Source organism: Somniosus microcephalus, chromosome 4 (genome assembly GCF_052327205.1).
Source record: "Somniosus microcephalus isolate GS21.2 chromosome 4, FLI_Smic_1.0, whole genome shotgun sequence".
In the NCBI taxonomy this organism is placed as follows: Eukaryota; Metazoa; Chordata; class Chondrichthyes; order Squaliformes; family Somniosidae; genus Somniosus; species Somniosus microcephalus.
This window is the reverse complement of record NC_140990.1, coordinates 267366896-267436442: the sequence shown is the minus strand read 5'-3', so window position 1 is coordinate 267436442 and position 69547 is coordinate 267366896. Positions and strand designations below refer to the sequence as shown.

Below are 69547 nucleotides of genomic sequence, written 5' to 3'. Positions count from 1 at the left end.
CGTGGGATCCTGGCACTCCTTCTCACTCCTGCCCCCACAGGTGGAATGACTGGTCCCTCTGTAGGCTCCTCACAGCCCAAGATTATGGGCTGGAGACCCACACCTGTAGCCCAGCTCACCACTCCCTGCTGTTTCCTCCTCTTATCAGCTCTTTCCCCAGAGTTGAAAAGCTTGCACTGATTGATATGGAACCACTTAGTGCTTTGGGGCATTTTGACTACATGTACCATTGGACTCGCCCTATCCACGATACTGTACGGTCCCATGTATAGCGGTTCAAAAGTCCCTACCGTGGCGAAGTTTCTAACCATTACTTGATCTCCGACCTTCCACTCGTGGTGCCTCTGAGGCTCAAGCAATAAACGATTTCTACGATGTTGCTTCCCCATGTTACTGGCAGCCTGCCAATGGATCTGTTTGAGATGCTCAAGCAAATTCTTAACAAACCTGTCCCAGTTCACCTCTCTCAACTGACCTTCTGTGAGAACTGGGGCCAGTACATGGCTAGGCGTTCTCATGACCCTGCCAGTCACGAGCTCATGCGGGGAATACCCTGTGCTTCTAGACGGGCTGGCTCGGACCCCCATCAGAACTAACGGCAAGACCTCCACCCATTTTCTAGGTGAGTCTCCCGTCTCCTTCCGTAACCTTTCCTTGATGGTCCTATTCATCCGCTCCACAATCCCCGATGACTGCGGGTTGTGTGCGACGTGCCATTTACCCTCTACACCTAGCATCTTCAGAGTTGCCTGCATGACTGCCCCTGTGAAGTGACTCCCCTGATCGGACTCCACATACTGTGGTAGCCCCCACCTAGAGAACACTTCTCTTACTAGAATCCTTGCGGTCCCCAAAGCTGTGGCTGTTCGGCATGGGAAAGCTTCTTCCTTTACCGTAATACCTGCCACTCCGTATGGACCCACTACCTTATCTCCCTTAGCCAGCGTCTCCAGAACAGTCTTTAGGGCGGGATCCCGTGCCTGGACCATCTATAGGTCCGGGGCCAATGCTACCCCTGCACTCCCTTGGGTCCCACCTCTGTCTCTGATCGCTGCTACCAGACTCGACCCATATGGATCCCAAAACATGCCCGTTCGAGCACCCTCTTTGGCCAGCACGTCGGCCTGCTGATTGCCTTCCGCACGGGGTTCTGTCTTAGAATGGGCCTTGATTTTGTGGATATAGAAATCCCCCTGGGTTCCTATCAATGTTAGGATCTGTCGCAACAATGGCTTGGTTGCTAGGGGTTTCCCATCTGCAGATTTGAACCCGCGATGAGACCAAGTGGCTAAATATTCTGTACACGAATTGCAAGTGAACATGCTGTCCATCAAATCGTGTAGGGTGTAGGGAACTCTTCGGGGTGGGTAACCACATACACCACCGTCGACAGTTCAGTGTGCTGGGTGCTCATGGTGCTCATGGCCTTGGCAATGCCTGCCTTTGGATCAAAAATCCCGCATCCAATGAGTCGCTCCCCGGCCACCACTGTACTGGACCCGTCGACATAGATCTCGCGGCCCGTGGGATGGAGCCCAGCCCGAAACCCTATGTCTACGTTCCATACCCCTTCAACAAAACATTTGTGGGCCACCCCTGGGTAGATCAAATTTGCGGCGAGCTTGGGCTCACAGAGGCCTTTCACACTCAAATTCGTCTGAGAGAGCAATAAAGTCCAGCGAGCAATGTGTGCACTGCTCACCATGCCGTCCTTTATTCTCCCATCCAGAAGCATCTGAGTGGGCGTATGATGGGTTAAGATAGTTATCAGGGACGCCCCCGTGAAGATTTGTGATCTCCTCACGGCCCAATGTGTGGCAAGCAGGTGCCTCTCACAATTGGAGTACCCCCTCTCTACATCTGTGAGGATTCTTGATGAGTATACCACAGGCCTCAGCTTGCCATGCTGCTCCTGGAGCAGCACTGCGCTCAAACTGTCCCCTGTGGCAGCTACCTCCAAAAAGAACTCCTTTCCCCCATCAATCGTTCCTAAATCCGGTGCGGTCTGCAGATCTCCCTTCAGACGACTAAAAGCTGCCATGCAGTCCTCATCCCACTCCCAGCCCACTCCCTTGTGGAGGAGCCGGAGTAGAGGAGCTGCCGTAGCGGCATAGTCCTCTATGAAATCCCTGCAGTACCCTGTGAGTCCCAGGAAGGATCTTACCCCCGTTACCGTGGTCGGGGCAGGTAGCTCCTGTACTGCCTTCCTCCTCGCCTCATCGATGGCCCTCTCCCCAGCACGCACGCTCAGCCCGAGGAATTTTACTTCCTGCTGGCCGATCTGTGCTTTCTTTGGATTAACCTTGAACCCAGCTTCCTTTAACAGACTCAGCAGTTCAGCCAGCAGTGGGCCATGCTCCTCCCCCTCGTTGGAGAACAAAAGCAGGTCGTCCACATACTGCACAAGCTGCTGTGGTCTGCTGAACACTTTTAAACAGTTGGCCATACATTGGTGGAAAATAGAAGGACTGTTATGAAACCCTTGGGGAAGGCAGGTCCATGTGTACTGCTGACCCTTGAAAGTGAATGCGAACTTATACTGGTCCTACCTTTTGAGAGGGATAGACCAGAATCCGTTTGAAATGTCCAGCACCGTGAATGTTTTTGCGGATGCTGGGATACTCCCGATCAGGTCGGCTATGGCTGCGATGGTGGGGGCACAGGCTGGGATGTTCTTGTTAAGAACCCGATAGTCCACAGTGGCTCTCCACGAATTGTCCGGTTTCCTAACCAGCCAAATCGGAGAGTTCACATGGGTCACTATGGGTCTCAACACACCCTGCTCAACCAGTGATCCCAATGCCATCTCTAAATCCGCCTCTGCCTCTCTGGGGGAGTTGTACTGTTTCTGTGGTCAGGCCATGGGGTCTCCTTCTACTCTGACCTCCACCCCTATTACCCTCCCACAGTCGTGCTTGTGTGTAGTGAATGCTGCGAGGTTGGCTCGCACATCCGCTATGTACTCCGCCGGGGTAGAAGTGACCAAAAGTTCAAGGTCATAACTACCCTTGGGCTTCATTGTACACACGGTTCCCTTGCCTTGCTTCCCTGGTATAACTACCACCTCCTTCTCCTTTCCCATGCATACTGCCCCCCAAAGACAGTGATTCTGGAAATCCACCAATATCTTGTGGGCCAGTATGAAGTCTGCCCCCAAAAAGCCTATTCCCTCCCACTCCCACCACATCAGGACACATTTCCACTCCGTATGGAGTGTACCCAGATCGATGGCCAGCAGGATGGAGAATGACCCAGCCTGTTCGTTCCCGGTGAACCCTACTAAGTTATATGGGACCCCGCTCGATAGAGGTGATGTGGTCGGGTTATCCGCATAGACAATGGTGCTTGAAGCTCCAGTGTCCAGCAGATAGGTCCCTTGCACCTTCTCCACCCCCATCTTCACGCACGGTCTCTTCCAAGCATCATAACTTAGTGGGCACAGGTAAACGGGCTGAGAAGCCCCTAGTCATGGGTCGGGATTGTTCGGGGCGGATGGAAGTACGCTGCCCGCTGCCGCGGACAATCCCGAGGGACCTGCGAGGAGAGGCGGGAGAAGCTGATTTAAACCGAGCTCCGAGAGCGGGAGAGGCGGACCTGTGAGAGGAGAACGGGAGAGGCTGATTTAAACCGAGCTCCGGGAGCGGGAGAGGCGGACCTGCGAGAGGAGAGGCGGGAGAGGCTGATTTAAACTGAGCTCCGAGAACGGGAGAGGCGGACCTGCGAGAGGAGAGGCGGGAGAGGCTGATTTAAACCGAGCTCCGAGAGCGGGAGAGGCGGACCTGCAAGAGGCACAGAGTCAGCGAGAGGAGAGAGAGAAGTAAAAAGTAATCGAAGTGTGACGTCACCAGAAAGCAGGTAAGTGATTGGTTGGTATTTCTCTCTTTCTCGCTTTTTTCCAAACTTAAATGTTGTGGTTTATAGTTTCTAAGGTCTCTGTTGTGTAGCGGGGACTGCTAGTAAACAAGGGCCCTTGAGTATATCATTTAATTATAGTGTAATTGGTGGGATTGATTTAATTTAATTTGATTAAAGGGTAAGTCATGGCAGTACAGCTCGGTGCCGTGGTATGCTCCTCCTGCACTATGTGGGAAATCAGGGACACTTCCTCCTGTGTCCCTGATGACCATGTGTGCGGGAAGTGTATCCAGCTGCAGCTACTGGCAGACCGCATTGCAGCGCTGGAGCTGCGAATGGATACATACGCGATGCTGGGGACATCGTGGAAAGCACGTTTAATGAGTTGGTCACACCGCAGGTAAAGGCTGCACAGGCAGGAAGGGAATGGGTGACTGCCAGGCAGAGTAGTAGGCGCAGGCAGGTAGTGCAGGTGTCCCCTGTGACCATCCCCCTCTCAAACATATACTGCTTTGGATATTGTTGGGGAGGATGGCTTATCGGGTGAAGGCAGCAGCAGCCAACTTCCTGGCACCATGTGTGGTTCTGCTGCACAGGACGGGAGGAAAAAGAGGGGTAGAGCTATAGTAATAGGGGATTCTATTGTAAGGGGAATAGATAGGCGTTTTTGCGGCCACAAACGAGACTCCAGGATGGTATGTTGCCTCCCTGGTGCAAGGGTCAAGGATGTCTCAGAGCGGCTGCAGAGCATTTTGGAAGGGGAGGGTGAACAGCCAGTTGTCGTGGTGCATATAGGTACCAACGATATAGGTAAAAAACGGGATGAGGTCCTGAAAGCTGAATATAGGGAGTTAGGAGGTAAATTAAAAAATAGGACCTCAAAGGCAGTAATCTCAGGATTGCTACCAGTGCCACGTGCTAGTCAGAGTAGAAATAGAAGGCTATTTCAGATGAATACGTGGCTAGAGGAATGGTGCAAGGGGGAGGGATTCAAATTCCTGGGACATTGGAACCGGTTCTGGGGGAGGTGGGACCAGTAAAAACTGGACAGTTTGCACCTGGGCAGGGACCGGGACCGATGTCCTAGGGGGGGTGTTTGCAAGTGCTGTGGGGGAGGGTTTAAACTAAAATAGCAGGGGGTTGGGAACCTGAGCAGGGAGACAGAGGAAAGGGAAACAAGGATAGAAGCAAAAGACAGGAAGGAGAAAAGCAAAGGTGGCAGTCAGAGAAATCAAGGGTTTAAATCAAACACGGCCACAGTAAATAATAATTCTAGAAGGTCTAAGAGTGTTAAAAAAACAAACCTGAAGGCTTTCTGTCTTAATGCGAAGAGCATTCGTAATAAGGTGGATGAATTAGCTGCGCAAATAGCCGTAAATGGATATGATATGATTGGGATTACGGAAACATGGCTCCAGGGTGACCAAGTCTGGGAACTCAACATCCAGGGGTATAATATTCAGGAAAGACAGGCAAAAAGGAAAAGGAGGTGGGGTAGCATTGCTGGTTAAAGAGGAGATTAACACAATTGTAAGGAAGGTTATTAGCTCTGATGATGTGGAATCTGTATGGGTAGAACTGAAAAATACCAAGGGGCAGAAAACGTTAGTGGGAGTGGTATACAGACCCCCAAACAGTAATGCGGAGGTTGGGGGTGGCATTAAATGGGAAATTAGAGACGCGTGCAATAAGGGCACAGCAGTTATCATGGGCGACTTTAATCTACATGTAGATTGGGCTAACCAAATTAGTAACAATACTGTGGAGGAGGAATTCCTGGAGTGTATACGGGATGGTTTCCTGGACCAATATGTCGAGGAACCAACTAGAGACCAGGACATCTTAGACTGGGTATTATGTAATGAGAAAGGATTAATTAGCAATCTTGTTGTGCGAGGCCCCTTGGGGCGGAGCGATCATATTATGATCGAATTCTTCATTAAGATGGAGAGTGAAGTAGTTGACTCAGAGACTAGGGTCCTGAATTTAAATAAAGGAAACGACAATGGTATGAGGCGCGAGTTGGGTAGGATTGATTGGAGAATGTTACTCAAAGGGTTGACAATGGATAGGCAATGGCAAACATTCAAAGATCACATGGATGAACTACAGAATTTGTTCATCCCTGTTTGGCATAAAAATAAAACAAAAAAGGTGACTCAAACGTGGCTAACAAGGGAAATTAGGGATAGCATAAGATCCAAGGAGAGGACATATAAATTGGCCAGAAAAAGCAGTAAACCTGAGGATTGGGAGCAGTTTAGGATTCAGCAAAGGAGGACAAAGGGATTAATTAAGAGGGGGGAAATAGAGTACGAGGGTAAGCTTGCAGGGAACATAAAAACTGACTGTAAAAGCTTCGATAGATATGTGAAGAGAAAAAGATTGGTGAAGTCAAGCGTAGGTCATCTTCCAAAATTCTATAAACTCTGGCACAGTTCCCATGGACTGGAGGGTAGCTAATGTTACCCCACTGTTCAAAAAAGGTGGTAGAGAGAAAATGGGGAATTATAGACCGGTAAGCCTGACATCGGTAGTGGGGAAAATGCTAGAGTCCATTACTAAAGATGTAATAGCAGAGCACTTGGAAAACAGTGACAGGATCAGACAAATTCAACATGAATTTACAAAAGGTAAATTGTGCTGGACTAATCTACTGGAATTTTTTGAGGATGTAACTGGTAGAATAGATAAGGGAGAACCAGTGGATGTGGTGTATTTGGACTTTCAGAAAGCTTTCGATAAGGTCCCGCATAAGAGATTAGCGTGTAAAGTTAAGGCACATGGGATTGAGGGCAAGGTACTGACTTGGATAGAGAACTGGTTGGCAGACAGGAAGCAAAGAGTTGGAATAAACGGGTCTTTTTCCGAGTGGCAGGCAGTGACTAGTGGGGTACTGCAGGGATCGGTCCTAGGATCCCAGCTATTCACAATATATATTAATGATCTAGACGAGGGAACTAGATGTAATATCTCCCAATTTGCAGACGACACAAAGCTGGGTGGGCGTGTGTGCTGTGAGGAGGATGCCGAGAAACTCCAGTATGATTTGGACAGGTTGGGTGATTGGGCAGATGCATGGCAGATGCAGTATAATGTAGATAAATGCGAGGTTATCCACTTTGGTGGCAAAAACAGGAAGGCAGATTATTTTCTGAATGGCAATAGATTGGGAGAAGGGGAAGTGCAACGAGACCTGGGTGTCCTTGTGCACCAGTCGCTGAAGGTAAGCATGCAGGTGCAGCAGGCGGTTAAGAAGGCAAATGGTATGTTGGCCTTCGTAGCGAGAGGGTTTGAGTACAGGAGCAAGGATGTCTTGCTGCAGTTGTACAGGGCCTTGGTGGCTTCACTTCAAAAGTACTTCATTGGCTGTAAAGTGCTTTGGGACATCCTGAGGTTGTGAAAGGTGCTATATAAATTAAAGACTTTATTATTGTATCATCTGTGATTGTCTTTAATGAGCCTATATTTCCCTTAGCCAGTGTCTTTCTCTTAATATATTTATAAAAGCTTTTACTGTTAACCTTGCAGGTTTTTTTCTGTATTCCCTGCAGCCAGCAACAGCTCCCTCCCAGGAGGAAGCTGCCATGAGAATAGGGCCATCTCAGTCCCATGAGCCTCTTTTAGCACAGGAGCGGCCAACTACCTCTTGCAATACTGGACTTCAGGTTGTACCTCGGAGAAGCACTAGGATCGGAGAAAGAAAGGCACATTAACCATCCGGGAAAAAGGTTAGCTTCTGTTCACTTTGGAATTTATTGTATTAAAGGAGAATGCACACTTATGGCTTGCTCTGTTATTCATTGAGATTACAGTCATACAGGATGCACTATTTGGTGCTGATTTATTCAATAAATTGATCGTTATTGCCGTGGTCGTATAGAGGCAAATAGGTGTGACGTGTTATCATGTTCTAAGATTGGTACTGGATTGAAGGATCAGTCTGTTATTTGAAGGGGGGTTAAGGCAGTGTCGATAAAGGTAGGAGAGAAGACTTCAGTGATTTGATGTGCGCTGTTGCTCCTTGCAGTAGTCACTGAGGAGTCCTGAGTGACAGCCATCCTGATGGCTCTCCTCTGTGTTTGTCTGCCTCCAACGTAGCTATGTCCACGATGGTGAATTTCTGCATGGCACAGCAGGCTACAATAATGTGGAGCAGATGACCTGGAACAGACTGCATAGCCCCTCCCGATGTGTCACGGCAGTGAAAGTGCGCCTTTAAGGCCATGATGGCCCGCTGAATGATCACTGTGATCGAGGCATGTGCCTCATTCTGGTGCTCCTCTGCTGCTGTCACACCACTCTTTGTGGAGTCATTATCCATGGGAGGAGGAGGTTATGCCTTTTCACCCACAATCCATTGACATGATTTTCTTCCTTGAAGAACTCAGAGAGAGACGAATTCTGAAGTGTGAATGCACTGTGACAACTTCCAGCAAACCTCACATTTCAGCAATTCTCAGGCTCAAAAACTCACTTCCACCTTATATTTCTCACCATAACTTACCCCTAGTGCATTACAAACAGAAAGTAAGGCCATTTGACGCGGTAACCCCTGGTCATCATCTACATATGGTGGTTGAAAACTCGGGCGGATCACCGGAAGGGCCAAATCTCATTCGGAAATTTTGGAGCAGAAAACCAGTGGCAATAACTTCCCCCAATTTGTTCTTCAGGAAAAGCACTTGCCCCGATTTTACGCTAAAAAGTGGTGAAACTAGAGTGGATTTTCAAGGCCGGGACAATTGACTAGTATTACAAAATATAAACAAGCAATGCAATATTTGTCACACAAGGTTACTTTGATTTTTAGACAAACCTGGGATGTTCATAACTTAAAGGAAATTGCCATTTGCAACTAAATTTGGACTGTTTCATTACTTCTTTATTCTGGCGCTCGATAAACCATTTGGCAATCCACAATTACAAACACGAATCCGTGCAGATTTATAACTGAAAAATGTATTTGGCTGTTTTCAATGAAGGGAGTTTTTTGTGTTGAAATGTTGACACGCGTGTCGTTTTTCTTTGTAAACAATTGACATTTGCAGGTTACACTGGCCTTACTTTCACTTCCCGCTAAATGAGCTCAGCCAGACGGGGTTTTTTCTCTCTCTGCCAGTTCGTTTTGCAACATATTACACTGCAACGCAAACATGACGCATCTAAAGTTCAAATGTTCACGAGGTTAGAGTTATGACTCCTAACATCTGTCTGCAGCTACTGTGAAAAGCCTGGAGATTGAGGTTTAAATATGGACGTTAGGAAAACGCCAGCTTTTTACTTCGTGCATTTGGCCGCCTGGTGTCTTTTTTCTTTGTCGTCCGCAAACAAACCGGGTGAGTTTTGAACTTTTTGGACTTTCCTTCCGTCAGTATTTCTGATTTCTTCATAAAGCGCAACAAAACTTCCCGAGATTTTCGAAATCATCGCTTCCCCTCCTCGCCCGCCAAGTTAGAAGAGTCAGAAAGTTACAATGAGCGATCTGTCCTCTGATCTATATTCTAGCACTATATTTCATACTCTCCAACCACCGGTTAAACTTTAAGCCAGAATTGCTCGCTGCTCGGGAATGTTGTCCTGACACATTCCCGGGTTTGGGGGGGTGGTGGTGATTGACAGCTGGAGCGTCTGATTTCTTATCTACGTCACGACATGGTAATTCACAATAACTTTAAAAATGCCACCAACATTTTACTTCAAAAAACACAACTGGAATGTAGGGCTACATTTGTCGCCCTCTAACGATCAAGCAGTCTTGCTCGGGTTAAAATTTGATTCCGCTTAACGAAGAGTTGCACTGTATTGATTTCAGTTTTAAAGTTTGGAGATTTTCCAGATCCTGACTAGTCTTGTACCAAAACATTTCTGTACATCATTAACTATCTTCAGACGAATTCTGCCTGCTGCCAAAAGCTAAAATCTGTGCAAACGTTCCAGTTGCGAGTGCCGTTTTGCTAAAGCTTATGCTGAGTATTTCCAACGTAAATGTAGTTTAATCTTTCTAGACGTAGTTATAAATCTGTAATGCTTGAGTCAGCCTGTAAAGTTGCTGATTGGTGTGTGGTATATCACATGATTATCATGAACCAATCAGTTCCTCACGAACACAGGCAGCCATTTCTTGTAACATTTTGATATTTAACTTTTTTAAATCACTTTTCTTGTTCCATTTTTTCCTCGAGCCAGTTTCCAACCCACTCAGCTTCTCTGCTGTGCTTAACCTAGTTGGCCTTTTCGCACTCCCATCCAAGCATGTCAAGGTTAGAGTGGCCATCTCTGGTTGGAGGTATTCCTGGGGGTTTGAGCACATGACATCTGATCACGTGAATGTTAGGCATTTCCTTCATAAGAGGGTGACCATATTTTAAATGTAGGTTGCAGTGCAGCGAGACCAATTTATTTTGTTATTTTGATGCAAACTGAATCTGCAAAAAGTAGCACCAGAACTTTCTGCCGGAGTAATGCAGCCGCTGTTCACAGTATCTGCGGCTGCAATCATCGGCTCCTCCCCCTCGTCACAGCCCGAAACTCACCCACACCATCCGAGGCCACAGAGCGCGCTCTTGGGACATCCACCCAGCCCGGTTCCAGCCGCTGCTCATTAGTCCAGTTACCAGTGGCCCCCGTTACTCAGACATTCTGGCTCCAGGACCGATTTCTCTTCAACCAAATTTCACAGAGAGTATCCGGGGATTCGGTGGGGGGTTGACATGGAGCATGTGTACTGCTTCCACAGTGCGCGATCTCTGCATAAATTAAAGTCCCTCAGTGAGTCTACTGGTCAAAAACAGAGGATTGACATCCCTCCCATCAATCGGAACCCACCCCTCTGCATAGCTCTACCCACTTTACTGACCGACCGCAGGGCAGCTCGGGGTCATGTGGCTCCTGATTTGAACCCGCGTGTATTCGAGGACGAGTTTCCTAAGCCGGGGACGTCGTTTGCCCGGGGTCACAGTATCTAATCCGGGGACTGTCCCTGGAAAACAGAGATGTAGAAGGGTTTTGAAGAAGGGTTCGACCCGAAACGTCAACTCAAATTTCTGTCCACGGATGTTGCCTGACCTGCTTCCAGCATTTTCTGTTGTTATTTCGGATTTCCAACATCCGCAGTATTTTGCTATCGTCGTAGAGATGTAGGGGCATTCTACCTTATAAAGGTTGGGTCCCCTGTAGCTGAGTAACTTTGTTAGTGGTTTTACACCAACAGCTGTTGTGTGTACTCTTTTAGTTTGGACCAAAAACAAATTTGACTAAATTAACAAAAGTTCAACTAAAACTTAACAAATCAAATTAAAATTTGGTTTTCCGGGTTGACGACGCACTCCAGTCCCCGCGGCGCCCACCGGTCGCGGAAATACTTCGGGTTCTGTGTAAAGATGACGGGCTGGATTTTCATTTAGGAGGTGGGACTACAACTTTTGGGGTTGTAGTCCCGCCTCCATCAAGTTGTAGCCAACCCACGCGATTTTGACTTGATTGACCTTGTTGAGCCCGTCCAGCGGGCTCAGCAGGCCAATTAAGGGCCACCCAGCAACAGGTGACGTCACAGATTAATATTTCATCTGTCAAGACCTTTTGACAGATGAAATATCAGCGTTTCACAGCTGTTTGAAGCTGTCAAACACTGATGATCTGTACTCCAATTTAATTCCTTCCTCTCAGGATGATTTAGAGATCTCTCTGGAACAGAAAGCTGAATGCTGCAATTTTTGACAGATCGCGGCCATTCTGCTTTCTGTGCCAGTGAGATGAGGGACTCCTGAGACCTGAAAGAAGGAAGGCTGTAAAGGTAAGTAAAACTTCTTTAAACACTTTACACACACCAAACACACTTACCTCTTCACTCATGCACCCATCACTCACCTGAACACCGGGCATCTCAACCCCGCCAAGCCCTTCAGCCCGCCTCACTAACTTGGCGTGGTTTGGAGCTGTCGGGAATCCCACACTTCAAGAATGAAAATAAGGATTAGGCTAAAATCTGCCTGTTAACTACCTGTTAACAGGCAGTTAATTGGCACTAATCCCCTTCCTGCCTCGGGGAGGCGGGTCCCAGTGCGGGTCGGGTACCCGCCTCCTTTGAAACTGGCATGGAGGCAGGTTGGTGGTGGGATGGGTTCGTGCCCCCCCGATTTGGGGATTTTAACCCCCCACACGCCTCCAATCCCGCCTCCATGGCCCAATGAAAATCCTGCCCGACATCTCTGAACTGGGAGCCTCACTCAGAGCTAACCTGTATTTGGACTTCACACATCAAAACCGGTCTATACAGACCGACCTGAACCAAATAGAGAGATCGCACAAAGGGCAATGGGCTCAGGGTTTGGGGCACTTCTCACAGGACGCATCGTCCTAAACTCAGCTCAATACCAATGTTTCTAAACCATTCCCTGGACTTGGACTCAATAAAGGAGAGTTTTCATAGAATGATAACAACCATAATGATAACACAACCATTACGCCCTCACCAATCTAAGCCTCCAATGCGAGAAGTGTCCATGATGGATCTATCCTGGAAATCAAAATTGGTACGTGTACAAACTGTAACTGCATTGACACTCTATTCGTAGCCCATTTTCAAAGATAAGTTGGGATAAACTGAGGATTTATGGTGAGGAATACACAATTTATTCCCTGCCTCTGTACCTGGTTAAAAACTGTTACATCTATAACTTTTTCCAGTTCTGACGAAAGGTCACAGACCTGAAACGTTAACTCTGTTTCTCTTTCCACAGATGCTGCCTGACCTGCTGAGTATTTCCAGCATTTTCTGTTTTTATTTCAGATTCCAGGATCCGCAGTCATAATAAATAAATTAGCCTGACTCCCCAGGCTGCACAGTTTGGGACGGCGACACTATCTTGCCTGACCATAAGCTTTTCACAAAGGAGCTATACGTCTGAAAGTGGCAGATGTTTGTCCTAAGGTGCTAGGTGACTGTGATTGCAATATCTCGTGAAGGGATGCAGATCCTTTTACTATTGCACCATCTGTTTAAAAAGGCTTTTAAGCCCAGCTTGTTTAAGCCTCAACACCTGATTACATTCTTTATGAAAGTGGCTGTCAAATTCATGCATCCCCACTTTATGCCTTTAGCCTGAAGCTGTTGTCCTGTAAGATGGCGATACTTTTGGACCTGGTCTCAACTGCATGAGTCTTGGCAGCAACCATAATTTAGCATAAAGATTCAGTAAGCTGAAATTCCTATCCAAGGTAGTTTCAGAATTTTAGCAGAAGAGGTTGGGGTTCTCTCCTTAAATTCGGTATCTCATGCCTCAGATGCACATTTTCTACCATTTGTGCAAGAAGATACCATATTCTTTCTTACCTGTCAGTTTGCTTTGAAGACCTCATAGTTTTCCGGATATACTTCTCAGTCTCTGAAATTTATTTTTGTTTAAGAAAACAAATCAGAACTTACATTGTTGAATCAAGAGTTTTCAGCCCTTTAATCAAATAGGAAATTAGACCTCTAAAGGGAGATTTTCCTAATTCTGCGCCCAGGCACACTAGAATACTGGAAAATCAGGCTGATCAGAAAGTGTGCCTGTAAAAGAATGCATCTGATTTTCCTTCCATTGATTTGAATCCTTTTTGATGAAATTATGCTCGTCTACATCCCAGGGTACTTAAGGAAGTGGCCCTTGTAGTGTATGTACTTTGAAGAAGGAACTATATTCTGCAGCCCCTGTATACTGCAGTACCAGTAGTGACCACCCCTGTATATAAGCCTGTGTAGTAACTTTGTATAGTAGTTCCAGTTTTGTCTCCATTCAGTAAACACCTGTTATAACCAACTTCTGCAGTCCGTGTCTCAATTACACACGGACATTACATTGGCGACGAACAGATCCGAACTTACCTACAGTTCTGCACCACCTCATGGGGATCCATCCCTGAAGCGAAGTTATTAGAGGTCGAAGCCAGAAGGAAGAAATCCAACAAAAAAAACAAACAAACAGAAGAAACGGGCGTCGACCGTGGGCAACCGCCCTCTGATTCATCGAATTCGAAGATTTGCAGGAGAGGCTGTCGAGAGCTGGGCTTGGTTCTCCAGTCTATGGTGTTCCAGCTAATCGGGCTGGTGGCAGGTAGTACACTGATCCTTCCTGGGCTGCGGCGGGCTAGAGCTCGATTGGGTGGCTTTTCAATGGGGCCGAGCAGCTTTGTCGGGAAGAGGAGAGAGAGAGAGAGGGTGGAGCACACAGGGCGCGGCCGGTGCTACGAAGCCGGGCAGCGTACAGACCCGAGAAGAGGGAGGAAAGTGTCCCATAGGGTCTGCTCTGACGACGGGAACAGTAATTAAAAGAAAAGAAAAAGAAATTAGAAGCGCAGAAAGCCGTGAGGAGCTGCAGTTTGCCACGGGGACCGCGGAGAGCGGCATTGGCAGCAGCGCGGGGGGAAGCGCGCGAAGACCACAGGGCGTCACCATCAAGGCATAAAAACGCCAGCAACAGCGTTGGCAGCAGCGGAAAAGACAGAAAGCGCGGGAGGCGCCATCTTAATCCAGCGGGGAAGAAGGAAAAGCGCGGGAGGCGCCATTTTGTTCAATTGGGGAAGAAGGCAAAGCGCGGGAGGCGCCATTTTGTTCAATCGGGGAAGAAGGCAAAGCGCGGGAGGCACCATCTTAGAGCTCCAAGATGCCAAAGACTGGCAATATCACTGCCTTCGATAATGAAATAGAAGACTGGACCACGTATGTGGAAAGAGTCGAAGTATATTGCAAGGCAAATGAAGTAGCCGATGAGAAAAAGGCATCGGTACTACTAAACATAATGGGCGCAAGAACGTACGGCCTATTGCGGAACCTGATCACTCCAGTCAAACCGATGGAGAAGAGTTTTAATGAAATTGTTGATATCCTACAGGAACACCTAAATCCTACACCGCTGCTGATAGCAGAAAGATTTAAATTCCACAAGAGAAATCAGCATAAAGATGAGAGCAATGCTGATTACCTTACGGAACTACGCAAGCTATCAAAGCACTGCCAGTTCAGAGCAGGACTGGCAGATACCCTACGGGACAAATTTGTCTGTGGACTCCTGAGTGAAGGAACCCAGAAGAGGTTACTCTCAGAGAAAGAGCTGACGCTAGGTAAGGCTTTCAGCGTGGCAGTATCGTACGAAGCAGTAGCAAGGGGAGCTGCGGAAATACAGCAAAAGCCACAGGAATACGGCACCCATGAAATGACACGGGGATTTGAAAAATGTTATCGCTGCGGCAGAATAACCCATGACCAGAAGGACTGCTGGTTCAAGGACAAAACATGCAGGCAATGCGGAAAGATGGGACACATTGCACGAGTTTGCAGGTCCGGGAAGAAGACTAACGACAACAAAAAGACTACTAAGGAAAAGTACAGGAAAGTACAAAAGATGACGGACAGTAGTTCCGAAGACCAGAAGAGCGATAGTGAATCCGGGAACAAGAGACTAAGCTGTCTCAAACTACACAACGTAATCGCAAAAGAGGATCACCGAACCATTTGGGTCACCCTCACGATAGCAGGGTCCCAAGTCAAAATGGAATTGGATACAGGATCAGCCCTGACCGTCATGAATCGACGAGACTACAAGCGGCTATTCTCACACATACCCTTGAAAGACACAGCCATTGTCTTGAAGACATATACGGGGCAGAAAGTATACCCCAGAGGGAAAATAAGGGTGCCTGTCGAATACAACGGCAAGGAAATACAGAAATTGTATCTGTACATACTGCAAGATGGTGGACCACCGTTATTGGGACGTGAATGGATCAGAAAGATAAGTTTAGACTGGCACTCCATTCAGGCACTGACTGTGGCTGGTAAAAAGGATGACGACGTCACACCTGGACGATTGTCAAAAATCTTAGCTAACGCTAAAGAGGTATTTCAACAAGGACTGGGAACTCTTAAAGGCGTAACTGCCTCGATAAAAATAGAAGAGAATGCAATTCCCAAGTTTTTCAAAGCAAGACCAATACCGTATGCAATTCGCCCAGCCGTCGAGGCAGAGCTGGAGAATCTGGAGAATACAGGCGTGTTATCTAAGGTAGACTGGAGCGAGTGGGCGACACCCATCGTTCCTGTCATGAAGAAAACGTTAAACAATAAGTCTGAGGAGCCAAGGAAGGTTCGCATCTGTGGGGACTTCAAGGTGACTGTGAACCCAGTCCTTCACACAGTACAGTATCCTCTTCCGAGGATAGAAGATATTTTCGCCTCACTATCTGGAGGGAAACGTTTTACAGAAATTGACCTAGGGCAAGCATATTTGCAGATGGAGGTTGAAGAATCCTCTAGGAAATATCTCACGATAAACACTCACAAAGGTCTTTACCAGTATAATCGACTGGTATTCGGAGTAGCATCAGCTCCGGCTATATGGCAAAGAGTGATGGAACAAGTCCTGCAAGGGATTCCGGGGACTCAGTGTTACTTGGACGACATCCTAGTGACGGGTGAAAATGACAGTGAACACCTTGCCAACCTAGAGCAGGTGCTCACTAGACTAAGAGAACATGGGCTACGAGCCAATCGCCCCAAGTGCGAGTTTTTAAAGAAACAAATATCGTATTGTGGCCACGTGATTGATGAAGAGGGGTTACATAAGTCCCCTGACAAAATTGAAGCGGTAGTTAAGGCTCCAGCGCCTGAAAATGTGTCGCAACTGAGGTCATTCCTCATATTGGTGAATTACTACCATAAGTTTTTGCCGAATTTGTCCACAATTCTGCACCCACTGAACGCCCTGCTACAAACTGGAGTAGCATGGAAATGGAACGATGAATGTAAGCGGGCCTTTCAGGAGTGTAAAGGCCTGATCACTTCAAGAGAAGTATTGGCTCACTACAACCCATCACGACCGATAAGACTGGCGTGTGATGCGTCTCCCTACGGCGTTGGAGCGGTACTGTCACATAAATTCCTTGATGGTTCAGAGAGGCCGATAGCTTTTGCATCACGCTTGTTAACTTCAGCCGAGCGTAACTACGCCCAGATTGACAGAGAGGCCCTCAGCCTGGTGCGGGGGGTGAAGAAGTTCAATCACTACCTGCACGGACAGAAATTTACTCTACTAACTGATCACCAACCTCCATTTTCAACCCTAAGAAGGGCGTCCCGATAATGACAGCACAACGGCTACAGAGGTGGTCCCTTTTCCTAGGGGCACACCAATATGACATAGAGTACAAAGGAACTAAACAGCATGGGAATGCTGATGGATTTTCGCACCTACCGTTGCCGACGGTGGAAGAAGCACCTGCAGTGGATCCTGTGGAGATATTCCACTCGACCATAGTCGAATGTCTACCTGTGACGAATGCAAACATAGAAAAGGAAACACTAAATGACCCGACACACTCCAGGGTCTATGATTTAACAGTGAAGGGATGGCCAGCACATGGCGAACCACTGTTGCCAGCATTCTCGCCGAGAAGAGAACAGCTGTCAGTGTGCCGAGGAACCTTGATGTGTGGATCCAGAGTAGTAATTCCACCCAAATTGAAGGATAGAGTGCTCAATGAGCTTCATGAGGGTCATCTGGGAGGGGTAAAAATGAAGAACTTAGCCAGAGCGTTTGTGTGGTGGCCGAGAATCAATAGAGAAATCGAAGAGATGACCAAGAGCTGTACAGGATGCCAGAAGGTCCAAAACGCCTCACCACAAGCCCCTCTACATCCATGGGAGTGGCCCTCATCTCCATGGCAAAGGGTACACATTGATTTTGCTGGTCCATTTATGGACTCGATGTTTTTAATTGCGGTGGATGCACATTCAAAGTGGCCAGAGGTAATAAAAATGTCCTCAACCACCTCAAACTATCACAGTCTTATGAACCATATTCGCCAGAAATGGGCTGCCTGAACAGATTTGCTCCGACATTGGACCACAGTTTGTGTCTGAAGAGTTCCGGAGGTTCTTAAAGAACAATGGTGTTAAGCATTACACATCCGCCCCATATCATCCAGCCACCAATGGCTTGGCTGAGAGGTTCGTTCAAACATTCAAGAAGGCTACCAAGGCAATGTGTAATGAAGACATACCCCTACAACACAAGGTGGATAACTTCTTGTTTGCCTACCGGAATGCAACACATGCGGTTACCAACCAAACTCCAGCCATGATGTTCTTCAATCGAAGACTAAGATGCCGCTTGGATTTGGTTAAGCCAAACATCAGAAGAGATGTGGAGAACAGGCAGTTTAAGAATATGAATGAAAGGCCAACCAGGAGTTTCAAGATAGGTCAACCAGTTTTGGGCTGGGACTACCGCACAGAGAAATGGCAGCCAGGAACGATCTGCACACGGCAAGGACCTCTAATGTATACCGTGGACGTTGGAGAGAGCATTGTAAGTCGCCATGCTGACCAGATTCTGGAGTCACTGGAAATTGTCAAATCTACACCACGATCCTATACACCTGATGATGAAACCGAAGTACCAATTGCATCTACCTCAGAATCGGTAATATTGGAAGCAGATGAACCAAACAACGACGTTGATCCCGAATCAACTTTGCCAGAAGAACCTGATACCCCAAAGAGGCGTTATCCGGACAGAATCAGGAAGCCTCCTCAAAGACTGAATTTATAATTGATTAACTTCAGCTAATGTATATAGCAACTGTAATTGTAAATATGTTATTTAATTATTAATCGAATGTTATGTACTGTTTAGCTAAAAGGGGAGGAATTGTAATGTACTTTGAAGAAGGAACTATATTCTGGAGCCCCCGTATACTGCAGTACCAGTAGTGACCACCCCTGTATATAAGCCTGTAGTAACTTTGTATAGTAGTTCCAGTTTTGTCTCCATTCAGTAAACACCTGTTATAACCAACTTCTGCAGTCCGTGTCTCAATTACACATGGACATTACAGCCCTAGAGATAGTAGATGCATTGCTGGTCATCTTCCAGAACTCGATAGACTCTGGAACAGTACCCATGGATTGGAGGGTAGCTAATGTTACCCCACTATTCAAAAAAGGTGGTAGAGAAAAAGCGGGGAATTATAGACCGGTAAGCCTGACATTGGTAGTGGGGAAAATGCTAGAGTCTATTATAAAAGATGTAATAGCAGAGCACTTGGAAAGCAGTGACAGGATCAGACAAAGTCAACATGGATTTACAAAAGGTAAATCATGCTTGACTAATCTACTGGAATTTTTTGAGGATGTAACTGGTAAAATAGATAAGGGAGAACCAGTGGATGTGGTGTATTTGGACTTTCAGAAGGCTTTCGATAAGGTCCCACATAAGAGATTAGCGTGCAAAATTAAGGCACATGGGATTGGGGGCAAGGTATTGACTTGGATAGAGAACTGGTTGACGGACAGAAAGCAAAGAGTTGGAATAAATGGGTCATTTTCCGAGTGGCAGGCAGTGACTAGTGGGGTACCGCAAGGATTGGTCCTAGGACCCCAGCTGTTCACAATATATATTAATGATCTGGACGAGGGAATTGGATGTAATATCTCCAAATTTGCAGACGACACAAAGCTGGGTGGGAGGGTAAGCTGTGAGGAGGATGTCCTGAAACTCCAGTACGATTTGGACAGGTTGGGTGATTGGGCAGAAACATGGCAAATGCACTATAATGTGGATAAATGTGAGGTTATCCACTTTGGTGGCAAAAACAGGAAGGCAGATTATTATTTGAATGGCAATAGATTGGGAGAAGGGGAAGTGCAAAGAGACCTGGGTGTTATTGTGCACCAGTCGCTGAAGGTAAGCATGCAGGTGCAGCAGGCGGTTAAGAAGGCAAATGGTATGTTGGCCTTCGTAGCAAGAGGGTTCGAGTACAAGAACAAGGATGTCTTGCTGCAGTTGTACAGGGCCTTGGTGAGACCACACCTTGAGTATTGTGTGCAGTTTTGGTCACCTTACCTGAGGAAGGACGTTCTTGCCATGGAGGGAGTGCAGCGAAGATTCACCAGGCTGATACCTGGGATGGCAGGAATGACGTACGAGGAGAGATTGTGTCGATTGGGCTTATACTCACTGGAGTTTAGAAGATTGAGAGGGGATCTCATCGAAACCTATAAAACTCTGTCAGGTCTGGACAGACTAGATGCAGAAAGGATGTTTCTGATGGCCAGGGAGTCCAGAACCAGGGGTCATAGTCAAAGGATAAGGGGTAAGCCATTTAGGACAGAAATGAGGAGGAATTTCTTCACCCAGAGAGCGATGAACCTGTGGAATTCTCTGCCACAGAGGGTGGTGGAGGCCAGTTCATTAAATATATTCAAGAAAGAGTTGGATATGTTTCTTGAGGCTAAAGGGATATGGGGAGAAGGCAGGGACAGGGTACTGAATTTGGATGATCAGCCATGATCTCATTGAATGGAGGAGCAGGCTCGAAGGGCCGAATGGCCTACTCCTGCTCCTATCTTCTATGTTTCTATGTAAAATAACTGAAAATTACCACTTTGGAGGTGTATTTGTAGGTAGTGAAATGGAAGGCTCATGGATTGATAGTCTGAAATTGGTTGACGGGACCTGTGGTTATTATGAAAGCAAAATACAGAGGATGCTGGAAATCTGAAATAAAAACAGAAAATGCTGGAAATACACAGCAGGTCAGGCAGCATCTGTGGGGAGAGAAACAGCGTTAACATTTCAGGTATTTCCAGCATTTTCTGTTTTTATTCCTTGGTTATTATGCTTTGACTAAACTACGTTCAGCATATGCAATAGCACACCTTTTCTCTAATTGGCCAACACAGCTCTATCAAGTTAGTCGCTATGCTATCTTACTCCTTGACATCAAATGATATTTTTGGCAGATTGCCACAAACATGTGCACACACTTTCCTTGCCAACATTTACGGCTGTCTACAGAGGGAAGTCATGCTTTTAATTAGTTCCAAGTCCTCCAGTTTCACTCCGCATTCCCCACATCTATCACCAATTCATTGAGCAGAAGCCTATCTTTCCTTTTGCTTTCCTAGTGTGTTCTCACCTACCCACTTCAGCAATACTCAAGTTCATGATTTCTTTTCCTTTTGTTCTTTTCCTCAGATGTGGTATAATTGGGATTGTTTCTCCATGGATGTGTCCATACAAGAAAGAAAAAAATCAGTACACTAGGACAGACTCACCTGTCACAATAGCAAAATACTGCGGATGCTGGAAATCCGAAATAACAACAGAAAATGCTGGAAAAACTCAGCAGGCCAGGCAACATCCGTGGAGAGAGAAATAGAGTCAACGTTTCAGGTCGAAACCCTTCTAAAGAACTGTAGAAGAGTTTCGACCCGAAACGTTGACTCTATTTCTCTCTCCACGGATGTTGTCTCACCTGTCACCATGGGCGTTGCCCTCTTGATTTTCCAGTTCCCTTAACCACAAGTTTGTTTGGTTGTTCTCTCTTGGCTTATTTCATACCCTCCTTTTAAACTAGTAAATATTCATTCACTTTTGCTGAACTTCTCGGCCCTTTCAGCTGGTCATTCAGATCCTCCTTTGGAAGTTGCTGTCATAGCAATTTTTTACTCCCTTTTTGGCTCAGTTGATAACACACTTGCCTGTGAAAGAAAAAAAGACTTGCATTTATATAGCGCCTTTCACGACCACTGAACGTCCCAAAGCACTTTACAGCCAATGAAGTACTTTTGAAGTGTAGTCACTGTTGTAATGTAGGAAATGCGCCAGCCAATTTGCGCACAGCAAGCTCCCACATGTGATAATGACCAGATAATCTGTTTTTGTTATGTTGGTTGAGGGATACATATTGGCCAGGACACTGGTGATAACGCCCTTGCTCTTCTTCGAAATAGTGCCATGGGATCTTTTACGTCCACCTGAGAGAGCAGACGGGGCCTCGGTTTAACGTCTCAGCTGAAAGCTGGCACCTCCGACAAAGCAGCGCTCCCTCAGCATTGCACTGGAGTGTAAGCCTAGATTTTTGTGCTCTAGTCCCTGGAGTGGGACTTGAACCCACAACCTTCTGACGCGAGGCCAGAATGCTACCCACTGAGCCACAGTTGACACTAAATGAGCCAGAAGGTTCTGGGTTTAAATCCCACTATGTTACTTGAGTGCATATCTAGATTGACAATGCAGTGCAGCACCTAGTGATGCTGCTTTGTCAAAGGTTCCATCATTTTGATGAGACCTTAAACTGAGGCTGTGTCTGCCTTTTGAAGAAGACCAGGAAGTTCTCCTGGTGTCATAGCCAAAATTCCTCCCTCAAACAACATCAGCAAAAACAGAAATAACGATAGAAAACGCTGGAAAAACTCAGTAGGCCAGGCAACATCCGTGGAGAGAGAAACAGAGTTAACGTTTCAGGTTGAAGACACTTTGTCAGAACTGAGAAAAAAGCAGGAAATGAAATGGATGAAAAAGCAAGTTTGGGGGCTGGGAAATGGGGAAGGGGATGAAAGAACAAAAGGGAAGGTCTGTGAGAGGTGAAGAGACATTAAGAGATATTCAAGGCGAGACGAGATGGTAATAGGGCAGGTAAAGAAACAAAGGATGACTCTAGATGAAGTGTGAAATGCGCTGGCAGAATGAAAGACAGCTGCCATGTGGGAGAGAAAAACAAAGGAAAAGGCACAAACCAAAAGTGTGGATAAAAAATATATAAAAATATGATAGGGGCCGAGGTTATGATCTGAAATTGTTGAACTCGATATTGAGTCCGGAAGGCTGTAAAGTGCCTAATCGGAAGATGAGGTGCTGTTCCTCAAGCTGAGCTTCCGTGGAACAATGCAAGAGGCCGAGGACAGTGAGGTCTGAGTGGGAATGGGGCGGTGAATTGAAATGACAGGCGACCGGAAGCTCGGGGTCCCCCTTACGGACTGAACAGAGGTGTTCTGCTAAGCGGTCACCCAATCTGCGTTTGGTCTCCCCAATGTAGAGGAGACCACATCGTTAGCAGTGAATACAGTATACTAGATTGCAAGAAGTACAAGTAAATCGCCGTTTTACCTGGAAGGGGTGTTTGGGGCCCTGGACAGTGGGAAGGGGGGAGGTATAAGGGCAGGTGTTGCATCTCCTGCACTTGCACGGGAAGGGGAAGGGGAAGGGGTGCTGGTGGTGATAGAGGAGTGGACTAGGGTGTCTTGGAGGGAGCGGTCTCTACGGAATACTGAAAGGGGAGGGGAGGGGAAGATGCGTTTGGTGGTGGGATCACGTTGGAGGTGGCGGAAATGGCGGAGGATGATGCATTGAATGTGAAGGCTGGTGGGGTGAAAGGTGTGGACAAGGGGAACCCAATTTCCACCCTTCCCTCACCTTCACATGGTCCATCTCCGACTCTTCCCTTCCCTTCCTCAACTTCTCCATCTCCATCTCTGGGGATAGGTTATTGTCCAACATTCACTACAAGCCCACTGACTCCCACAGCTACCTGGACTACACTTCCTCCCACCCCGCCTCCTGTAAGAACTCTATTCCATTCTCCCAGTTTCTCCGTCTCCGCCGCATCTGCTCCGACGATGCCACGTTCCACACCAGTGCTTCTGACGTGTCTTCCTTTTTCCTCAACCGAGGATTCCCCTCTACCATGGTTGACACGGCCCTCGACCGTGTCCGTTCTATCTCCCGCACTTCTGCCCTCACCCCTACCCCTCCCTCCTGGAACCACGATAGGGTTCCCCTTGTCCTCACCTTTCACCCCACCAGCCTCCACATTCAACGGATCATCCTCCGCCATTTCTGCCACCTCCAACGTGATCCCACCACCAAACGCATCTTCCCCTCCCCTCCCCTTTCAGCATTCCGTAGGGACCGCTCCCTCCGAGACACCCTAGTCCACTCCTCTATCACCCCCAGCACCCCTTCCCCTTCGCCCGGTATCTTCCTGTGCAAGCGCAGGAGATGCAACACCTGCCCTTATACCTCCCCACTTCCCACTGTCCAGCGCCCCAAACACCCTTTCCAGGTGAAACAGCGATTTACTTGTACTTCTTGCAATTTAGTATACTGTATTCGCTGCTCACGATGTGGTCTCCTCTACATTGGGGAGACCAAACGCAGATTGGCTGACCACTTTGCGGAACACCTCCGTTCAGTCCGTAAGGGTGACCCCGAGCTTCCGGTCGCCTGTCATTTCAATTCACCGCTCCATTCCCACTCAGACCTCACTGTCCTCGGCCTCTTGCATTGTTCCACGGAAGCTCAGCGTAAGCTCGAGGAATAGCACCTCATCTTCCGATTAAGCACTTTACAGCCTTCCGGACTCAATATTGAGTTCAACAATTTCAGATCATAACCTCGGCCCCTGTCATATTTTTTATATATTTTTTATCCCCAAAGGTTTGTGCCTTTTCCTTTTTTTTTCTCTCCCACATGGCAGCTGTCTTTCATTCTGCCAGCGCATTTCACACTTCATCTAGAGCCATCCTTTGTTTCTTTACCTGCCCTATTACCATCTCGTCTCGCCTTGAATATCTCTTAATGTCTCTTCACCTCTCCCAGACCTTCCCTTTTGTTCTTTCATCCCCTCCCCCATTTCCCAGCCCCCAAACTTGCTTTTTCATCTGTTTCTTTTCCTGCTTTTTTCTCAGGTCTGACGAAGGGTCTTCGACCTGAAACGTTAACTCTGTTTCTCTCTCCACGGATGTTGCCCGGCCTGCTGAGTTTTTCCAGCGTTTTCTGTTGTTATTTTGGATTTCCAGCATCCGCAGTATTTTGCTATCATATCAGCAAAAACATTCAGTCACATGCTCTTTGTGGAACCTTTCTGTGCACAAATTGCCTGCCAATTAACAGCAGTCTATTTCCCTGCTTAACAGCAGTCAGTTCATTTCCAAAGTAATCCATTGATTGTAAACTACTTTGGGACATTTTTGGGATGTGATAAAGTGCTATACAAATGCAGTCTTTTTTCTTCTACATTGAAGGCTGGTTAATGTGGAATGTAAAAAAGCTTTAAATTAAAACTGCAATGCTATTGTGTATTGGAGCAATGACAAATCAATTCCATTAACCAACGCTCACTACACTGTGTTCCCACATGCAGGAAGGTTCTTGTACTGGCTGTTTAGATAAATAGGAGATATTAAATAAGTAGCAGATATTAAATATTTTGCAGCAGCTTTTACAAATAATGATGGAAATGAGAATGCAGATGTATAGAGAAGCATGTGGTACAACTGTTGAGAGATATCTGTAACAAAGGAATTGTGTCTGAAAAAAATAGCAGAATTTAAAGTGGATAATCACTGGGTTCTGATTCCATGCACTCTAGGCTGTTGAAGGAAGTCAGAGAGGAGATAGTCGAGGTTTGAACCACAATTTTTTAGTCCTCCTTAGATATGCAAATTTTGCCAAAACTGTGTGCACTTTAGTGCACTCAGCTAGAAAGGGCATTAAAGCTATTGAGAATGTACAGCGTAGATTCACCAGGATGATACCAGGGACACAAAACTATCGTTATGAGAAGAGACTTAAGGTATAGGGAATATTTCCACCCAAACAAAATGCTTCATTATTTTAAAAACCTCTATTTAATCTACTCTTGGGCTTCTCTGGAGCAGAGAGGCCCAAGAGTAGATTTAATAGAAGCTTTTAAAATGATAAAGCATCTTGTTAGGGTGAATTGGGAAAGACTATTTCCTTAGGTTGGGAAGTTAAATTAAAATTATCACTAAGACAGTGAAAAGAGTTGAGGATTTTTTTATGCAGAGACTTGTCAGAGCATGAAATGCTTGCCACAGGGAGTTAATGGGCTGGATTTTCATTGAGGAGGCGGGTAGGAGGCGGGGCTACAACTTTCGGGGTTGTAGTCCCACCTCCATCGAGTTGTAGCCAATCCACGCGATTTTGACTTGATTGACCTTGTTGAGCCGCCCAGCGGGCTCAGCAGGTCAATTAAGGGCCACCCGGCAACAGGTGACGTCACAGATTGATATTTCATATGTCAAGACCTTTTGACAGATGAAATATCAGTGTTTGAAAGCTGTTTGAAGCTGTCAAACACTGACAGTCTGTACTCCAAGTTAATTCCTTCCTCTCAGGATGATTTAGAGAGCTCTCCGGAACAGAAAGCTGAATGCTGCAATTTTTGACAGATCGCGGCCATTCTGCTTTCTGTGCCGGTGAGATGAGGGACTCCCGAGACCTGAAGGAAGGAAGGCTGTAAAGGTAAGTAAAACTTCTTTAAACACTTTAAACACACCAAGCACTCATACACCCATCACTCAACTGAACACCGGAGATCTCGACCCCTCCAAGCCCTTCAGCCCAACGGCCCGCCTCGCTAACTTGGCGTGGTTTAGAGCTGTCGGGAATCCCACACTTCAAGAATGAAAATAGGGATTAGGCTAAAAACTGCCTGTTAACTACCTGTTAACAGGCAGTTAATTGGCACTAATCCCCTTCCCGCCTCGGGGAGGCGGGTCCCAGTGCGGGTCGGGTACCCGCCTCCTTTGAAACTGGCATGGAGGCGGGTTGGGGCGGGATGGGTTCGTGCCCCCCGATTTCGGGATTTTAACCCCCCACACGCCTCCAATCCCACCTCCACGGCCCAATGAAAATCCTGCTCATTGAGTCAGAGATCATTGTTTTTTTAAGGGATAAGCATGTGAAGCAGAGAAAGATAGATGACTATGGAGAAAGAGCATGGGATTAGTTTTGGATTGCCCTAGCAAAGACCCAGCACAGTCCTGAAGGGCCAAGTGGCTTCCTTCTTTGCTGTAAACGTCTACAGTTCTAATGGTTCAGAGACTATATCCAACAAGCACCTGTAATTGCAGAAGTATAACGTTACTTTCTGTCCTGTCAGTGAACCAGTAGTATTTATGGCAGATCAAAGGAAGTTTGTCAATTAATGATCTAGCTGTCTGCTGGTTTCTGCAGTGTATACTTGGAATGCAGTCACTGAACAAAGCACAGTGTCCCCTCCATTAACGTGGACACCTGGTGGCAAACAGAGAAAATGGGGAATGGGGGATATAAATGAATTAGAATGAGTATGTCATACAATCTTATAAAATTTTATTGTACTAATTTATTATTAATTATAGTGGGTTACCTGAAACTTTAACTGTAGGAAATTTAATGTCGAAAAACTATGAATTTGAAAGCTGGATAAATCTTCTCCCTTCTTTTCAACAGGATGTGCTTTTGATTCTGATGTCACATGGGTTTCATTTGGAAGCAAATGGTACTCTTTCATTCCAACTCTAGGAAATGGCTACAGAATGAGCAAAGCACAAGAAACCTGCAAAGACAGTGGTATGGTATTCCTTTAAAAATATTTCTTATATTTGTTGAATGTACATTTCATACAAAATACTATGTGACATGTGTATCAGATATTTCAGATTTGGTTACCGATTGAACAACAACTTGCATTTTTATAGCGCCTTTAATATAGAACAACATCCCAAGGCACTTCACAGAGGTATAATCAGACAAAAATGATGAACGAAAGAAGGAGATATTAGCAAAGGTGGCAAAAAGCTTAGCTAAAGAGGTGGATTTTAAGGAGAGTCTTAAAGGAGAATGGGGCGCTGGAGAGGTGGAAAGGTTTAGGGAGAGAATTCCAGAGTTTGGGGCCTAGACAGCTGACGGCACATCCGCCATTGGTGGGGTGAAGAGATGGGAGATGCACAAAATGCCAGAGTCAGAATTTGGTGGGAGTTTGAATGGTTAGAGGAGGTTACAGCAATAGGGAGGGGTGAGGTTATGGATATAACATGAGGCTTAGTGTGCAAGTGGAATGGAAGGAAACAGCAGAGGCAGCTTAAAAGAATGGCCCAGAAATTCGGGTCGGGGGCTTCCCGCGGGTGTAAGGCCCCGACCTGCACTTAGCTAGCGCGCCGGCCACTGAGCTGTGGGCCCCTGTGGAATTCCGATCCTGGGCCTCCTCCAACTGCCGGCACGCAGTGCTTGCGTATCCCAGGGGCGCAGTTAGTTCGATGCGTCCCCTAAGATCACGTGGGCCATGGGGAGCCAATCGGAGCAGGGAATGCTTCATTCATAAGTTTGACAGGAATAGCTGTCAAACTTATAAATACTATGAGCCCCAAAACATCACTAAATCTTCATATAAATTTTTAAAAAACATCACATTTTTTAAATCAACTATAAATTACATGAAATAACTATTTTAAATAATAATTTAAATTTTTGAAAAAAATAATTTTATTTTCTAACGGGGCTAAAAATAAACTTACCTTTCTTTAAAGTATTTAAAAATAATAAACCTGTGGAAAAAATGTTTTAATTTTAATTAATTCACCACTTACCTTGTAAAAAGCAGGCCTTGCGACTGCTTTTTACATTTCTAACTTTTGGAGACTTACCTTCCCGGGAAAACCTGCAAAAAAAACATAAGTTCGATGCGCACGCACAGCCTCTCCTGCGCACGCGTTCGAACTCTGAACCCCTTCTTTCAGGGGAACGGAAGTGCCAGTTTCCCGCGCATGCGCAGTGCATGCAGGAAACCGGCACTTCCATTGGGCCTACAGGTGAGTACCCCATGCGTACTCACCCGTGGAGACCCGAAGTTCTGGGCCATTATCTCAATCTTAGTGATAAAGTAGTCCAAGAGCTCCTTGCACTTGTTGGAGGTAAGGGAGGTGGGGGGAGTGGGCAGAGCAGAGAGTTTTAAGGAGATGGTTAGTATTAGATAAAAGAAAACGGGTTATTTGTGTTTTCCAGGCTGATCTTGGAGTAGATCTTTCATTCTGCCAGCGCAATTCACACTTCATCTAGAGCCATCCTTTGTTTCTTAACCTGTCCCATTACCATCTCCTTTTGCCTTGAATATCTCTTAATGTCTCTTAACTTCTCCTGCCTTCTATCCCATCACAGACCTTCCCTTTTGTTCTTTCATCCCCTCCCCCCTTTCTCAGCCCCTGCACTTGCTTAAAAATCTGTTCCATTTCCTGCTTTTTTCCACTTCTGACGAAAGGTCATCGACCCGAAACGTTAACTCTGTTTTTCTCTTTACAGATGCTGCCTGACCTCCAGTATCTCCAGCATTTTCTGTTTTTATTTCAATACAAATGGGTTCCTTTCACAGTGAAACAGGCTTCTGCACCTGCTTTCACTAACTGTAACATTTTTGGACGTAATTGCTGGGCAGTTGGTGGGCAATTAGCCCAACTCTGCGCCAACAATGAGTGTTTCCCTGTTGGTGTGGATCATCTGTCAAGGCATACCTTGACAGATCGCAAGTTCGGGATCTAGTGCATACGCAAGCGCATGCGGAAATCCCGAACTTGCGGTCAAAGGCGGTATGACACCATACCCACCTCAAAATCTGCCCCATTATCTTTCTGCAAGACAGGCTATCAAGTGGTTAAACCAGCTGCTGGTAATGAGCTTCATGTGTGGCTCAGATTCCAGTCTGAAATTCCAAGATTGTGCACAGAGAACTTCAAATGCCATGCTTCCAGATCACTTCCTTTATGTCATTGAAAGATTATTGTCCTGCATTGCTGAAATATTCTCAGTCTTTTAAATATGCAAATGCTGTTTGAATCATTGCTTAGGAAAATAACCTTACTGTTGGACGTTCAAGTTGTACCAGAAAGCTAACTAGTGAACAGATTTTACTTCAGATATAGTTTGTATAGTGGTGTAGTATACAAATGTTATTGGTGTTATTGAAGATAGCTGATAACTTGTAGAATTAAATACGCTATTGTAAAGTGAACATTTTCTCAACAGGAACACCACTTTAATTATTATGGTAAAGGAAAATACTTGTTTTGAACTGATAAGTAATGTTTTAAATACAGAATATGTTGATAAAGCAAATATGTTTTTTCATATTTAACTTTTTAGTCTTGAAAGGCAATTTAACTACATGTATGATTCAAGTTAACTGAGAAATTTACCATGATATTAAGGAATGCAGACAGGCTCATTAATTAATCCTATTTTCAGTGTATGGGTTTGAAGGTACCTTTTGAAGTAATTAAATTTACCTAACATTCAACCTATAATTGTGATCACTATATTTCATTTGTGACTAATTACTTTTCCCTCAGCCCCAGGTGCCGTTATTGTCAGCATAATTAATGAAAAGGAAAATAAGTTCATTGTTGATCAGTTTAAAAAGACTATGCAGTCTGGAACAATTTGGTTGGGCATGGTCTTTGATACAGATAGTAAGTATTACCTGGTTTGTTCTATGTAACAAAGTAAAGTTACAACAATTGTATTTTGCAACGGTTTTGTTTCAGTTTTGATTGTTTATATCTCTTTCTGCAGCATATATAGAATTACTGAATAGTAAAGCATAATCCTAGATTCATTCATCCTACTTATTGGATTATACCACTAATCAGTTGATTTCTTTGGTTGTTTTTATATTTTGAGCAGTTATTGGTTTATATTCATGTGTCATTTTATGTAGGAAGCTTATCATATTAATCATAAACACTTTAATATGATGTGTTTACATTGTCAAAGGAAACATCTGATTGTTTCTGTATAAATTTAATAACAGGCTTTTTTCACAATCACAATGGCAAAACTGAATTTTTTGGTGCATTATGTTAAGTTATTGTTCTCACAAGAAATCTGTAGCTATGCCAACAATTTGCAATGTTAATTAAATTCCAAGTGTTTATCTCTGCTGATTATCCAAGAATTCCTCAGTTTGATGTGTGGTGACTACTAACTAGCACAGAGCAACAAAAAAATTGACTGCATGCATTAGGAGCTAGACATTTTGATTAAAAATTCAGCAAAGACTGTAAAGTCCAGCATTAACCATGTGACATACACTTTATTAGAGCTTTGACTCCAAAGAACCATAGATACTTACAGCACAGAAGAAGGCCATTCAGCCAATAGTGTCAATGCTAGCTTTTAGGTAGAACAATCCAAAACAAATCCCACTATCCTATTGTTATGGCTTCCGCAAGTTTTGAAATTGTGTTCAAAGTACAAATCATCTACTGCGAATAAAAGTGGACCCAGCACTGACCAGTGGAGTACACCATTTCCAACCCTTCCGAGCAACACAAATTTACCCTAACTCTTTGTTTCCTGTCTGTTAACTAACTTTCTATTCATGCTATTACATTGCCTCTTATACCATAGGCCTGAATTTTCTAACGAGCCCCCGTGAGACACCTTATCAAACACCTTCTGAAAATCCATATACATCTACTGGAGTCCCTTTATCTATCCAATCAGTTATTTCTTCATAAAACTCTTATTAAATTTGACAAATACAGTCAGCCTTTAACAATTCCATGGTAGCTGTCCTTGATTAACTAGTGAATTTCTAAATGCTCACTAATTTTATCTCAAATTATGGATTCTAAGAGTTTGCTTACAACTGATGTTAGACTAACTGGCCTATAATTACCTAGTTTATCCTTCTTTCTGTCCTTGAACAATGGTGTTACAATTTTAAGTTTCAAGCTTTCATTTTTCTTTATCCTGTCAGCCTATGTTAGAGGGAGGGATATGTTATTATTTTTAAAAGGCTTTACAATCAATAAAAACTCAGGGCTGAATTTTAGCACCAAAAATGGGTGGGTTGAGGTTGGGTCAGATGTTAAAATTTTAAAAATCTGCAACCCGCCTACTTCCGGGTTTAACGGAGGCGGGACAAGGGGCAGGCAGCCAACCCGCTCCCAAGAGGCGGTTTGGCAATTTAAATATGTAAATGAGGCCGGGAACCTCTGGTTTAACCTGCTTTGCCAGTTTTACAGTGGCCAGCCTGGTTTCCCGGGCCTCAGGAAACCCGGCAACTGAAGGTAGGTGAGGACAGCTTCGGGGAGAAGGTAAGTGCCTTTACAGCACTACTTGTGGGCCAGGAGGAGCAGGAGTCCATCCCCCTAGCCCCTGAAGCTTCCCGCCCCCCACATCAGACCCCATACAAAGACCACTGGGAATGGACCCCCCCATTGGGGTCAGAGATCGAACCCCTACCCCTCCCCCAGGATCAGAACACCCCTGGTTCAGGAATCAGACCCACCCCCACATCAGACCCCATACAAAGACCACTGGGAATGGACCACCCCCCCAATCGAGGTCAGAGATCGAGCCCCCCCCCCCCCAGGATCAGAACACCCCTGGTTCAAGAATCAGACCCACCCCGGGGTCGTGGATTAGACATCTCCCCGCTGCCTGGGGTTGTGGATCTACCTGCTCCTGCGGCCTGCTTTGTACTCCTTTCCACCCGACTGGAAGCCAAGCCTGTTAATCAGGCTGATTTCTGGGTGGGGAACCTGTCAAGTACAAAAGACACACCCTGTGGAGTTAAAACTCAGCCCCCTGCCTTTGTAACCCACCCCTGTTAATATCCAGGCCTCAGATTCTGAAGATTGACATGATCGGGTTCATGTTTGATGCTCATAAACATGTTCAAACCCGAAAGGAATCAGATGATAAAAACTTTGGCCCAGATTTTGTGGTCAGTGGCGAACAAAGGGCACACACCGTTCATTATGCTTGCAGCTGCCCACAGACCTTTAGTGGGCTTTTGCGCGGCATTTTATGGTAATTAGAGAGCCATTTCAGCGCAGCACCCTCTACAGGGGATCTGGGACTTGTGTGAACAGGAAAAGCAAAGCATGTCTCTTCAACTAATCAGATTAAAGAATTCTTACTGAGACACACAGGCCGGAATTTTGCCCTAAGAAAATGGGGGGGGGGGCGGGTTTGGGGTGTGGGGGCAGTTAAATTGTTAAAAATGGGATTCCTCACCTGTTCCCTCTCCAACCCACCCACCTCTGGCTTTGACGGAGGTGGGGCGGGCGACTAACCTGCTATCAGGGGGCGGTACATCAATTTAAATATTATAATGAGGCTGGAAACCTCTTTTTTCACCTCCATTTTTAATTTAACTGCATGTGGACGGGTTTCACACAATTCGTGAAACCCAGCAGTTAAACCGAGGTGGGGTCTGGTGGATCCGGGAGGTTTATACCTACCTCCTGGATCCAGGGTCCCTACCTAACATAAGAAGTAAGAGCAGGAGTAGGCCATACGGCCCTTCGCGCCTGCTCCGCCATTCAGTAAGATCGTGGCTGATCATCGACTTCAACTCCACTTTCCCGCCCGATTTCCATATCCCTTGATTCCCATAGAGTCCAAAAATCTATCCCACCCCCTGTGATCAGAGACCCCACCGTGAGGCCTCCGATCGCCACCATGAGACCTCACCCCACCGATGATGCTGAGGCCGGCCACAATCCTCCGGTGGCCAGTCCCGATCCTCTCTCCTTCCCGCCGATCCCCGATCCCCCCTGCCTCCCTGGAGAAAATTCAGGCCACAGAGTCTAAACCAGGAAATGTAAGTTAGAATATTAAATTTAGTGTAAAATCATGTACAGAAAGTGAAATAAAGAGAGGGATAGAAAGTTGGGTTTAAGAGAGAGAGAGATAAGGGACAGAAAGAAAAAGTAAAAAAGAAATTAATTTTTAATTTTAAATAATTGATCATCTGCTAAATTAAGTTATTTAAATTATTTAACTGGCTTTCTCCTCACAGCAATGATCCAGTGCCAAAGTCTACATTTAATCAGTAGCCTTCTAGACAAAATTGATTCACAACCACTGGCTCCTGAATTTGAGAAGTAGAGTTTACTGCTGTGCACACACTTGTGTTATTTACAGTGAGTTACATCAACTTTCACATCAGGAACTAAATGGAGGACTACATCAAAGGAAGAGGTCAGAAAAAGCTAATTGGTTAACTCGCCCAATTTGAATCAAGACTGCATCATGCTCACACAATAGTACTTTGCAGTGGCTGTGGAGAAGATCATGATTGCCCACTGTGCTGGAGAAGACAGGCTGAGAGACAAGAAAAATGGGAAGGAAGAAGTAAATTGTCTGAAATCAGTAATTAACACTAAATTATAACACTTTATAACCTGTTTCCATACAAATCTGGTCCAGACTGGTCAACCAGTTGCCACTGCAAATAATGAAATATTGCCTTTTCATCTCTAGGATTTGGTTTTGAAACCAACCAAACTAATGAGAGGAGGGGGTGAAAATTTCTGTCAACAAGTTGTAAGAGGTCTATACTAAATTAGTTTGGGTTTCCTTGACCTATTTTCAAGTGATGGCAAATCCAGAGCTCAAACCGCCGATAAATCCGCACTAACTGGCACTGAATTTGCACTTTCACTCACAAGAAGCCCAAAAAAAAATTACTGGCATGAGTAAAGGAAAATTTATATTGGTTTTAGTACAGGGTGCTCTTCTGAGTTTCGGTAGCCTGAAATAACCCTGATCTCACTGGTATGATTTTTTCCCCCATTTCTCATGCCAACAACCTTTTTTGGTCTCTTAGTGAAAGTACAATTTAGTGCCAATTAGTGCTGAATTATACATTGTTGGGCCAGAGTAGGAGCTTTTCTGTAGCATTTGGGCTTGGCCAGTACCTCATGTCAGAGTGCTTGATACTAATCTTGTGCAATACTGTGGTGTATGTAACTTGTTCCACCTTAAGAGAACTTAAACCTGTTCCACCTTAAGAGATGTACTACTTTCTCTGGCTGCTGTATACGGTAATACCGGTGGTGACCACACCGGTATATAAGTGCTGTGTAGTAATTTGCTGGGTAGTACAGCCCTAACCTCCGAATAGTAAAGACCTATTGAAAAGTTATTCTTGTAGTCTGTGTCAGTAATTGACCTTAAGTATAACTGGAACACACAGACTTAACAGTGGCGACGAGTCCGATCTTACCCTGCGGCAGTTTACATCCACGGCAGCTTCGTCCTCAGAACGGGTGTCGAGAAGAGGCATCCACCCTCATCATCCTGCTGAACAGCATGTCGCGCGGGAGGCATCGAGGACCCGGAGTGAAGAACAGAAATTCTGAACTCGAAGCCCCCATCAGCGGCAGACAGCTATCTTCCTTCTACCACGGTGGTGGGTAAGCCAATCAGCGAAAGTCGGCCGCGTTGGCTGTAGCGAAGGGGAGGGAAGACGGAGGAAAGAGGGCGGTGAAATCGACCGCGGCCGGTGAAAAGGGCCGGGCCACATTCGGGCCGAAAGGCGCAGCGACTGGGGCAGCTGAAGGCGCGAGAGCCGCGGTGAATTCGAACGCAGCGGGTGCACATAACCGGGCTGCAAGAAGGGCTGCGAGGCGCGACGGCAGGGAAGCGCGAATGCCCACGGGAACCGCGGTGGAGTAGAAGCAGCGTCGGGGGAGTTGTTAACCACTGGGGAGGCGAGACCGGCAGCAGCACAGCAATCGCCATTGCAGCCAGCGGGTGAAGAAGACGAGCGCGGGAAAGACCGCCAAGCGCGGGAAGCCGCCATTTTGGGGAAAAAAATTGCAAAGATGCCTAAACAGGGGAACATTAATACTTTTGATAGCGACATCGAAGATTGGACCACGTATGTAGAACGCATAGAAGTTTATTGTAGAGCAAATAAGATACCAGATGGGGAGAAAGCACTGACCTTATTAAACTTAATGGGTGCGAAGACATACGGGCAATTGAAACACCTTCTATCACCAGAGAAACCGGCGGATAAGACTTTTGCGGATATTGTTACCGTCCTGAAAAATCATTTAAGCCCCACGCCGCTGATGCTAGCGGAACGATTTAAATTTTACAGCAGAAAGCAGCTGAAAGATGAAAGCAATGCTGAATTTTTAATTGAATTGCGTAAGCTAGCAAAGTACTGTCAGTTTGGAACAGGACTAACAGATGCGCTAAGAGATACATTTGTGTGTGGATTGTTAAAAGAGACACAAAAGCGACTGCTTGAGGAGAATGAGCTGACGCTTGATAAAGCTGTCGCTATGGCAGCATCGCACGAATCCGCAGTGAGAGGCACGGCGGTAATGCAGCTACGGTCACCGGAACTCAGCACAAATCAAATGGTCTTGGGTACAGTAAAATGTTATCGTTGTGGAAAGACAACGCACGATCAGAACCAGTGCTGGTTCAAAAATAAGGAATGCAGAAAATGTGGCAGGCTTGGTCACATAGCTAAAGTATGCCGGTCAGGAGAGAAGACCAGCAACAAAAAGTCACCGCAGGGAAAGTACAGAAAGGTACACAAGGTGACAGAGAACAGTTCGAACGACAGAAGTCAGATTCAGACGCCAGCAGTAATGAACTGGGTAGCTTAAGAGTACACAACGTTGGTAAGGAAGCAGACCTCCAGACAATTTGGGTCACACTTCAGATAGCAGGAGTCCAAGTGAAGATGGAATTGGACACTGGATCGGCATTGACGGTCATGAATAAGAAAGATTACAAAAGGTTATTCCAACATATTCCCCTACGGGATACGGAGATTGTATTGAAAACATACACGGGGCAAAGAGTATACCCCATCGGAAAGATAGAGGTAAAGGTGGTCCACAAGGGCAAAGAAAGCTGAGGAATGGACTTATATGTGCTACCTGAAGGAGGTCCACCACTACTGGGACGGGAGTGGATTAGAAAAATGAATATGGACTGGCATTCCTTAAAAGCACTAACGGTAGATGCCAGGGAAACAGATGTCAAACCTAAACGATTGTCCAGAATATTGGACGATGCTAAAGAGGTGTTCCAGCAGGGACTGGGAACACTGAGAGGAATTACGGCAAACATCAAGATTGAAGAACATGCACAACCAAAATTTTTCAAAGCCAGACCGGTACCCTATGCGATACGACCTGCTGTGGAAGCAGAGCTGGAAGCGCTAGAATGTTCAGGAGTACTGTCTAAGGTAGACTGGAGTGAGTGGGCTACGCCCATTGTTCCCGTGATGAAACGTCCTTCGAGCAACAAGCCGGGAGAACCAGGGAAGGTTCGCATCTGTGGAGACTTCAAGATCACTGTTAATCCGGTGCTTCACACGGTGCAGTATCCGCTTCCGCGGATTGAGGATATCTTCGCTTCATTGTCGGGCGGGAAACACTTCACCAAGATAGACCTGGCACAGGCGTACTTACAGATGGAAGTTGAGGAAGAGTCACGCCAGTACCTCACGATCAACACGCATAGAGGCTTGTACCGGTATAATAGACTGGTTTTTGGAGTGGCATCGGCTCCAGCAATTTGGCAGAGGGCCATGGAGCAGGTATTACAGGGAATTCCAGGCACACAATGTTACCTGGACGATATTCTGATTACAGGAGATGGTGACGAGGAACACCTTGCAAATTTGGAACTGGTGCTCATCAGATTGAAAGAATATGGACTTCGAGTTAATCGGCAGAAATGTGAGTTCTTTCAGAAGCGGATCTCGTACTGTGGCCATGTCATTGACCAGGAGGGACTTCATAAGTCTCCTGACAAGATCGAAGCAGTTGTGAAGGCTCCCGCTCCGGTTAATGTATCTCAGTTGAGGTCGTTCCTAGGATTGATTAACTATTACCATAAGTTTCTGCCAAATTTATCCATGGTACTGCACCCGCTGAACGCTCTTTTGCAGAAGGGAGTACCATGGGAGTGGAGCGAGGACTGTAAGAAGGCCTTTCGCAAAAGCAAGGAATTGATAACCTCAGAGGAAGTGTTGGCTCACTTCAACCCAACACTGCCTATTCGTTTGGCTTGTGATGCTTCTCCATATGGTATTGGGGCAGTACTCTCACACAAGTTGCCAAATGGCACGGAGAGGCCAGTCGCGTTCGCATCCAGATCATTGACCTCCGCTGAGCGCAACTATGCTCAGATAGATAGGGAGGCTCTCAGCCTTGTGTGGGGAGTAAAGAAGTTTAATCATTACCTGCAGGGCCAAAAGTTTACGCTTTTGACAGACCATCAGCCATTGGTATCCATTTCTAACCCTAAGAAGGGTGTGTCGGTGATGACAGCACAGAGACTCCAGAGATGGTCCCTTTTCCTAGGGGCACATCAATATCAGATAGAATTCAAAGGTACAAAGCAGCATGGTAATGCTGATGGGCTGTCGCGCCTGCCACTACCTGAAGAAGAGGAGACAACGAAGGTTGACCCTGTTGAGTTATTTCACTCGACCATCATCGAGTGTTTACCAGTCACCAATGCAAGTATTGAAAGAGAAACCAGGAACGACCCGACACTGTCCCGAGTCTACGAGGTGACAGTGAAGGGATGGCCAGCACATGGTGATTCTCTGTTACCGGCATTCTCGGCAAGACGAGACCAGCTGTCCGTCTGTCAAGGAACATTGATGTATGGAACGAGAGTGATTATTCCTCCTAAGTTAAGGGAAAGAGTTCTAAAGGAACTGCATGAAGGTCATCTGGGGGGAGTCAAGATGAAAAGCCTTGCTAGGGCTTATGTGTGGTGGCCGGGTATTGACCAACAGATAGAGGAGCTGACGAAAAGCTGCTCAGGGTGCCAAAAAGTGCAAAATGCACCTCCGATTGCACCGCTGCATCCATGGGAATGGCCTTCAGCCCCATGGCAACGCGTACATATTGACTTTGCTGGTCCATTCATGGACTCCATGTTTCTAATTGCGGTGGACGCACATTCAAAATGGCCAGAAGTGATCAAGATGACTACCACTACTTCAGAAAAGACAATTGCGGTGTTAAGAACGATATTCGCAAGGAACGGATTGCCAGAACAAATATGTTCCGACAACGGACCACAGTTCGTGTCAGAAGAATTCCAAAAATTCTTAAAGAAGAATGGGGTGAAACATTATACCTCTGCCCCATATCATCCGGCTACAAATGGGTTGGCCGAGAGATTTGTACAAACATTCAAAAAGGCAATAAAGGCCATGAGCGAAGATCAGATTCCACTACAACATAAGGTGGACAAGTTTCTACTGGCATATCGAAACGCCGCTCATGCAGTGACAAACCAAAGTCCTGCCATGATGTTTTATAACAGGAGGTTGCGGTCCAGGTTGGACTTGTTAAAACCAAATGTGCGGAGGGAAGTTGAAAACAAACAGTTCCAGCATATAAATAACAAGACCACTCGGAGTTTCGAGGTAGGACAAGCAGTGTTGGCCAGGGACTATGGAAACGAGAAATGGAAATCCGGAACAATTCGGGCCAGACAAGGACCCCTGATGTACACGGTAGATGTTGGTAAAAATGTAATACGGCGTCATGCTGACCAACTGGTAGAATCGAGAACAAGGGTCGAACCCATGGTTACGACAGAGACAACCGTGGAAGAAGTTAGTGAACCTGAAGCATCTACCTCGGCAGTGAATGTACCTGATGATGATGTCCAAGACATAAGAGACCAACTAGAGGAGTCACCTCAGCAACAAGAATCAGAGACCCCTGAAAGGCGTTATCCAACTCGAATCAGGAGGCCTCCTGAGAGACTGAACCTTTGAACTGTTTCTACATGAAGTTGTATATGTATATATGTTATTATGTTATGTTAAATGGGGATATAACTGTTAAGCTAAAAAGGGAGGATTGTGGTGTATGTAACTTGTTCCACCTTAAGAGAACTTAAACCTGTTCCACCTTAAGAGATGTACTACTTTCTCTGGCTGCTGTATACGGTAATACCGGTGGTGACCACACCGGTATATAAGTGCTGTGTAGTAATTTGCTGGGTAGTACAGCCCTAACCTCCGAATAGTAAAGACCTATTGAAAAGTTATTCTTGTAGTCTGTGTCAGTAATTGACCTTAAATATAACTGGAACACACAGACTTAACAAATACCTTATCTTGGAGAGCTTGATGTTGATGTTTCGGGTGCTTAAAGTGGAAAAGTGTTGTATTCACATCTCTTATTCTGATGAACATAAAAATGCATTGAAAGTATAACTAGTTCTATTCAAATAGATTTGTATCCCATGAATCTCTTTCTTCGGTGTGCCATGAACTGACTTTTGTTGTTATTTAGGCAATACCTTGAGATGGTTTGATCAGTCTGCAGTAAATTACTCAAACTGGGCTCCTGGGGAGCCACCTGGAGGGACATTTGATGCTGACACATGTACTGTCATGGACACAAAGTCAGGACAGTGGAAAACAGTTAATTGTGAAGACGACTTTGGAAAATCAGTCACATGTGAAACGACAACAAGTGAGTAGGATTCAAGCTAATCTTTGCATAGCACCATTTTTTTGTTTTCCATCACCAAGTAGATTAAGAAAAATGCCATTATATTTATCATCTCAGTATATAATGTTCCTGAGTGATTCATTGTTAATTTCTGTTCCATTCTGTTAACATCTGGCTCCGTTCAATATACAGTGAATCTTTATATAGGTTCTCTTTGGATTGTTGCCTTGTGTGTACTGATTCTGAAGAGGGTGACAAGTGACACAGTATACTTACAACTTTAGTTGTTTGTCTGGATCATGGGTTGTAATAAATTCTGACACTGCTATGCATTGGCTATTTTCATTGTGACTTTGTTTTGAAAGCTGTTTCTATTTATAGTCTACATATTTTACATTTATTTGAAATAAAATTTGATATTTTTCTACTTCATGGAAAACTTTTAACTCATATAATGAGATTAGGCACAATAGAAACTATTTTGTCCTTCCACATTTGTGACCTGGATTTGATCCTGAAAGATGGAATGAAAATCTCTCCCCCTTTTCATTATAAGGCTTGAAAATGAGTTTGGCCATTTTCAACAATGTTCCGAATGGTCCACAAACAAATTGACATTAATTTGCCCATCTCACTCGAGGGCATATTTTCCTTTTTTTGATAATTTTAGAGAAATCTTCTCTTAGGCAGTCCCTTGGAACGGAGGACAACTTGCTTCCACATTAAAAATGAGTTCTCAGGTGACTGATGAGTCCAATGCGGGACCTACAGTCTCTGTCACAGGTGGGGCAGACGGTGGTTGAAGAGGCGGGTGGTTGCGCTCCTTGCGCTTGGCTTCCGCTTGCTCCCGGCGAAGAGACTCGAGGTGTTCGGCGCCTTCCCGAATGCTTCTCCTCCACTTTGTGTGGTCTTGGGCCAGGGATTCCCAGGTGTCGGTGGGGCTGTTGCACCTTTTCAAGGAGGCTTTGAGGGTGTCCTTGAAGTGTTTCCTCTGCCCACCTGGGGCTCTCTTGCTGTGTCGGAGCTCCGAGTAGAGCGCTTGTTTTGGGAGTCTCGTATCGGGCATGCGGATGATGTGACCCGTCCATCGGAGCTGATCAACCGTGATCAAGGCATCGATGCTGGGGACATTCGCCTGAGCGAGAACACTGATGTTGGTGCACCTATCCTGCCAATGGATTTGGAGGATCTCGCGGAGGCAGCATTGGTGGTACCTCTCCAGTACTTTGAGGTGCCTGCTGTACATGGTCCATGTCTCTGAGCCATACAGGAGGGCGGGTATCACAATTCTCTGTAGACCATGAGCTTGGTGCTGGGTTTGAGATCCTGGTCTTCAAACACTCTTCCTCAGGCGACCGAAGGCTGCACTGGCACACTGAAGGCGGTGTTGGACTTCGTCATTGACATCTGCCCTTGTTGACAGTAGGCTCCCGAGGTATGGAGGGTGGTCCACGTTGTCCATGGCCTTGTCGTGGATTTTGATAATTGGGGGGCAGTACTGTGTGGCGGGGGCAGGTTGGTAGAGGACCTTTGTCTTATGGATGTTTAGTGTAAAGCCCATGCTCTCGTGCGCTTCGGTGAAGGTGTTGACGATGGTTTGGAGTTCGACCTCCGAGTGTGCACAGACGCAAGCGTCGTCTGCATACTGTAATTCGACGACAGAGGATGGGACGACCTTGGATCTGGACTGGAGGCAACGGAGGTTGAACAGTTTCCCGTTTGTTCTGTAAATTAGTTCCACTCCAGCGGGGAGTTTACGAAGGGCGAGATGGAGCATTGCAGCAAGGAAGATCGAGAAGAGCATTGGTGCGATGACACAGCCTTGCTTGACCCCGGTCCGTACATGAATTGGGTCTGTGGTGGAACCGTTGGTCAGGATCATGGCTTGCATGTTGTCGTGAAGCAGGCAGGGGATGATGACAAACTTTTGAGGGCAGCCGAATTTGAGGACACCCCATAATCCCTCACGGTTGACAGTGACGAAGGCTTTTATGAGGTCAAAGAAGGCCATGTACAGCGGTTGGTGCTGTTCCCTGCATTTCTCTTGTAATTGATGAGCGGTGAAGATCATGTCCATTGTGCCCCTTAGTGGGTGGAATCCACATTGCGGCTCTGGGAGGAGCTCTTCAGCCACTGGGAGAAGGCGATTGAGGAGGATTCTTGCAATGACTTTCCCTATGGCAGACAGCAGGGAAACTCCTCTGTAATTACCACAATCAGACTTGTCATCTTTGGCCACAATAACGGCATCTCTGAGATCCCCTGGCATGCTCACCTTCCAGATAAGAGAAATGAGTTAATGAATTCGCGCCGGTAGTGCTTCTCTGCCATGCTTTAGTGCCTCGGCAGGGATTCCATCTGCTCCTGAGGCCTTGTTGTTCTTCAGTTGTCAGATGGCCTTTTCAACCTCATGCCGGGCTGGGGCTGTGCTGAGGTGGTGGCAGGTAGCATGCTGCAGGATGGAGTTGAGGACCCTCGCGTTGAAGACAGAGTCTCGGTTAAGGAGATCTTCGAAGTGCTCCTTCCAGAAATAGTCAATATTTGTTATCAGTAATACACTTCTGGTAAGAAATGTTAATGGACTTTTTGGTCATGTTTACCATAGCTCCAGATACGATTTTTTTTGAAAATTATCAAGAAGTGAGAGAAACAACAGATTTTTACTTGTTAAGGGTCAATCGTGCAGAATTATGCAGGACAGGAGAAAATGGACTCCAGGTCAACCTGGAATGAATTAATTCAACAAAAACTGACAGACTATAGAGAGCATGGCTGTAGCAGCCATTTCAATACAACTGCAGGAGGAAAGAGAAGCCCAGGCACACAGAGGGCAAAAGACATGCCCGACTTGTAGCAGGCACCACTGGAGGCAGTGTGTCTGCAGTAACAGAGTCAGTTGCATGAGCATGGCAAAGGAGCAGTGAATGAATAGGTTCAGGTTCAGCAGGGAGTCTGTAACTGAGGTGTTCCATCTGACCACAGTAGACCTGAATCAACATCTATAATGTGCACTATCAGTAATAACTGCCGTGAAGCTGGTCACTGCCCTCAATTTTTATGCCACAAGATTTTTTAAATCACCCACAGGGGGTATTTCAGGACTCTTTGTCAAGCACTGTTCTACCAAGGAGGTAACCGAAGCCCTGTATTGCAATGCACATAATTACATAAGCCTCAGCATTGACCAGTAGCAGAGATAACTAAAAGCTTTACCAAACTGATGCCTTCCCCAAAATTCAAGACATCACTGACTATATGTTGGTAGCTTTGTATATCCACCATTAATCCTATGGCATACCTAATATGAAGGATATATTACATAAACATGCAAATTGTAAGCAACCCACACAAGAAAATGCCACAACTATATATTTCAGCTGAATGAGCAGAAATTTCCTTCAACTAAAAATCATCGTGTTTATTTAATTCATGTTAAATGCTGTGATTAACACAGCTTCAGTAGCAATCTTTGTATTAGGTGATCAATCTCAAGAAAATATCACCCTAGACATCATCATTTCCTGCATTACAACAGTGGCTACACTTCAAAAAGAACTTTGGGACGTCTGGAGGTCGTGAAAGGTGCTATATAAATGCAAGTCTTTCTTTCTTTAGGTTCTTTCTTTCTAGATGTGCACTGAATAATCAATAACCCTTTGCATGAAAAAGGTCTTCTAAACTTTATGATCTGAGTACTAATTCTAAGGGGAGAATTTTCCCACCCTGGGGAGGCAGGTATGGAGGCGGGACTGCCGGGAAAATGGCAGAAACTGGGAGCGGGTACCGACCCCACCTCCAACCCGCCTCCATGCCATCTTCCCAGGAGGCGGGTCCCCGAGTCGCGCAGGAAGGGGATTAGAGCCAATTAACTGCCTGTTAACAGGTAGTTAACGGGCAGTTTTGAGGCTTTTCCCCATTTTATGACTGCAGTCCAAAGATGTGCGGGTTAGGTTGATTGGCCATGATAAAAATTGACCCTTAGTGTTAGGGGGGATTAAATACATGGGGATAGGGTGGGATATGTGTTGGTGTAGGGGTTACGGGGATCGGGTGGGATATGTGTCGGTGCAGGCTCGATGGGCCGAAATGGCCTCTATCTGCACTGTGGGGTTTCTGTGATTCTGTGAATTGCGGGCTTCCCGATGTCTGCGAACCTCGCCAGGGTCAGCGAGGCGAGCAGTGGGTCTGCGGGGGTGAGAGGGGTCGAAATGTCAGCTGTAGAGGTGAGTGATGGGTGCAAGTGTGGACAGGTAAGTATGAGAGGGGAGTGTAAAGTGTTGGAAAATGTTTCCTTACCTTTGCTTCTTCCTGCAGGCTTCAACCGTTGAGGATCGGAGGTGCCTCCTCTCAATGGCCATCTGCTTTCTGCTGAGGAGAGAGGTCTTGGTGAGCCTTTGCACAAAGGCTCACCTTAGAACAGAGATCGTCAGTGTTTGACAGCTTCTCAAAGCTGTCAAACGCTGACGTCATCTGTCACCGGCTTTCCCTTAATTGGCCGGTAAGTCCGCAGGGCAGGCTTAACAAGGCCAATCAAGGGAAAGCAGTGTGGGTTGGTCAGACGTCGTTGGGGGTGGGACTGAAACCCGGAAACCCGGGTCCCATCTCCAGCACGTCTCCATTGACAAAATCCAGCCCTAGGTTTCTAACCCCGTTACCAGTTGATTGGACCGATGGAATGATCCCTCTCACCCTCTCGCGTCCTTTTCAAATTTGAACACTGCTATTAGATCTTCTCTGCTTTACCGATTTCAGTCCTAATTCTTCAAGTCTCCCCTCATAACCATCATCTCATCCATTTAATCATCATCCTAATAAATCTACATTGGCCCAGAAATTCAGGTTGGGGGCTTCCCGCGGGTGCAAGCCCCCGATCTGCACTTACCTAGCGCGCCGGCCGTTGAGCTCTGGGCCCCCGTGGAATTCCGATCCGGGGCCTGCTCCAGCTGCCGGCGCGCAGTGCTTGCGTATCCCAGGGGCGCAGTTAGTTCGATGCGTCCCCGGGATCACGTGAGCCATGGGGAGCCAATCGGAGCAGGGAATGCTCCATTCATAAGTCTGACAGGAAGTGCTGTCAAGACTTATAAATACTACGGCCCCAAAATAGCACTAAATCTTAAAATAAATTTTTAAAAACATCACATTTTTAAAATAAACTATAAATTACATGAAATAACTATTTTAAACAATAATTTAAATTTTTGAAAAAATAATTTTATTTTCTAACGGAGCTAAAAAATAAACTTACCTTGCTTTAAAGTATTTAAAAATAATAAACCTGTGGAAAAAATGTTTTAATTTTAATTAATTCACCACTTACCTTGTAAAAAGCAGGCCTTACGCCTGCTTTTTACATTTCTAAATTCTGCAGGCTTACGTTCCCGGGAAAAAAGACCGAAGTTTGATGTGCACGCGCAGCCGCCCCCGTGCACGCGTATGACCTCTGAACCCCTTCGTTCAGAGGAACGGAAGTGCCGGTTTCCCGCGCATGCGCAGTGCATGCAGGAAACCAGCACTTCCATCGGGCCTACGGGTGAGTACCCCATGCGTACTCACCCGTGGAGACCCGAATTTCTGGGCCATTGCTCTTTTTCCATGGCTCCAATATCTTTCTATAATGGAGTCCCCAAAATTTTCACATTACCACAACAGTGGCCTAAACAATGTCCTGTACTGATTAATCATCAACTCCCTACTTTTTGTATTTAAGGCCCTGTTATGTTTTTAGACTTTGACCCTGTTACTTCTCCCATGCACAGTGCTAGTGCACATTCCAATAAGTGAGCTCAGAATTGTCAATGTGTGGCCGGGGAATGGTGGAGGTCTAAATATGCTTCTTCTCCATTTTAGTCACTGCAGTAGACATCACTATCATTGTATACTCATCCCTTTGTGGAATTTACCCTTGTCTGTTATCCTTCACTGTTGTAGAAACGTATAATCATTATACTTTGCTGTTGTAAGAGCTATTTATTCCTCAGTGATGACACATTTCCAGATCACTACACTAAACAAGTTGCTCAAGATTTAGAATATTGGAGTACTACAATCAAATCCTGGATCCACATTAGTATAAAGCTTACCTCAATAAAAGGAATGCTGTGAAACTGAAATGGGTCTATAATACTAACAGTGCAAGATTGAACTGAGAATTAAATCATGTTAGAAGGTTCATTATTTTGGCAATTTAAGGTCAAACTTTAAAGTAATTTACGATTGCTTTGTTTTTAGTTTTTTAATGTAACCAGGAAAAAGAAAACTTAATTTATAGTAACCTATAGAATCCACACAAAGGAGATTTATGTACACTGATTTGTACAAGGGAAACATTGGGTCATCAGATCAATAAAGGCAAATAAAGAAAATCTAATTTTGCAACAAGACTCTGCAAGTGCTGGTTAGCTCAGTAGTTGACCCCTCATCATCAAAGTTTCCAGCCTCCCTGCAGCTAGATAGACAGACAGAGTTCAAACATTCTGTCTGGGTTTTGGCGTTTCTTTTCAGGTTATGCAAGAGACTAAAATGTTCAAACTAGGTGATGAATCTATGAATCTCAAGAAAATACCACCCATGGCACTTTCTTTCAAGACAAGTATACAAAAGAGGAAGAAAAGCTGAGCCCTTTAGGTCATATGGTCACACCCGTCCTATGCTCCCTATATAAATATGTGGAGCAAATAAAATTAGCATTAGCATACAGGGAGCTAAGGTACAAATCACTTAACACATTTACAGTGCCCCAACTGAGCTGTGGTCAAATAGTATGCCCTTTGGCATTGATCCATACAGTACATCATGCATGCATCAAAATTAAGTAAATGCCTCCAGAGTTGATTAGCAAGTCTGCACCAACATCTGCTAAAGGCTTTAAATACAGTGCAAAATGCAATAACCTATTGATGGTTGCTTACACGCATGCTTATTTTGTAACATACTCATCACCTAAACATGATAACACAACTTGTTTTCAATGGGGACCTTAATTTAGTTCTTCACAAATTAATGCATTGACTATTTAAACATCTGAACATGTAAGTTTAAGGGCTGCATTTTCCAATATCAGGATAGTGGCAGAAAAATGGGCAAAGTTGGGCAGGGATTTCCCTTCCCTCCCCCCCACCCCGCCCCACCACCCCTCCATTTCAGCCCCCAGCACTTACCTGCTGCTACGTTTACTATGGTCTTAAGTGAGAGATTTGATGAAGCCTTCAGGGATCATCTGCCCCTTTTAATGTGGTTCCTGTCACTTCAGGTGCTGCAGCAGCAATCCCACTGCTGCAGCACTGGAAATTTCCTGGGTGTCACTGGTGGGCTCCTGCTTTCTGGCGGGATTCCCGCTGAAAGCACGCCATGAATGCCTATTGCTTTCTGACTCGGGTTTGGGACAGTGCGCATAGGCCCTGCCCCTGATCATAAAGAGCCCTACAATTTCTGAGATGAAAACTTAGTTTCAGCTTTCAGAGTTCGTTAATTGCAACGCTGTTTTTACATCAGCGATATTTGATCTAGCATTCTGATGGACGGTTCTTAGAACTCACTGAGAATTTTAATCTAGTGTTATTTCCTAAATTCTTATCCCATCATTTTATCTGGTTCCACATAGAAATAAAACATAATTTTCACGATGTAGATCCCTGCAGAGCCCCAAGTTATTATGATTCCTGCACAGACCAATTTAGGCAGTCTTGATAATTATCTGTTGCCTGTATTTCAAAAATCAATGTAAACTGTTGACTACACTGCAGTTAGTGGGAGAAAAATGGTTGCGTGCATTCTATATTGTTCATATTGCAGTGAAGAAACCTGGGGGCAGGCTAAATGTGAATCTGGGCATCTTGTATTCAGGTAATAATTTATAGTGGGGGTATTATTATTGCATACGGCCTGGCGGGAGTCATGCCTGCCTACCATGCATATCAGGATATCGTGGGTGCATTGCCCACAATATTTCATCCAATGAAACCACCTGGCATCTGCATTTACAGGAACAGTAGAAGCCTCTCTCTTGAATGCTTGCACTACCTGAAGGATTGAGAAATGTCACAGATGTCCAATATTCTCTGCTCAAACAGACCAGTGGGCATCATCTGAAGATACCCTTCAGCTCTGGAGTATGTGAAGTAGTGTAAGACGTTTATATTCACCCTTGTCCTTTAACCCGTCCAATAGTTTCCAAAGTTCAGACCTGTCGAACAGACAACACAAAATACAAGGATTCGAGAATAACTTCCTTTTTACTTAAAATCAGCAAGAGGTTACAAGTAAGCTCACACAAAACTGTTGCATATAATACTCCTGATTATATCTAAGCATACACAGGTTTATTCCCTTACTTTAAGCTCAAATGATTATAAGCCAACACTATATACGTACTAACAACAGCGAGTGGTCAGTTCAGCGATGGCTAGATGTACAACTTTAACTGGCAACTGATCAAGTTGTCTCCTCCGACTGCAGCAGCCCCGAGTGTCTTAAAACAGCATCTCTTATACCCTAAAAATCTGGGCAGGCTCCTCAACGCATATGTGTCCCAAACTGGGTGACAAATGGTCGGCAGTTGTTTTCCTCTTCTTATCAGTGGGCCCCAAAGCTGTTCACACCATTTGCCTGAAGATGTTCCTGTCTTTGTAACGCCCAGCCGTTTGTTCCTGCTCAGGGTCTGTCGCTTCCATATCTGATTAACAGCTTTCGTACAAAGGTCCCACAGGAACCAACCTCTCAACCTCCCGAAGCATGCTGGGATATTAAATTTGGTCAACTTTTTAAGTTTGGTCAAGTTATAGCAAATTCTTACAGCAAATGGCTTATTCTTGCAGTAGCACAGGATTGTATGTTTGGCTTCCATGTCAATGGCAGTTCAGTGCCATCATGTATCACAACAGTGGATTGCAGATAGTTAACACTCCCCACAGGTCTTTGTGCACCAGATTACACACCTCCCTGGTGAGCCTGTGCCTTCTCATGCAGTGCTCCTATTTCATGGTGAGGCAAATCAACTGTACGGTGCAAATTGTGAGCTATGCTCTTTCCATCCTCTCTTCCCCTGGTGTACCGTAATATACCCAGCATTCACTTCTCTCACAGCTCTTCGTTGAAATCACTAACTCAATTACTGACTTGGAGTAAAATATTCATTTTCAGTTTGATCCAGGAATTGCAGAATGCTAAGAAAGAAAGCAAGAACTTGGATTTACATCGGGCCTTTAATGACCCTAGGATGTCCCAAAACACTTCACAGCCAATGAAATACACTTTTAGAGTGTAGTTACTGTTATGACACAAAGCTGGGTGAGCGTGTGTGCTGTGAGGAGGATGCCGAGAAACTCCAGTATGATTTGGACAGGTTGGGTGATTGGGCAGAAGCATGGCAGATGCAGTATAATGTGGATAAATGCGAGGTTATCCACTTTGGTGGCAAAAACAGGAAGGCAGTTTACCTGAACGGCTATAGATTGGGAGAAGGGGAAGTGCAACGAGACCTGGGTGTCCTTGTGCACCAGTCGCTGAAGGTAAGCATGCAGGTGCAGCAGGCAGTTAAGAAGGCAAATGGTATGTTGGCCTTCATAGCGAGAGGGTTCAAGTACAGGAACAAGGATGTCTTGCTGCAGTTGTACAGGGCCTTGGTGAGACCACACCTTGAGTATTGTGTGCAGTTTTGGTTGCCTTATCTGAGGAAGGATGTTCTTGCCATGGAGGGAGTGCAGCAAAGATTCACCAGACTGATACCTGGGATGGCAGGAATGACGTATGAGGAGAGATTGGGTCGATTGGGCTTATACTCGCTGGAGTTTAGAAGAATGAGAGGGGATCTCATTGAAACATAAAATTCTAACAGGACTGGACAGACTGGATGCAGGAAGGATGTTCCCGATGGCCGGGGAGTCCAGAACCAGGGGTCACAGTCTAAGGATAAGGGGTAAGCCATTTAGGGCAGAGATGAGGAGGAATTTCTTCACCCAGAGAGTGGTGAACCTGTGGAATCCTCTACCACAGAAGGCAGTGGCGGCCAATTCATTAAATATATTCAAGAAGGAGTTGGATATATTTCTTAAGGCTAAAGGGATCAAGGGATATGAGGAGAAGGCAGGGACAGGGTACTGAATTTGGATGATCAACCATGATCTTATTGAATGGCGGAGCAGGCTCGAGGGGCCGAATGGCCTACTCCTGCTCCTATCTTCTATGTTTCTATGTGATGGAGGGAAACATGGCAGCCAATTTACACACAGCAAAGTCCCACAAACAGCAATGAGATAAATGATCAGATTATCTGTTTTTGGGGGTGATGGTTGAGGGATAAGCATGGGCCAGGACAATTTATCTGCTCTTCAACTAGTGCTGTGGGATCTTTTATGACCATCTAAATAGGCAGACAGAGTTTAACATCTTATTTGAAAGGCGGCATCTCTGACAGTGCTAGCACTCACTCAGTACTGCACTGAAGTGTCAGTCTGGATTATGTGTTCACATCTTGAAGTGGGACTTGAACCCACAACCTTTTTGACCCAGAGGCGAGTGCTACCAGTGAGCCAAGGCTGATACTTATGTGGCATTACTTCATCATTAAAAAACTTTAACAAAGTATTAATAAGCAAAAGTGCTAACAATTGAGGAATCGTTTTGTAATTTTCTCACAATATTACATGACTTTTTCCTTGCATTTACTTTTTTGCTAAGATTAGCAAAGAGGCGACTATAGGGCCCTAGATTTCCTTCCCATCTTTACAGGCTAGCTTGCCACCCATTCAGAGTCACAGGTGAAAAATCTAGCATCTACTGTGGATCCAGCATGTAACTTCACTTTTAAACTAATGTAAGTTTTATATTCTTTTCTAGTAGCTGTACCTGATGGAGAAAAATGCTCAAGAGGTAAGTGTATGAGCCAAACAACAACTTTTGAAATCTCTACTAATCTGATAATGCTTATTTTGCATGATGCTTTAAAACAACTTAAATGCTGCTTTTTACTACTGTAAAATGGGCGCAACAAGGCCCAATTTCAGGGACCAACTTTATTGAGAAGTTAATGAGTGAATGGCAGGGTAGTTGTGTGAAATGTACTAACATTCTTGACACATGCAGTATAGAACCAGCCATTCATCCATCATGATCAGGAACAATCAGTACATCATTGCACTGCTTTCATGGGAACAGATGGATTTTTTTTTGTTTTTTTTTGTGGGATGTGGGCATCGCTGGCAAGGCCAGCATTTATTGCCCATCCTTAATTGCCCTTGAAAAGGTGGTGGTGAGCCGCCTTCTTGAACCACTGCAGTCCGTGTGGTGAAGGTACTCCCACAGTGCTGTTAGGTAGGGAGTTCCAGGATTTTGACCCAGCGACGATGAAGGATCGGCAATATACTTCTAAGTCAGGATGTTGTGTGACTTGGAGGGGAACTTGGAGGTGGTGGTGTTCCCATGCGCCTGCTGCCCTTGTCCTTCTAGGTGGAAGAAGTCGCGGGTTTAGGAGGTGCTGCCGCAGAAGCCTTGGTGAGTTGCTGCAGTGCATCATGTAGATGGTACACACTGCAGCCACGGTAGCCGGTGGTGGAGGAGGGAGTGAATGTTTAAGGTGGTGGAGGGGGTGCCAATCAAGCGGGCTGCTTTGTCCTGGATGGTGTCGAGCTTCTTGAGTGTTGTTGGGAGGTGCACTCATCCAGGCAAGTGGAGAATGATGCGCCTCAATGACTTCAAGACTCAAAGTTAACTGAATAAAACAAGGCTTTTATTAGCAAAGAAAAGATGCCTGTGTCTTCACAGAAATCACAGAAATCACAGAAACCCCACAGTGCAGATAGAGGCCATTTCGGCCCATCGAGCCTGCACCGACACATATCCCACCCGATCCCCGTAACCCCTACACCAACACATATCCCACCCTATCCCCGTAACCCCACGTATTTAATCCCCCTAACACTAAGGGTCAATTTATCATAGCCAATCATCCTAACCCGCACATCTTTGGACTGTGGGAGGAAACCGGAGCACCCGGAGGAAACCCACGCAAACACGGGGAGAATGTGCAAACTCCACACAGACAGTCACCCAAGTCACCTAGCATGCTGCTGTTCTGCTGCAAGACAAGCCTGGGCTTGTCTTAAGTAGGGCCAGGTATGGGCGGAGCCAACACACAAAGGGGGCGGTGCACTATACACAACACAAGGTAAGACACCGGAGCAGGCAATACAATATATGTAGTTAACTACAGAGTCTGATGAATGACATATTTCATCACATTCACCCCTTCTACAGATTTAGTCTGTCCGGGGGTGTGATAGTCCTCTGTGACTGACGTAACGGTTGCGGTGCCGTGGGTGCCGGCTGGGTGTCCCGGGTGGTCTCCTGGGTCTCTGCCGGGGGTGCCACCGGGGTTGTTGAAGGAGTAGGTGGTGGGGGTACCGTTGGCTGGTGTTCTTCCGGGGGTGATGAAAGAATAGTGGGTGGAGTGGGTGGGTAATAGTTGTTGTGGTTGTTGTTGTTGTTGTAGTCGTTGTCGTTGTTGCTGTTGTTACCGGCTGGGGCGAGGTCTTTTATGGACACAGTGTCCTCCCGTCCGTCGGCGTGCCGGACATACGCATATTGTGGGTTGGCGTGGAGCAGGTGCACTGGCTCCACGAGAGGGTCCGTCTTGTGGCCCCTCACATGCTTCCGCAAAAGTACCGGACCTGGGGTGGAGAGCCATGACGGTATGGATACGCCTGAGGTGGATTTCCGGGGAAACACAAACATTAGCTCATGAGGCGTGGCAGTACACAATAGTGACCGTATTGAGTGGAGCACATCTGGGAGGACTTCCTGCCAGCGGGAGATAGGGAGGCCCTTGGTCCTTAGAGTTAGGGTGACTGCCCTCCATACTGTCCCGTTCTCTCGCTCCACCTGACCGTTACCCCGGGGGTTGTAGCTGGTGGTATGGCTCGTGGCAATCCCCTTGGACAGCATGTACTGGCGTAGCTCTTCACTCATGAAGGACGCCCCCCTATCCGTGTGGATATAGCTTGGCATACCGAACAGGCAGAACAGGCTGTTGAGGCATTTAATGACCGTGGCGCTGGTCATGTCTGGGCAGGGGAAGGCGAATGGGAAACGGGAGTATTCGTCCACAATGTTCAGGAAGTAAACATTGCGGTCGACGGACGGGAGGGGGCCCTTGAAATCTAAGCTAAGCCGCTCAAAGGGCCGTGTAGCTTTGATTAGGTGGGCTCTATCAGGGTGGTAGAACCGAGGCTTGTACTCAGCGCAAGTGCGGCAGTTCCTGGTCAGGGACCGAACTTCCTCAATCGAGTAGGGTAAGTTGCGGGACTTTATGAAGTGGAACAGCCGTGTGACCCCTGGGTGGCAGAGGTCGTTGTGGAGGGTCTGTAGCCGATCCCCGGTGGCGTTGGCACACATCCCTCGTGAGAGGGCGTCGGGGGATTCGTTAAGGGCTCCCGGCCGGTATATGATGTCGTACTTGAAGGTGGAGAGCTCGATCCACCACCTAAGAATCTTATCATTTTTAATCTTCCCCCTCTGTTTATTATTGAACATAAACGCTACCGACCGCTGGTCGGTAAGTAGGGTGAAGCGTTTGCCGGCTAGGTAGTGCCGCCAGTGGCGCACTGCCTCCACGATGGCTTGGGCCTCCTTTTCCACGGAGGAGTGTCTGATCTCGGGCCCCTGGAGGGTCCTCGAGAAGAAAGCTACGGCCGCCCCGCCTGGTTGAGGGTGGCCGCCAAGGCAAAGTCAGACGCATCACTTTCCACTTGAAAGGGAGTGTTCTCGTCCACTGCCTGTAGCGTCGCCCGCTCAATATCCTGCTTAATGCTTTTGAAGGCAGCATGGGCCTCAGCAGAGAGCGGGAAAGAGGATGCTTTCAAGAGGGGGCGGGCTTTATCGGAGTAGTTGGGGACCCATTGGGCATAATACGAGAATAACCCCAGGCACCTTTTCAGGGCTTTGGGAGTGTTGGGCAGGGGCAGCTCCCGTAGGGGGCGCAATCGGTCGGGGTCTGGTCCGATTTCCCCATTCCCCACCACGCTGCCTAGTATGCAGAGGCGCGTGGTGTTGAAAACGCACTTGTCCTCGTTGTAGGTGAGGTTGAGTTTTTGTGCGGTTTTCAGAAACCTCGCGAGGTTTGAGTCGTGGTCCTGTTGGTTGTGGCCGCAGATGGTGACGTTGTCGAGATAGGGGAAGGTTGCCTGCAAGTGGTGGTCATTGATCATGCGGTCCATGTCCCTCTGAAAGACCGAGACCCCATTCGTCACCCCAAAGGGGACTCTGAGGAACTGGTAGAGGCGTCCGTTTGCCTCGAAGGCGGTGTACGAACGGTCCTCTGGTCTGATAGGGAGCTGGTGATACGCTGACTTGAGGTCGATGGTGGAGAACACCCGATATTGGGCGATTTGGTTCACCATCTCGGATATGCGGGGTAGTGGGTAGGCGTCTGGTTGGGTATAGATGTTGACTGTTTGACTATAGTCAATCACCATCCGCTTCTTCTCGCTACCCCTCACCACCACCACTTGGGCGCGCCACGGGCTGTTGCTGCGTTCAATAATGCGCTCCCTCAGGAGCCTGTCTACCTCGGTCGCGATAAACCGCCTGTCCTCCCAGCTGTACCTCCTGCTTTTGGTCGCTATTGGCCGGCAGTTAGGGGTAAGGTTCGCGAATAGCGAAGGCGGCTTTACCTTCAGGGTAGCCAGACCGCACACTGTGAGGGGCGGCTGGGTCCCACCAAAATTGAGCGTGATGCTTTGGTGGTGGCACTGAAAATCCAGGCCCAAGATCACGCTCACACATAAATCCTTCATAATTAACAGTTTAAAATTATTATATACAGTGCCTTTAATGGACAATCGTACCGCGCAGTAACCCGCAATAGTCGATATCTGGGTTTTTTCGGCCATAGAGATCCTGCCCTGAGTAGGGACTATAGTTAGAGAGAGTCGTTGTACCAGATCAGGGTGAATGAAGCTCTCCATGCTCCCGCTGTCAATTAAACATTTAACCTTGCACCCGTTTACCTCGATGTCCACCATCGATTTGGACAGTGGGTGCGGTCTGGACTGGTCCACTGTGATCGACGCCACTGTAGGGCCCTGATCGGGACAAGATGGTGGGCCACACGAGGCCGGGTAAGATGGCGTCCACGATGTCTGCTCGCGAGATGGCGGACCCCACGAGGTCGGACAAGATGGCGTCCAAGATGGCCGCTCCCACGGCGTGCACGCGGCGGTGGCGGTTTTGCCTGCGGGGTTCCCTCTGCACACCTTCCCAAAGTGCCCCTTCTTACCGCACTTACAGCAGGTGGTGCCTTTCGCCGGGCACAGGTTCCTGGTGTGCTTCGGCTGCCCGCAGAAGTAGCATTTGGGGCCCCGATGCGTCGCGGCAGTCGTAGGGCTTCTGGGGGGGGAGCAGGGCCCCGACGGTGTTGGGCTACCGGGCGGGGAAGCAGAGGCGGCGTGGGCCGTGCGGCCTGACGAGTAGGAGTCAGAGTTCTTCTGAGCCACATCCAGCGATCGCGCTGTGTCCACAGCCTGTGTCAGATCTAGGCCCGTTTTCTCTAGCAGTCTCTGCCGGATGTAATTAGAGCTAAGGTCTGCGATAAAGGCATCCCGAATAAGCTCGTCTGTGTATACCGTGGCTTTCACGTCTTTGCATTTGCAGTCTTTGCCAAGCACTTTTAGGGTGACTAGAAAGTCCTCTAGCGACTCTCCGGGTCGCTGTGTGCAGGTAGCAAGCAGGTGCCTGGCGTACACCTCGTTGGTAGGCCGCTGATAGTGGGCCTTTAGAATGTTGCAGGCATCCAGGTAGGTGGCGGCGTCTTGGATGAGTGGAAAAACCCGGTGGCTTACCCGATTCTGCAGGATCCCAAGTTTCACATCTCCGGTGGCTGTAGAGGCTGTGACGGCTTCGGAGTTGGCCATAAAGAATTCCAAGCACTGGAACCAGTGTCCAAACCGTGCCGATGCATCCAAAGCATGCGGGTCCAAATCCAAACGTTCCGTTTTCAAAAGTTGATCCATCGTTAAAAGTTTGCTAATAAAATTGATGCGCCTCAATGACTTCAAGACTCAAAGTTAACTGAATAAAACAAGGCTTTTATTAGCAAAGAAAAGATGCCTGTGTCTTCACCTAGCTTCACCTAGCATGCTGCTGTTCTGCTGCAAGACAAGCCTGGGCTTGTCTTAAGTAGGGCCAGGTATGGGCGGAGCCGACACACAAAGGGGGCGGTGCACTATACACAATACAAGGTAAGACACCGGAGCAGGCAATACAATATATGTAGTTAACTACAGAGTCTGATGAATGACATATTTCATCACAGAGAGTATTCCATCAGACTCCTTACTTGTGCCTTGTAGATGGTGGAAAGGCTTTGGGGAGTCAGGAGGTGAGACACCCGCCGCAGAATACCCAGCCTCTGACCTGCTCTTGTTAACCACAGTATTTATGTGACTGGTCCAGTTAAGTTTCTGGTTGCAAGACGAGAAAAGACCAAGGTCCATTTAGTTCGCCTTCTACCATCTGGGTAGTTGCATGATACAGTGATAATGGAGTTGTTAACTAATCATAGCAATCAATCTCTATCAATTAGTCTACAGCAGACCCAGACACAAGGAAAACCCCAGAGGTGGAGAGCTTTGGGAACCATAGGTCCAAAGTCAATCTTTCCTCTCAAGTATGCTACACTTTCCACATGTCATGTCTCAAATTACTCATGTACTGTATCCCAGTGTGGTAAACCACTGTTATTGTATATTGTTACCTCTGGGTGGCGCTGTGTACCAAGGCATGCCTCAGCTGACTCCGCCCACATGACCAGGTATAAAGGTGGGGGTTTCGCCGACTCACTTCCTTCTTGGAACCAGCCACCCACGAGAGGCATGCTCTGTTCTCTAGTTAATAAAAGCCTTTTCATCACCTTCCTGATTCATCGTCTTTTATGGAGTAATTGATAAGCATATCAATTTTATTAACTAGAAGTAAAATGGCGACACCTGAACAGCAACAACAGCAGGCGTTGCTGCGAGCCCTCAGACCGGCATGCCTGGACCTCGACCCTCAAGCAGCGGGTTCATCAACCAATTTCGAACACTGGCTGAGCTGCTTTGAATCCTTCCTAGGAGCCTCCGCCGTGACATCGGAGGAGAACAAACTAAAAGTTTTGACCGCCCAGGTGAGCCCTCAAGTATATACGCTAATCCGGGACGCTACTACGTACACGGCGGCCCTCGAACTACTAAAAGGGCAATACACGCGCCGAGTGAACACGATTTACGCCAGACACCTCTTGGGATCCCGCAGGCAGCAACTGGGGGAATCGGTAGAGGCATTTTTACGGGCGTTACAGACACTCTGCAGAGACTGCGACTGTAAGGAGGTAACGGCTGCGGGGCACGCGGAGGGACTTACTTGTGATGCCTTCGTCAGGGGCCTCCAGTCCGACTACTCCCGGCAGAGACTGCTCGAAAGCAAGGAGCTCGACCTGAAGATGGCCGTAGCCCTTGCGCTCTCGCTAGATGCGGCCCACCGAAACCTCGAAGCATACTCACGTAACAGCGCCGCGCCATGGCCATCGCGACCGTGGGACATGGGACCGCTGCCCCCGGCACCAACTGCTGCAGCGATGTCCCGAAATCAACTGGGACAGCCGCCCCCGGTAAGAACCGCAGCGATGCCCCGTAACCAGGCCCAAAAATGCTATTTCTGTGGCCAGTTAAAACACCCTAGAGCGCACTGCCCGGCTAAGACCGCTACCTGCTCGGGCTGCGGGAAGAAAGGCCATTACGCCAATGCCTGCAGGGGGAAACCAGCGAACGCCAGCAGCGCCGCGTGTGAACCATGGGGGCAGCCATCTTATCCGCCATTTTGTGCACCTCCGGCCGCATGGCCGCCGCCATTTTATTCGCCGCACTCAACCGCCACTTCGTCTCCGGACTCGACCACCGTCTCGTCGGACGACCATACCGACTCACGAAGCCATACACTGGCCTCCGTTACGCTGGATCAAGCCCTCCCTCATCATCTATCCAGCTCCATGATGGATATCACGGTAAACGGCCGCGCCACCACTTGCCTAATCGACAGCGGGAGCACAGAGAGTTTTATTCACCCAGACACGATGCGTAGCCACTCCCTCACGGTCCTGCCGACGCGCCATCGGATTTCTATGGCGTCCAAGTCCCATTCAATGGACGTCGGCGGCTACTGTGTGGTGACCCTTTCGGTTGGGGGCACAGAATATAAAAATTTTAAACTTCTAGTCCTGCCCCGTCTCTGCGCTGCCGTGCTGCTCGGGTTGGATTTTCAGTGCCACCTTAAAAGTGTCACATTAGCATACGGTGGACCCCTCCCCCCACTCACAGTCTGCAACCAACACCTTTTAAATCGCCCGCCGCAAACCACCTGCAGCCTTTCCACACTAAAAGTCCCCCCCCCTCCCTTGTTCGCTAACCTCACCCACGACTGTAAACCCATCGCTACCAAGAGCAGGCGGTACAGCGCCGGGGACAGAGCTTTCATTAGCTCTGAGGTGGAGCGGCTCTTGAAGGAGGGCATTATCGAAGGGAGCACAAGCCCCTGGCGAGCCCAGGTTGTAGTCGTTAAAACCACTGATAAACGCCGCCTGGTCATTGACTACAGCCAAACCATAAACCGGTACACTCAGCTGGACGCATACCCCCTTCCTCGCATATCTGATATGGTCAACCAGATTGCGCAATACAAAGTATTCTCCACCATTGACCTTAAGTCAGCATACCACCAGCTCCCCATCCGCCATGAGGACCGCCAGTATACTGCCTTCGAGGCGAACGGCCGCCTCTACCACTTCCTTAGGGTTCCCTTCGGCGTCACCAACGGGGTTTCGGTCTTCCAAAGGGAGATGGACCGGATGGTTGACGAGAACGCGCTGCAGGCCACCTTTCCCTATCTGGATAACGTCACCATCTGTGGCCACGACCAGCAGGACCATGACGTTAATCTAGAAAAATTCCTCCGTACGGCCCAACGGCTGAACCTAACGTACAATAAAGAGAAATGTATGTTTCGCACCAAACGCCTCGCCATTCTCGGCTGCGTGGTGGAGAACGGAGTCATCGGGCCCGACCCCGACAGAATGCGCCCCCTAATGGAGCTACCCCTCCCCCACTGCCAAAAAGCACTGAAGAGATGCCTGGGGTTTTTCTCCTACTATGCCCAGTGGGTTCCCCACTATGCAGACAAAGCTAGACCCCTCATCAAATCCACCTCCTTCCCCCTGACACCAGAGGCGTGTGCAGCCTTCACTCTTATCAAGAGCGATATCGCGAAGGCCACAATGCACGCAGTGGATGAGTTGATCCCCTTCCAAGTGGAGAGCGATGCATCCGACTTCGCCCTAGCTGCGACCCTTAACCAGGCGGGCAGACCCGTGGCCTTTTTCTCAAGGACCCTCCAGGGCCCCGAGACCCGACACTCCTCTGTCGAAAAGGAGGCCCAGGCTATTGTGGAAGCGGTGCGTCACTGGAGGCATTACCTGGCCGGAAAACGGTTTACCCTGCTCACTGACCAGCGTTCAGTAGCTTTTATGTTTAATAATAAGCAGAGGGGCAAAATCAAGAACGACAAGATCTTGAGGTGGAGAATTGAACTCTCCACCTACAATTATGATATCTTGTACCGGCCCGGGAAACGAAATGAGCCCCCAGACGCCCTATCACGTGGTACATGCGCCAACGCGCGGGTTGATAGACTGCAGACCCTCCACAATGACCTCTGCCACCCGGGGGTCACCAGGTTCTTCCATTTCATCAAATCCCGTAACCTGCCCTACTCCATCGAGGAGGTCAGGACCATGACCAGGAACTGCCAAATCTGTGCCGAGTGCAAACCGCACTTTTATAGGCCGGACAGAGCAAGCCTGATCAAGGCCACTCGCCCCTTCGAGCGCCTGAGCGTCGATTTTAAAGGGCCCCTCCCCTCCTCTGACCGCAATGTGTACTTCCTCAACATAATTGATGAGTACTCCCGTTTCCCGTTTGCCATCCCTTGCCCAGACATGACCAGTACCACGGTCATCAAATGTCTGAATGACCTCTTCGCCTTGTTCGGGTTCCCTAGCTATATACATAGCGACAGGGGCTCATCTTTCATGAGCGACGAACTTCGGCAGTACCTGCTAGCGAGAGGTATTGCTACGAGCAGAACCACCAGCTACAACCCCCGGGGGAACGGCCAGGGGGAAAGAGAGAACGCGACGGTTTGGAAGGCCGTCCTCTTAGCCTTAAAATCTAAGGGCCTTCCGACCTCTCGCTGGCAGGAGGTCCTCCCTGCGGCGCTCCACTCCATCCGGTCACTGCTTTGTACTGCCACTAATGCCACCCCTTATGAGCAAATGTTCGTTTTCCCCAGGAAGTCCACATCGGGAACCTCGCTACCGGCATGGCTGACTTCTCCTGGGCCCGTCCTACTGCGGAGGCACGTAAGGACCCATAAAACGGACCCCCTGGTCGAGAGGGTGCACCTCTTACACGCCAACCCCCAGTATGCCTGGGTGACATACCCAGACGGGCGGGAGGACACGGTCTCCATACGAGATCTCGCACCCTCGGGTACCCCTGAACTACCACCGTTATCCCCCACCACCCCTCCCAATCCAACCCCTGTAGACGACATGCCGGAGCCCCAGGACCCTTCGTTGACCACCCAGACACCAGATCTGACGTTGGATGCTGCAACACCGCCGCCGCCACCACGACGATCAGGACGTCAGACAAGGCCTCCTGATAGACTTAACTACACGAACTTGTAGTACCCTTCACCCCGCCGGACTTAATTTTAAACAAGGGGTGAATGTGGTAAACCACTGTTATTGTATATTGTTACCTCTGGGTGGCGCTGTGTACCAAGGCATGCCTCAGCTGACTCCGCCCACATGACCAGGTATAAAGGTGGGGGTTTCGCCGACTCACTTCCTTCTTGGAACCAGCCACCCACGAGAGGCATGCTCTGTTCTCTAGTTAATAAAAGCCTTTTCATCACCTTCCTGATTCATCGTCTTTTATGGAGTAATTGATAAGCGTATCACCCAGAAAGTTATTTTCTGAAAAAAAATCTATCTAATTTGCACTCTACTGAGTGTCGAAATAGCTTTGTGTCTTGAAAATTATTGCCTTCCAACCCTAATGAGTGTGGGTGGCAAGACTGGCACAAAACTACTGCCAAGGCAGATAAAAAGGATAAATAAAACCTCTAGGAACAATTCACTACCTGCTGGAGTGAGACACCACAGCTTCATTGTTCCCTTTCTGGGCCCCTAAGGTTGAGTGTCATATCAAGACCATAAATCAACGCATTAACAGGGTCCTCTACGACATTGATTATCGGCCCTAAATGGCTACGGCGGGAATTATTCAAAATAATGTCATAAACCCAGCAATTTCATGGTCACCATTAAGTTCAGTGGGGAACTTCATGGCGAGATGGGACTTTTATTGGCTTTGGCGGTGCTAACGGTGGAGCAACGCAAATTGTCCAGCAATTTGCAGAGAATCAGAGCTCGTGGCCTATCTCTTTAACTCTGCAAATTCCTGGATTTTTACGAATTAATAATGTCGACTATCATTATAATGAAGTGACTTCCCAGCAATTTCTGGCCCCAAGATGTACTGGCATGCACTGTAAAACTGCACTGTATCAGTACAGAATACTACAATAGTACTAGCATGACAAAGTTTTAGCATTTAACTCTTTATATTAAGGGAGACCTGTTAGCTTATGTCTAAGCTTTTGCTTCCCTTTCAGAATATGGTTGGTTTCATACTACAAAGGCTGCCCACAGACAGAATACTCTGTTTCTACTCATAAACTTAATTAAATAGCACATCCATGTCATCAAAAAATGATCCCTGACACTTCATTATTTCAGATGACCTCTTCTCTTAGGCAGTTCCTCGGAACCGAGGATGACTTGCTTCCACATTAAAAATAAGTTCTCAGGTGACTGATGAGTCCAATGCGAGACCTACAGTCTCTGTCACAGGTGGGGCAGACGGTGGTTGAAGGGGTGGGTGGGTGGGGTGTTTGGGTTGACGTGCACTGCTTGCACTTGGCTTCCGCTTGCTCCCGGCGAAGAGACTCGAGGTGTTTGGCGCCTACCCGGATGCTTCTCCTCCACTTTGTGCGGTCTTGGGCCAGGGATTCCCAGGTGACAGTGGGGATGTTGCACTTTTTCAAGGAGGCTTTGAGGGTGTCCTTGAAGCATTTCCTCTGCCCACCTGGGGCTTTCTTGCCGGAGCTCCGAGTAGAGCGTTTGTTTTGGGAGTCTTGTATCGGGCATGCAGACGATGTGACCTGTCCATCGGAGCTGATCGAGCGTGGTCAAAGCTTCGATGCTGGGGATGTTGGCCTGAGCGAGAACACTGACGTTGGTGCACCTATCCTGCCAATGGATTTGCAGGATCTTGCGGAGGCAGCGTTGGTGGTACCTCTCCAGTGCTTTGAGGTGCCTGCTGTACATGGTCCATGTCTCTGAGGCATACAGCAGGGCAGGTATCACTACTGCGCTGTAGACCATGAGCTTAGTGCCGGGTTTGAGGTCCTGGTCTTAGAAACATAGAAGATAGGCGAAGGAGTAGGCCATTCGGCCCCTCGAGCCTGTTCCGCCATTTAATGAGATCATGGCTGATCGTCCAAATTCAATACCCTGGCCCTGCTTTCTCCCCATATCCCTTGATCCCTTTAGCCTTAAGAAATATATCTAACTCCTCCTTGAATATATTTAATGAATTGGCCTCAACTGCCTTTTGTGGTAGAGAATTCCACAGGTTCACCACTCTCTGGGTGAAGAAATTCCTCCTCATCTCCGTCCTAAATGGCTTACCCCTTATCTTTAGACTGTGACCCCTGGTTCTGGACTCCCCCCGTCATCGGGAATATCCTTCCTGCATCTAGTCTGTCTAGTCCTGTTAGAATTTTGTAAGTTTCAATGAGATCCCCTCTCATTCTTCTAAGCCCAATCGACCCAATCTCTCCTCATACATCATTCCTGCCACCCCAGGTATCAGTCTGGTGAATCTTCGCTGCACTCCCTCCATGGCAAGAACATCCTTCCTCAGATAAGGCAACCAAAACTGCACACAATACTCAAGGTGTGGTCTCACCAAGGCCCTGTACAACTGCAGCAAGACATCCTTGCTCCTGTATGCGAATCCTCTCGCTATGAAGGCCAACATACCATTTGCCTTCTTAACCGCCTGCTGCACCTGCATGCTTACCTTCAGCGACTGGTGCACAAGGACACCCAGGTCTCGTTGCACTTCCCCTTCTCCCAATCTATTGCCGTTCAGATAATAATCCGCCTTCCTGTTTTTGCCACCAAAATGGATAACCTCACATTTATCCACATTATACTGCACCTGCCATGCATCTGCCCAATCACCCAACCTGTCCAAATCATACTGGAGTTTCTCGGCATCCTCCTCACAGCACACATGCCCACCCAGCTTTGTGTCATCTGCAAACTTTGAGATATTACATCTAGTTCCCTCGTTTAGATCATTAATATATATTGTGAATAGCTGGGGTCCTAGCACCAGTCCCTGCGGTACCCCACTAGTCACTGCCTGCCACTCAGAAAAAGACCCGTTTATTCCAACTCTTTGCTTCCTGTCTGCCAACCAGTTCTCTATCCAAGTCAGTACCTTACCCCCAATCCCATGGTCTTCAAACACTCTTTTCCTCAGGCGACCGAAGGCTGCACTGGCACACTGAAGGCGATGTTGGACTTCGTCTTTGACGTCTGCTCTTGTTGATAGTAGGCTCCTGAGGTTTGGAAAGTGGTCCACGTTGTCCAAGGCCTTGTCGTCGATTTTGATAGTTAACAGTTGATCAGTTAACAGTTCAGAGACGATTCACTAGATTCATTCCAGAGATGAGGGGGTTGACTTATGAAGAAAGGTTGAGCAGGTTGGGCCTATACTCATTGGAATTTATAAGAATGAGAGGTGATCTTATTGAAACATATAAGATACTGAGGGGGCTCAACAAGGTAGATGCAGAGAGGATGTTTCCCCTCGTGGGGAAATCTAGAACTCGGGGGCATAGTTTCAGAATAAGGGGTCGCCCATTTAAAACTGAGATGAGGAGGAATTTCTTCTCTAAGAGGGTCGTAAATCTGTGGAATTTTCTGCCTTAGAGAGCTGTGGTGGCTGGGTCATTAAATACATTTAAGCTGGAGATAGACAAATTTTTGCAAGATAAGGGAGTGAAGGATTTATGGGGAGCGAGCAGGGAAGTGGCTTTGAGCCCAAGATCAGCCATGATCTTATTGAATGGCGGAGCAGGCTTGAGGGGCCAAGTGGCCTATTCCTGCTCCTATTTCTTGGCCCAGAAATTCGGGTCGGGGGCTTCCCATGGGTGTAAGCCTCCGACCTGCACTTACCTTGCGTGCCGGCCGTTGTGCTGTGGGCCCCCGTGGAATTCCGATCCTGGGCCTGCTCCAACTGCCGGCGCGCAGTGCTTGCGTATCCCAGGGGCGCAGTTAGTTCGATGCATCCCCTGGGATCACGTGGGCCATGGAGAGCCAATCAGAGCAGGGAATGTCCATTCATAAGTTTGACAGGAAGACCTGTCAAAAGTTATAAATACTACGGGCCCCAAAACATCACTAAATCTTAAAATAAATTTTTAAAAAACATCACATTTTTAAAATAAACTATAAATTACATGAAATAATTATTTTAAACAATTTAAATTTTTGAAAAAAATAATTTTATTTTCTAACGGGGCTAAAAATAAACTTACCTTGCTTTAAAGTATTTAAAAATAATAAACCTGTGGAAAAAATGTTTTAATTTTAATTAATTCACCACTTACCTTGTAAAAAGCAGGCCTTACGCCTGCTTTTTATATGTGTAACTTCTGGAGACTTACCCTCCCGGGAAAACCTGCAAAAAAAACATAAGTTCGATGCGCACGCGCAGCATCTCCTGCGCACGCGTTCGAACTCTGAACCTCTTCTTTCAGGGGAAAGGAAGTGCCGGTTTCCCGCGCATGCGCAGTGCATGCAGGAAACCGGCACTTCCATTGGGCCTACGGGTGAGTACCCCATGCGTACTCACCCGTGGAGACCCGAAGTTCTGGGCCCTTATGTTCTATGTTCTTAATACAATCTTGACCCTCTTGGGCTAGAAAGACTGTAATAATATATTGCTTTATTGGATCCAAATCATTAACAATGTATTTCTTGTTTTTTTTGCAGGCACCAAAAATATTGTATTACCAACAGCATTAATCATTGCAGCTGCTGCGATTTTGGTGATAATTTCAATAGTTTCGTGGTATGCATACAAAAGGAAAAGTCTCACTGCAAATATTCAGTATAATCCAACAAATCAAGTTACAGATGACAGTGTTTTGGTAGAGAATGAAGAAAGGGAATATGAAGCATAGCTTTTTAATCATGATGTGATGATATTAAATGTAATTGTACAATAAATGATGAAACAGCTACCTTGCTATTGGCTAACTATAGTTTGATAGAATTTTTAAACATCAACAAATTTTGTATATTCAATCCATGCTTTTATCTTACAATTACTTACTAAAGGCAAGAATTTAAAACTGTAGGCAAAAGAAAGCATAGCTTGGAATGTAAAACCTGCTGTTTTAAAAATACATTTAACCAGTGGCATAATAATCTAAATAATTCAGCAACCATCAACTTTTATGAACATTTGTTTTAAGTGAGTTCCTTAAAGTTACATACTAAAGGCAAGGATTAAAAGCAGTAGGAAAAAGAAAGCCTGTAACCTTATAATAGACTTATTTGTCACATGCTTCTTTGTTGTGCATGTATAAGATTCATGAATAAGATTCTCCTTAGTAGGTTCAATCGTTTCATTGGATTTTGAAGAATATTGAGAGCTATTTTTCTGTTTTTTACTAGTTTTGACCACTGATTAACATTACAGGATTAAAATGTTTGTCTTTTTAAAATATGTAAACGTTGTAACAATGTTGTTTTAATAAAGAAACTCAGGTTACCATACAAAGTATTTAACAGCTACATAAAGACATTGGTCTGAATTTATTCATTGTTTATGGCATATCCTTGGTGGTGGAATGGCACAATGGTATTTCAGGCCTGCAAACTGGGGTGGGAGCAACTGATAGTGACTTCAGGCTCAACTTCTATGATTATGTGCGTATTTGCACAGTAACTGTAAATCGGTGGTCTTGGTTACTATTAACAGTTAGTTTAACAGTGTTGTTAATTTTACCTCTTAGGTTTTTTTTTAAGTCCAAGATACAGAGGAAGATGGTAGGGAAGATATTCCAGGTAGTTTGTTAGAACTGCATATAGCAGCACAAGGAAGATGGGGAAGCTGTCAGTTGGTTTAAAAAAATTGGGAGGGCGGTACTGGGGTTTGTGAGTGGAGGTTTGGGAGCACGGGGGGTGGGGGTGGTACAAGAATCTGGAAGAACTGGGAGAGGCATTGCAGAATGTGGAAAGGGGTTACCTCCTGATAGAAACAGGAGACTGGTATGGCAGAAACTGTGGGGTGTGGGTGGGAAGAGAGATCTTGAGGTGTAGGAACAAGAGGGTTTTGGGTGTGGCAACAATGGAAAGGTGGATTTTGAGTATGGCAGCATTGGGATGGCTTTAGTGGGAGCGGAGAGTATTGGGAAGACTTACAGGTTGCCGCTGATAAATACGCAGTAGGGAAGCTTTTCTCGAGCAGGTTGGCAATGGAAAGGAAGGCGTGATTCCTCAGTGTGAAGGTGGGTGGGAGCAGTGATCAGGGATAAGAGAAAGCTTTGGGTGCTCAGAGCAAGGCGTCCATCACAGTAGTTAGGAGGGATTTCTTAAAAGGGATTCCTGAACAGTGAGTTGCGGAGACCAGTTATTATTTAAAATACAGCTGAGTATTTATTTTAAATAATACAGGTTTCCCCAGGTCACTGCATTGTTTTCCTCATTATGACTGTTCCCTTGCTCAGCAACAACCAAACCCCAAGCTAGCATCAAATGTGTGTTGGGGCTTGGGATCCAGTTGCAGTGGTGTTGGAGTCTGCTTGCTGGGGAAAGGGGTTTCTTAAAACAATTTCCTATTTTAAATTAATAATAAAATACCTATTGTGACTATTCATTCCCATGACCCTGACCTGAAACTGCTTTAGAACTTGGAAGCTATCACAGACCTTCCCTTTTGTTCTTTCATCCCCTCCCCCATTTCCCAACCCCTACCCTTACTTAAAAATCTGTTCCATTTCCTGCTTTTTTCCAGTTCTGCCGAAAGGTCATCGACCTGAAACGTTAACTCTGTTTCTCTCTTCACAGATGCTGCCTGACCTGCTGAGTATCTCCAGCATTTTCTGTTTTTATTAAAGTTTCAGAGTTCTTTCTTTGTTAAGTATGGGTCAATTATCCTGACTCAGATAAAATCTTCATAATAAAATCACTGTCTATCTTCTGTGTTGAAACTTTTATGTTGCAATTGTCAATCGAATAGTCCATTTTCTTCTTCCTCATTGGTTAAGTGTAGTAAGTTTGGTGTTTTTCTCCTTTCTAAGGGGTCATTTATTCCAATCTAATGACACAGAATCCGAGATCATGTTAAACTTAATCATTCTATGGTCACTGACCACCCCCCCCCCCCCCAACCTCAGGAGAGATAGGACTTTCATCTCCTAATAATTATCTGTCTCATTTACAACTACCAGGTCAAGTTGTCGTACAAATCTGGATTCTCTCCCCAAAAAGGCTGTGCCAAGACCTGAGAGCTAGATTTTTGTTAGGTACAGGTATCCAGTTGCAAGGCATCCAGCAGTTCAATATGCCAGGGAAACAGAAGCCACCTTTTGAACACTCAAGGCCGGCCTGTAAATGGACACCAAGCACCTCTGCCCGAAACAGGCAGGAAGGAGTGCTTGGTGTCCATTTACAGGCCGGCCTAGTGTATGCAAATTGGGGTTTTCCGCCAGTTGTAGGACTTAATTTGCAATTTTCAAGTGCAAATGCATGGAGCATAAATACTCCTCGGTCCCCACAAAAGTACTGAGGCTTGCTGCTGGGTAGGCCCACCCGATCCACCTTCCCTTCTCCCCTTTATTGACGACTTCCAGCTCGGCTCGCCCGTGGAGCCACTGGATTTCTCACCTTTTGGTTCAACAAGCTGCCGGCTAGCACTCAATGAAAATGATTTGGGCGTCTCGCTGAATGCATCAGTCAGGTACTGACTTGGCGCCCATTTTGGGCTAAAGTTCAAACCACCACCCCCGCCGCCTCCCCATACCTCTGAATGTCATACTCCTTTCCATCCTGAGGATTAAGCTATATATCTGATATTCCCACCACATCATAGTTCCCTACTGCCGCAAAAGCCTCCATTTCCAGTAACTTATTTCTAATGCTTCTGGCATTTGTAGATGAACATTTTATTGTAGATTTGCCTCCTTTTACATTCCCCAGTGTCTGCTTATGTCTGGTCTTTGGTACGGGCATGTTTCACCACGAAATGGTGAAAAAATGGCAGCCGGTGCTCTTCCACCACCTGGTGGCGGGTACCGCGGCGGCTGCCATTTTCAGCAGGTCATCTGTGCTGCCATTAACTGCTATCGGTGAGAGTATTTTAATGCGGTGGAGCATGACGTCAATCAGCGTGCAACACCGAGTTGACACCAGTTCATCCATTTTGGAGTTCTCCGGTCGCATTGCTGCTAAATCACGCCAGAATTTGCTACCGCTAACAGGTCTTTCAATGGCATTAACGGCCATGAGGAGTCTGGCAGGACTTATGAGGATGGACAGCGGAACTTCAAACACCTCCTTTGCCAAGGTTCTTATTTTAAACTTACATTTTTTGCTCATCAGTGGCAGGGGCGGGGGGCGTATAGGGTGGAGGCGATTTGCATTTTCTGGCAGCTTTCCGGGAGGTCAGTAAATCAATGGGTGAACTCCATTGCAACGATTGAAAATGATCTGTGATAAAATCTCGTTTATCTGCATTCATGTCATAAACAAACATCATAAGAACATAAGAAATAGGAGCTGGAGTAGGCCATTTGGCCCTTCGAGCCTGCTCCGCCATTCAATAAGATCATGGCTGATCTTCTACCTCAACCCCACCTTCCCGCAATATTCCCATATCCCTTGATCCTCTTTGTTCCCAAAAATGTATCGACTTATTGAATATACTCAGCTCTCTGCAGTAGAGAATTCCAAAGATTCACAATCCTTTGAGGGAAGAAATTTCTCCTCATCTCAGTCCTAAATGGCCTACCCCTTATTCTGTGACCCCATGTTCTAGTTTCCCCAACCAGGGGAAACATTTTCCGAGCATTAACCCTGTCAAGCCACTTAAGAATTTTATATGTTTCAATTAGATCACTTCTCATTCTTCTAAACTCTAAGGAATATAGGCCTAATCTACTCAATCTCTCCTCATAGGGCAATCCCTTCATCCCAGGAACCGGTCTAGTGAACCTTTGTTGCACTCCCTCTAAGGCAAGTATGTCTTTCCTTAGCTAAGGAGACCAGAACTGTACTCAGTACTCTAGGTGTGGCCTCACCAATGCCCTGTATAATTGTAGTAAGACTTCTTTACTCTTACACTCTAATCCCTTTGTAACAAAAGCTAACATACCATTTCCTTTCCTAATTGCTTGCTGTACCTGCATGTTAACTTTCTGCGATTCATGTACAAGGACACCCAGGTCCCTCTGAGTGCAAACATTTCCCAGTCTCTCACCATTCAAAAAATATTCTGCTTTTTTGTTTTTCCTACCAAAGTGGATAACTTCACACTTCCCCACATTGTATTCCATTTGCCGTGTTCTTGCCCACTCAGTCAACCTGTCTATATATCTCTC

At 46.6% G+C, this 69547-nt stretch overlaps 1 protein-coding gene across 4 annotated transcripts; it reads left to right on the top strand.

Annotated features, from left to right (window-relative positions):
* The first annotated feature begins 9019 nt into the window (after positions 1-9019).
* On the top strand, positions 9020-65747 carry cd302 (CD302 molecule). Of its 4 annotated transcripts, XM_085986387.1 has the most exons (7): positions 9020-9194; positions 26919-27038; positions 29807-29926; positions 39554-39736; positions 43194-43310; positions 50549-50581; positions 64935-64982. In XM_085986387.1, the coding sequence occupies exons 1-5, from the start codon at positions 9110-9112 to the stop codon at positions 43292-43294; spliced, it is 609 nt and encodes a 202-aa protein (XP_085842513.1). In that variant the 5' UTR covers positions 9020-9109; the 3' UTR covers positions 43295-43310; positions 50549-50581; positions 64935-64982. The 4 variants fall into 4 exon arrangements, with proteins under 4 accessions (XP_085842513.1, XP_085842511.1, XP_085842510.1 ...); XM_085986385.1 differs by lacking the exon at positions 43194-43310 and having other exon boundaries at positions 50552-50581; positions 64935-65747; XM_085986384.1 differs by lacking the exon at positions 43194-43310 and having other exon boundaries at positions 64935-65747.
* The last annotated feature ends 3800 nt before the right edge of the window (positions 65748-69547 follow it).

Coding starts and splice junctions, on each gene's coding strand:
- cd302 (XM_085986384.1), top strand. CDS start 9,110: ATGGACGTTAGGAAAACGCCAGCTTTTTACTTCGTGCATTTGGCCGCC. Junction 9,195..26,918: donor GTCGTCCGCAAACAAACCGG/GTGAGTTTTGAA, acceptor TCTTTTCAACAG/GATGTGCTTTTGATTCTGAT. Junction 27,039..29,806: donor AGAAACCTGCAAAGACAGTG/GTATGGTATTCC, acceptor CTTTTCCCTCAG/CCCCAGGTGCCGTTATTGTC.